The 69,644-nt window shown below is 53.8% G+C and overlaps 2 protein-coding genes and 2 long non-coding RNA genes across 5 annotated transcripts in view; all 4 read right to left on the reverse strand.

Moving 5' to 3' along the window:
- Nucleotides 1-28,509: 28,509 nt before the first annotated feature.
- On the reverse strand, nt 28,510-29,470 carry LOC311530716. Its single transcript, XR_014714074.1, has 3 exons — nt 29,344-29,470; nt 28,765-28,955; nt 28,510-28,621 (listed from the first exon to the last, which is right to left on the reverse strand). It is a non-coding gene; the product is annotated as an uncharacterized lncRNA (long non-coding RNA).
- A 123-nt stretch (nt 29,471-29,593) lies between these two features.
- On the reverse strand, nt 29,594-36,018 carry LOC311530248 (maestro heat-like repeat-containing protein family member 7; the record flags this gene model as incomplete). The annotated part of the gene is made up of 11 exons (XM_084646712.1): nt 35,886-36,018; nt 35,365-35,462; nt 34,882-35,004; nt 34,459-34,538; nt 33,914-34,019; nt 33,343-33,438; nt 32,484-32,588; nt 31,958-32,093; nt 31,635-31,729; nt 30,033-30,185; nt 29,594-29,599 (listed from the first exon to the last, which is right to left on the reverse strand). Exons 2-11 carry the CDS (start codon nt 35,422-35,424, stop codon nt 29,594-29,596), a joined length of 960 nt encoding a protein of 319 aa, XP_084502838.1. The 5' UTR covers nt 35,425-35,462; nt 35,886-36,018.
- Nucleotides 36,019-36,339: 321 nt separating this feature from the next.
- Nucleotides 36,340-48,452, reverse strand: LOC311530714. The gene is made up of 3 exons (XR_014714072.1): nt 48,303-48,452; nt 37,099-37,264; nt 36,340-36,394 (listed from the first exon to the last, which is right to left on the reverse strand). It is a non-coding gene; the product is annotated as an uncharacterized lncRNA (long non-coding RNA).
- An 8,285-nt stretch (nt 48,453-56,737) lies between these two features.
- LOC311530708 (C-type lectin domain family 2 member E-like) overlaps nt 56,738-69,644 on the reverse strand; it is a 14,642-nt gene continuing 1,735 nt past the window's right edge. The window contains exons 2-6 of one of the 2 annotated variants that reach the window (XM_084647543.1): nt 64,745-64,994; nt 64,091-64,189; nt 61,347-61,534; nt 60,492-60,595; nt 56,738-58,849 (exon numbers count right to left, since the gene is read on the reverse strand). In XM_084647543.1, the coding sequence (XP_084503669.1) occupies nt 58,696-58,849; nt 60,492-60,595; nt 61,347-61,534; nt 64,091-64,189; nt 64,745-64,994 (795 nt within the window). In that variant the 3' untranslated portion in view covers nt 56,738-58,695. Of the gene's footprint in view, nt 58,850-60,491; nt 60,607-61,346; nt 61,535-64,090; nt 64,190-64,744; nt 64,995-69,644 lie in introns of both variants that reach the window. The other variant, XM_084647544.1, reaches the window with a different exon arrangement.

The following is a 69,644-nucleotide window of genomic DNA, read 5'->3' on the forward strand; positions in this document are numbered from 1 at the left end:
GTGGGGGCAGGTCCCTTGTCCGAGGAAACCAAGCAGTGGTAGTTCTCAAAGAGGCTGAGAGGGAAGACCCCGTTCCCTCATGGAGGTAAGAGCCATTGACTTCTTTGGGCATCTGGGTTTCTTGGGGGAGAAATGGGATCCCTGCTGCATAGCCTGGCTGGGAGCTTCCCCCATCCCTGGGACAGAGACATCTCCATCAATGTGCCACCCTTGTTTTTTTCCTAGCAGGAGACTCCCCAGAGAACTCCTCAAAGCTGTTCTCTGGGACCGTTTCTGGGAGGAGACTCCCTTCCCTCAGTCTCCAACTCAATCATGCAGTCTCTTTCACCTAACATCTCCGCTCTCCAGCTCCACTTCCCGCAGCAGGACAAACGGACCTTCAGCTCCTAAAGAACAGACTCTGACCTCCTTCTGATCAGCAATAGGGTTTCACCATCCCCTCAGCAAACCTGTCAGCCGGGCTGGACCGGATTTGGAGTCCAGGGTAGGACTGGGTTCTCTCACCGTCCCTAAGGAAGGGGACACAGAAGACCATGGAAACCCAAGAAGGGCAGGCCGAGCCGAAATCAGGCTGAGGCAGAACTCCCCACGAGGGTGGAAGACCTTGTTTCTGTTCAAGACATTTTTGGACTTTGTTTGGAAGGAGCACGACCCAGGAAGGAGTGGAGTAAAGGCCAGTCATCTGGTTGGAGGGCTGAGTTCTCAGCCAACAAACTGCAAGAGTGAGTATCAGCGGGGTTGCTAGCCCAGCTAGAAAGCGGTGACACGAGGCCTGGCCAGCATCTAGCGGTGAGTGAACTCTGGTACGCACCTGCTTCCATTCTGGAAACAGCCTGGTATTGGAGAGTGGGTGGGGAGAGCAGGGAGGTGGGAGGGGTTCCTGAGGCTGGGGTGGGGAGGCAGCTGTGGGGCTGGCAGGGGAAGGACACGGCCCAGCTTGTGGGAGGGATCCTGCTGGCTGTGTCTGGAGCCCTGTGTAGCCTCTTCTGTGGGAAGTTCCCATGGATCAGTGGGGCCTGAATCTCTCCTGCTCCTTTGGTCTCTTTGGGCTTCACAGGAGATGTCTGGTGAACTGCCCTTGGACTCTGGGCCCAGCACCACTCAGAAATTATTCGCTACCTTCAGAGAGACAGGGCACAGCTCAGCCTGTTGGGTAGGCTGGAGACTCACACTTCACTCGAACACCCAACGCTGAGGTGCTTTGGGAAGCACAGTAACAAAGAAGAGATTTAAGTGAAACTAAGCAAGAGAAAGAGACAAATTTCAAACAGACAAAGAAAACAAAACATACTTTGTACTGACTTAAACTGAACCTTAACAAGTCACAATCTTTGCCTTAGCAGTTTCCAGACTAACATCTCAGCTTTCCTAACAGACCTTCTTTGATGTCCCTGTAGGGTACAAAACCACTCTCTCGAATCCGCTGTTTTGATTGCTTCGTCTTCTGGTTTCAGACCCTCTGTTCTCCTTCTGGGCTGCCTGGACCCTGACTGTAACATCTCTCTGGCCCAGCCTCTTACACAGATGTGTGCTGCAGCCAGCCCGGCGCAGGGAGCAGTGGGGACAGATGATCTCATCATGTCAGACCAAGAAACAGGGGTCCCACTGAGGCTTAGATGGAAGATCCCAGGCATGTCCTGGAGGTAAGAACCGTCCACTCTTTTGGGCACTTGGGGTTGTTGCAACAAAGAGGGGGCTCCTGTTCCATAGCCTATTTGTCCTCATGACTGTGTTTTTTTATTCTCAGAGGATGCGTCCGGGACCCTGGAGACTGTTTCATGCAGGAGGTTTGATCGGGGAGAGATCAGTCAATGTCATGACCCATGGCTCATTAACCCGGGTGTGCAGGGTTCCTGGGAGCAGCCACCCTCCAGCACGCCACCTGGAAGCCTACGAAAAACTGCTTACCTAGGACTGACGAAGTCCAGACCCAGTTTGAGGCTCCTATTGGCAGAGTCCCAGAGCAGCTAATCGGCCCCCAGGACCTCCTTAAACCAGCAGCAGGAACAAGAAGCTGTCTGAACACCCGAGCTCCTCCCCGCCCCCTCTGGACCGTGTGTTGGCTGTTCCTGCTCCCACTCCCCAGGCTTGAATTCCTGGCATCCGGACTCGGGGTGACTCATCTGACTTGAGGTGCTGAACACAATTTGGTCTTTTGCTTCTGCTCTTCCAGTGTCCTGACCCAGCTGACTCTCGACTCCTGTCTCGTGAGTGTGGACTGCCTCTGCCCACTAGATCTGGCTGCCCATGACTCGGCCATGACACTGACTTTTCTACAATTCCTCCAGTACCCTTTTCTGCTCTCCAGCTCTGCTCTCCCAGCAACACACACTGATTCCTTGGCTCCCAGAGTCCTGCTTACCTGCTAATCAAGGGCTCAGGGGGAGAGCTTGTCTTGCCCCCTCCCCCACCACAGCTGCTTTTCCTCTGGGACTCTCTCTAGCGCAGAGGAGAATCCGTCCTGGCCGCAATTCAGGAAGTCACGGAAGGGACGGTCTGCTCAGCTCCCTCTGCAATGCCACTGCCCGAGACCATTACGAGTGGGTGCCCAGTGACTGCGCCGGCAGCTCCTTGAGAGACTCCTGGGGCAGGGTAGTCTTGTTTCCCGGTGACCGTGGGAAGCCATGCAAAGAGTGCGGCATTGAGGAGACTCTCCTGCTGTCCCAAAGGGTTTCTGTTCTCCTGCACGGTCAGACCGTGGGGCCGGCTGGCAGAATGGGGAAGAGCTGGTTGGTGATGAGTTGGAGGATTCACCATAGAGTTGGCAGCAGCTGCAAATCCTGGAGTCCCTGTGGTCGGGTTACCATGCGTCCGGATTTTCCCGGACATGTCCGGCTTTTTGGGTTTTAAATCGCCCTCCGGGAGGAATTTGTAAAACTCTCCAGAGGGCCGGGATTTCCCTCCCAATGCAGCACTCTGGGGGCAGGGGTTGGGGAGCTGTGCGCTCTGCGGGGGAGCACGGCACTGTGTCTGGCTCCGCACCCCAAACACACTGCTCTGAGCAGCAGGGTAAGGGGGCCGGGGGGCTGGAGAAGGGCATGGGGTCCCAAGGGGCAGTCAGGGGACAGGGAGCAGGAGGGGTTGGATGGGTCAGGGGTTCTGGGGGGAGCCTGTCAGGGGGTGGGCATATGGAGAGGGGTCGGGGAGACAAGGGACAGGGAGCAGAGGGGTTAGATGGGTCGGGGGTTCTGTGGGGGCAGTCAGGGGACAGGGAGTGGTTGGATAGGTGTGGGAGACCCAGGGGTCTGTCAGGGGGCGGGGGTGCGGATAGGGGTTGGAGCAGTCAGGGGCCAGTTGGGGGGGAAGTTCTAGGGGGGCATTTAGGGTGGGGGGGGTCTAAGGAGGGGGCAGTTGGAGACAGGGAGAAGGAAGGCTTAGATGGAGAGCGGGGTCCTGGGGGGGGCGATCAGGGGACAAGGAGCTGCGGGGGTTGGATGGGTTGGCAGTTCTGTGGGGGGCAGTCAGGGGGCAGGAAGTGGGAGGGAGTAGATAGGGGGCAGGGCTACAACTCCCCCCCCCGCCCCCAGAGTGTCCTCTTTTTTGAAACTTCAAACATGGTAACCCTGCCCTATGGGCCAAGCCTCCACTCCTGAGAGTTCAGGCGAACCTCCCCCTGTTCTCAGGGAGTCTTTGGACAGAGGACTCAGTGTTTCCATCAGGCTGCTCAGTTGCAAATGCAGTCATCCAAAGGCGTGAAGAATGGAAGCGAAAGAGCAAAGCTGGACCCTCCGCTGCGCTCCTGCAATCAAGTGAGCCCAGCCTGGGAGAGAGGAGGGAAAGCTCCAAGGTGTCTGCAGGAATCCAGGGGAGGAGAAATAAATAGCTCATGATGAATCCTACAGGCTTTGTCTTGTGTGGTGAAGGGTTTAAAATGGGTCTAGTTACTATCACATTAAACTTTACAATGGCTGTGTCTGATTGAAGGGCAGATCTGGAAAGGTCAGAGGTCACTCGAGGAGCTTCAAGTCTCCGATTCTGTCCCTATTGCCTGCTTTGACCAGCTGAGCTCAGCCCAACACATCCCTCAGGTGGTTGCAGTGATGAGCTCTTTCCCCCTTTTTCTGGATTAGCCACCAACATGGGGACAGGATACATGTGGCCAAGGAAATGGAGGGGCGTGGGGGTCTCTTGCAGAGGCATGCAGAGAACATGCAGAGTTGCCTGTTTATGCAGCTCCTCTTGGGGGAGCATGGTAGGGTACTGTGCACGCAGGGGCACCATTTCAAATTTTGGTGGTGGCTGGGAGGATAATTTCACCATGATTCAAAGGGCTACTTCGGCACCTGAAAACTCTAGTGTTTTGGCAGATAACTTAGCAAAGAGCTGACAGGAACTCTTGCCAGACTGCTTTCCGGGGAAGACAGCTGTAAGAATGGATCCAGGAAATGGTTCTGCATCTCTGAGCTGTTTGGACACTTCCAGGGAACATTCCAGATGCAAGACAGAGATCCCCAAAGTTATCCTGGGTAACCCTGAGAGACTTATGGAAAACTAGCAGATACCGCATCTCTGCTGTCACTTTGCACTGATAAACTTGGACTGTCCCAACCTGTTCATGTATTTTTCCTGCTTTCACCTCTCAATAACTTTCACAAATAAAAGAAAGAAAATTAAATAAATGATGTAGTGACACTGATATAGAGCCGTAGCGCAAACCCGACCTCCGAGTTGTCCCATTGAAATGGAATTATTCACAGCAGTCATTAAAGTTAAACATGCAGGTTAAAGTGTTTCCAGGGCTGAGATTAAGGCCACAGCTTATGAGAGGGGCAGACGCAAGAAGAGAAGAGCGGTGCAAAAACTGAAATACCACGTGGAACGTGGCCCAAACAATGCATCATGAAAAATAAACTCATCTTGTTATACAGTAATAGAGCTGGTTCAAAACGGTTTAACACTCACAATGCAACCTTTGAATTAAAAATGCCACTTTGGATTACATTGATCATTTGAAAAGAGTTCCCTTTTTAAAAAAAACATTTTGGATTTCCCTGCCCACTTGAGAGAGAACGTGGAGGTTTTCCCACCAAAACTAAACAAAAATGTGATCATTAAAAACATTTGCAAATAAGTTTGAAGAATATGGGGCGGGGGGGAACTGGTTTCTTCTTCAATTTTCATGACCCTCCCCACCCCTGCTATTTTTGACCAGTTCTAATTATGAATAAATGTCCGTCTGTCCATGAATGATAAATATGTCTGCTCCTGAAACATTTACAAACAATGGCTCTCCTGAGGAGCACTGAGGTCACATTACGCAGAAAAACACCCAGGCCTGCAGGGTTCACATTCTCAAAGAGATAAACCGCCCCAGGACGGGAATGTAACACACAACACAGCGTGACTGGCCCGTTTTGTTGTTGCTGGCAAATTGTGCTTTTTTGAGGTGGGGGGGAGTTCTATTTGAAATGAGTTCTTCATCCTCTCCCACTCTCATCCATGGGTGCTGGAACAGGGGAGACCAGGGCCCACCAGTTTTTACTGGCCATAAGTGTGAGCGACTGGATGAGGGGGGAGAGAAGGAGAGGGAGGGGGGCGGTGTTTTGGGGGCAAGGGGCAGTGTGAAGTGGGAGCTCAGGGAGAAAGGCGGCATGAGGGGGGCCTCGGAAAGGGACGTTTTGAGGGGGCCGGACTTCGAGGAGAAGGGGTGGCACAGGGGCTAGGTCACAGTTTGGGTGCCAGCAGCCCTCCCACACTTTTAGGAAGCTTTTGTCCATCTTGCCCTCATCTCAAATCAATTTGTTACAGTAAGAAAACTTTGAGCAACAAGGAGACTCAGAGACCCACAATATAACCACTAAAATCCTCACCCGCCCCAAGAGCTGGGCAAACAGAATGTTTTGGTCGCTGACAATTCAAAAAAAAGAGATGGAAAAAATCTGGTTTCAGGTTGAACAAAACTAATTTTTTTCCAAATTTTTGATGAACCAAAAAGCTTTAAAAAAAAACAAAAAAAAAACAAAACAAAAAACACAGGAACATTTCAAGGGTTGTAACTTTTTGAATTTTTAAAATAAAACTGAAGGACATTTTTTAACAAAAGATTGTTTCAAACTGAAAAATCAAAATGGATTGTTTGGAAAGTGTCTAAACTAAATGCTTCGACTTTTTAAGAACTCGGGGGAGGGTCTGGACATGAACAATTCAGCAGACCGGATATGAATTCGCAAACTGCTGAATCTAAAATAGGTTTAGAAGAAAAGTTTCGCCTAGTCTAGTCCCCACTGTTGAGGGGCATCGTAAGAGGGATCAGCTCTTCTAGCTGGTTCCCCAGCCCAAGTCTGTCTCCATTTAATGGGTCCCTCCCCCCACTCCGGTTTAGGGTTGCCAATTTTAATTGGACATATTCCTGAAGATTTTATCACATGACAATTAATCTTTAATTCCTGCAGTCTCCCGGTCATCCTGGAGGATTGGCAATGCTACTCCAGTTTCCTGGGCCACACCCGTGTCCCCACCTAATGGATCCCTTTCTCTGGGTTCCTGGGTCAAGCGTCTGTCCTCCATTAGCAGGTCTCCCTCCCCATTCTCCAGGGCTGGGTCTCGATTCCTGTTTCTGGTTCCCTGGGCCTGGTCCCCGTCCCTGTCACGCACTGCGGGGAGCTCAGATTCCTGTGAATCCTGCGGACTTCTAGGCTGCTGGGACTGATGAGTCAGCAGCTTCCTGAAGACGAGTCGCGAGTAGGCAAACACTTTCCCTCTACCTTTCCAAAGCCCACATTCGTATAGTGAGACCAGCACCCCCACCACTGCCACCACTCCACGCACCGTGAGACGATTCCAGGATGCTGGCTCTGAAACTAAAGAGAGAGAGAAAGGCCCCATGACTAAGGGACTCCGTTGAATCATCCCACTGCTGCCATGATTCTCCCAGAAGATGAAGACGTTCCTGGGACACAGTAAGAGCTGAGTTGGGTTGTGTGCACATGGTCACCACTCAGAGCAGCGGGAATGAGATCTCCAGGCTCATTATCCTCAACGGCCAACGTGACGGAGGGAGAAAGGTGAGCCCGGCAAAGCAGCCCCTGTTCCAGAGTCTGGGAACTGTGATTTTTAAGATGCTCCAGGACGGGGTCCCTCAGGTCTTAAGGTTAGAGGGGACGGTTAGGATCATTTACTCCAGCGTCTCCTGAAGCGTGGAGAAGGGCTTGCCATGGTGGGAAGGGTGGGGTTTGAAGATGTATACAAGAAAATGGGGGGTGGGGTCGCTAACACATTGCTGACGGGTGAGGGGCACGATTGGTTTCTTTGCCTTGAGGAGGGGGCTCAGCTTTTAAAAGTTTTGGGAAGAATAATTTAGTCTGAGCCCTGGCATAACCCAGGCAAGAGAACATCGCCTACTGATTTCTGCACCCAGTCCAGTGATTTATGGCACTGACTTGGCATTGAGAGGGATTATATCATATGCTGAAATCCAGCTGCAGAAGGGAAAGGGCATTAGAAGCTGAAAGACCCCAGAAGTGGCTCTGGTTTTCTACTCAAAATAACCACCCAGGGCTGATTTTCCCCAGCCCAGCACCTTGAAGTCATGCACCCTGCGCCTAGTGACTTTGGTCTGCAGGCAGACTCCCAAATCCAGACAGTGGCACTTCATATCCCCTTTCCCCTGGCATCAGGGACTGCCCTGAGCGCCCATCCTGCAAACACATACACACCTGAGCCCTCCCACTGCCATCCAAGGCTACTCCTGCGGATGGAATTAAACACGTGGCTAAAGCGTTTGCAGAGGTTCCAAAGAGCTGAGGCTCTGTGCAAAAGGAACATTACTTCAGTTATTCCAATCTTGGGTTGAGGAGTTGCTCCTGCCCTCCCCCTCCCTTCACAGCTGAGTCTCCCACCCAGTGGAATTCTCCAAGGAACTTCGCACTCCAAGAGACAGAGGTGCCTGAAGTGGCCATTAGCCTCTTAAGTCCCTTTGGGAATCCAGCCCTAATCAGGACAAGTCCTCAGCTCCCTGCAGCTCTTCCGTTACCCAGGCCGCACGGTGCAGGTTTCCTCTCACCCATCAGACTTCGTTTTTAAAGAAAAGCTGAGATGCAGGAGATCAAGGTGGTGCTTCCAATGAACAAGTACCAGGTCACCCACCCCATGGGATTCAGCCTCGTATGGTCCTTGCTCCAGACCCCCAACTCTGTGGGTCTCAAGCAGGGGTACATGTATGCCTGGGGCACACAGAGCTCTTCCGAGGAGTAGGTCAACTCATCTAGATATTGGCCTAGTTTTACAACGGGCTACATAAAAAGCACTAGCGAAGTCAGTGCAAACTAAAATTTCAGACAGACACTGACTTGTTCATACTGTTCTGTACGCCACACACGGACATGTAAGTACAATACTTATTTCCAATGGGTTTATTTTATAATTATTTGGTACAAATGAGTCAGCAATTTTTCAGCAATAGTGGCTGTGGCAACATTTGTATTTTCATGTCGGATTTTCTAAGCAAGTCCTTTTTAAGTCAGGAGAACCTTGGGGTACGCAAGACAAATCAGACTCCTGAAAGGGGTGCAGTGGTCTGGAAAGGTTGAGAGCCACTGCCCTAACTCACCTCACAGCCTGGGATGTCTTCTCGACTCACGCTCCGCAGGGAAGTTAGAGATGAAGGACAACACCAGAGCCCAGCTTCCCATTACGGGGAGGGGGAAGAAAGACTCACCCCTGGGCCTTTCCTTGTTACAGGGACCCACAGTGACACGGACTCTCTCTCACTCTGCAGCTTCTCAGGCTCTGCTGATGGGAACAGCTGCGGGTGGATAAAAGGCAGCCAGGTTCTGTCTGAGACGTGTGCCGCGGAGCTCAAATGGATCTGCCAGAAAGAAGCGGCCGTGATAGAAACAGTGCAACTGAGGATCCACATTTGTGTAGCTGAAATGTGAAGTACCCCCTGTTTAGTCTTCTGGGTAGGACCCTACCAAATTCACCCATCCAGTTTGGTAAATGTCATGGTCATGAGATTTTTAAAAGTCCTTTAAATTTCACAGTTTTAGCTATTTCAATCTGAAATATCACCCTGTTCTAACTGTGTGGATCCCATCCCAGAAGAGGGTCAAGGGGCGGCGTCTCAAGGCTATGGGGGGAGGGGTGTCACGGTATTGTGACCCTGATTCGGCACTGCTCCTGGCAGTGGTGCTACCTTCAGAGCTGGGCTCCCGGCCGGCAGCCACGGTGCTTTCTGCTGCTGGGGGAGGTTCCTGGAGGTGGCTCTGATCTGGCCCTGGGAGCAGTCCATGCAGGGGACGAGGTCCGGTTCCTCCCCAGCCCAGCCCGAACTTGCAGCTAGAGCCTGGCACAGGGTAGGAGCCCCTGCCCAGGATGCTCCCAGCCCTGCCCCTCCCCCGATCCAGGGTCCAGCACTCAGAGGTTAAAAGGGCCTGGAGCTGGCGGGTGGCGGGGTTCTCTCCTGACCACCACGCTCGGGGCAGTTGCCCACATCACCCACCCGTAAGATCGGCCCTTCCCCTCCCCCTCCCCTACCATGCCACCCTCAATTCTGCACTGTTGCTGGCAGCAGCGCTGCCTTCAGAGCTGGGCACCAGACCAGCAGCTGCTGCTCTCTGGCCGCCCAGCTCTGAAGGCAGCGTAGACGTAAGGGGGGCAGTACTGGGACATATCTCTCCCTCCCCCGCCGAGCCAGATTTCACAGGGGAGACCAGATTTCACAGGCTGTGATGCATTTTTCATGGTCATGAATTTGGTAAAGCCCTACTCACGGGGCGGGACTGGGCTTTAGGCAGAGCAGAACTCTGGGCGGGGCTGGGACTCAGGTGCCCCGCGCAGTCACAGTTCCTCTCCTTGGTCCTCCTCACTGGGCTGGGGCCTTGGGGTGTCATTTTTAACTGCCCCAAACCTGCAGTAAGTTAATACCCTGCAATGCTTCCCAGGGTACCCAGGGCTGGGAGGCACCTCGCCACCACCTGCCCTTTGCCTGAGGGAGCCTTGTCTGTGCCTGCCAGGGGTCAGCTCCCCAACTCCACTGGCCACACGCACTCGCTGCTGGGCCTGCCGTCACTGCAGGGTAGCAATAGGCCCACTCTGCCCTCAAGCCCTATGAGCATCTCTCTGGAGCGTCCAGTCCCTGGTCCCCTGGCAGGATTCACAGATTCACTATTTCCAAAGGAACAGTAACATCCTCGGCCCCAGCTTACCAGGTCCAGCTCAGATCACTGCTCCACTTAACACACAGCGCTGCCATAGGCTCACAGCGAAATCACCCCTCAGTTCAACAAAGCCAAGCGTCAAGTAGAAGTGTTGGAAACAAATGGTTACATATAACAAAGTCATAACATGTGTTCTAGAGCCTAGAGCAAACTAACAAGGTATTCTCCTGTCTAACCTAGTACAGCTCACCCGAAATCCTTGCAGCACTTCACAGCCAGGCAGGTTTGGACCCTTCTTTCATGAGACATGCGTACGGTCAGTTTGTCTCCGAAGGGATGGATCCAGTAGGTCTCTGCACACCGAGAGAGATCAGACCGATCCTTTGTCTTTATGCTTAAACACCACAGATGGACACACACACAGCCCCCTGCTGTAAGTTTCTTCCTGTAGATTTCCCTTTTTTGTGGATTTTGCAATCTAATTTTGCACCTGGCTCACTGCGCAAAGAGACATCCAACATCAGGCACACAATACACAGATGGTCAGACAGGGAGGTAACTTCAGTTGTCTCCTGTCTGAAAGGAGCATCTGGGGTACATCACCTCCTGTGACCTGCCTTAACTCCGAGACCTTAAGGGCATCATTGTCCGTCTTGAGACACAGCTTCTTATATAGTATCCGTACAGAGGTCTTGCTCCGATTATGGTGACCATTGGGCTACTGGCTCTTGACACAGAGCTGGCAAACCCGCTTTGTGAACTATTCTGTAGACCACTGTGACTATCAGGCATCTCAACCAGGGGAACATGTACTCCTGGCGATATGCAGAGACCTTCCAGGTGATACATCAACTCATCCAGATATTTACCTAGTTTTAAAACAGGCTACATAAAAAGCACTAGCGAAGTCAGTACAAACTAAAATTTCAGATCGTGACTTGTTTACACTGCTCCTGAAAGAGGTACAGTCATCTGGAAAGGTTTAAAATGACTGATGTAAAGATCAGACCCAGGGGATTCCTGGAAAACCTTCTGTGCTGCCTGCCACTTGGCACCAAGGGGTCCCTGGGTCACATGCATCTTTCCCCCAAACTCCATCTCTGGGCAGGCTCAGCTTCTCTCTCCTGCAAGGAGGGAACTGGAGCCAAGGCCGTGCAATACCGCTGTCTGCAGTGTCTTGAGAGAGTGCGCGCCAACCTCAGGGCAGACTGCTGGGAACCAGGGCACAAATCCAAACTGGCTGAGAATTCTAGACCTAGATTTCACCAACCAAACATGCAGGGTAACCTCCCCCGGCATCCTAACAGCCTAGCCATGCAGTCCCCTTGGGTTCTCCGATCTGTCTCGCAACCCAGGTGAGCCTGCCTTTGAGAGACAGATGATCTCTCACACTCAGAATCACAACAGTATTCAGGTTACTCCCAGTCCCACAGGCCCAGGCATCCCAGGTGAACTGCACCTTAGACGTCACACCAAAGACTGAGCACGTAGCCAGTCTTATTATAGGACAATTTATTAAAAAGGAAATAAGATTTATTTACAAGGCTAAAGCAGGTGAACATACATACCTTTTGAAACTTTGTAGCTTAGTTGTGTAACAGAAGCATCTATAGCAGACATGGGGACTTTGGCATGACCTGGCACCTGGTCTGTCTGTGTGACACCTACCCCCTCCCTGCCCTTTTCAAACCCACTGGGCTTCAGGAAGGGAGAGAACAGACATTTCTCCTCTTACTCCTACGTTCCAGGCCCTAGGTGTCCCACGAGGAGTGTAACAGGGGTCCTACTCCCTTGGCAGGTGCAGCGCTCTTAAAACTAAAAATGGAAAATTAAATTAAAGTTTAAAATGTTCATTCTTTCATCCAAAGCAATATCTGGCAACAAAAACCAGGAACTGGTGGTGTAAACCTGCAAACTTCAAAATCAGTTGGGTTTTCAAAACACCCCAAAAACTGACCCATAAAAAAATCTTGTTAAAAAGTTGCTGGGGGGGGGGGGGGGAATGGAGAACATCCCCCCTCAGCTCTATTACAGACCAGAAAATGGGAATGATGAATATTTTTAAAAGATTCCATAGATAATTTTCTGTAGTAAAAGACTTCTGTGGGGGAATGTCAGGGCAGTGAAAGCTGAGGCTGGTGCCTTGCCTCAGTTAGGCAGAGCTCCTGGTCCAGCTGAGGAGGGGTAGGAAAGGCTGGATTTGAGCTGTTCCACTGGCGGAAAAAGAGACGGCACGGGTTGGGGGACAAGATGTGCAAATAGCATCTCTGGTTTTCACCTGAGTCTACAGTGCTCTGCCCAGTGATGCACAGAGCATTCCCCGATATTCTGGAAGTGCTCAGATGTGATGGTCACAAGAAATCACAGTCAGGCTTTTCCAGGGCTAGATTCTAGAATACTCTTGTTACCAGCCCCCGTCCATGGCAGCCTCCTGTGCCTGTGTAAATGCATCGGGTTTGGTGCAGATCCAGGGTCTCTCACTGGTGCATCGCAAGCTGCTGACCGCACTCAGACCGTTCAGATACGCGCAGTCAACTCCTCCGCCGATCGGAAACCTGCAAGACAGAAGCCAGGGAGCTGGTGTCAGGTAGGAGTTGGACATTTCCCATCAGTCACAGGCAGGGAGAGACGCTCTCGCACAGTGCAGGGAGCTGCTGCACTCAAAGCCCCTCACGATTCCCCTTCCTGCACCTGCTACAGGCCCCAGCTAGAAAGGGGGCAGTGGGGCAGCAAGGCCAGGAAAGGTTCGAAGATCAACAGACCTCCATGGAGCATTTATGCCGGGTGGGTATTAATCCAGTTCCTACTCTCCTCCCCCCCCCCCCCCCGCACACCCAGCTGGGTCTGGATGGGCCCCTGCAGGCCCAACCCACCCAAACTGCCCCGGGCGCAGGTTCCAGGTGACTCTCAGCGTGGCAAGGAGCAGCAGTAACGCCGCACAGAAGAGCTGGGTCCAGCGCTCCCTGGACAGTTTACATCAGCTCTCCGGCCAGAAGACTGTCAGGACAGGCTGTATTGCAGGGGGCGGCTGGAGTGAAATGCCAGCAGCACAAACCCAGCAGCCATGGGGTGACCCCAGCCACTCACACAGAGCTTCCCGTGAGAGCTGGAGGCCAGCGCTTCCCACTTGGGAACAGGGTGGGATCAAGGCCCACAGGCAAATCCTCCCCCATGGTCCCATCCTGGCTACTCACAGTAGTCATGTGCTGGGCTGGGAGGAGGCCCAGCACTACCCTTTGGGCAGGCCGGGATCTCCCTGCCCTCAGGCCACCAGCCTCTGGCTCGGGGTGAGATCTGTCCCAGAGAAGGGAGAACCCAGCTCACAGCCACCTGAGCAGATGGCTGTGGGTGGCTCCCCAACCAGCATCACCCCAGACGAGCTCTGAGGGGATCTCCCTCACATGCTCTGTGTGTATATCAATTTACTCACTGTTATTTTCCACTGAATGCATCCGATGAAGTGAGCTGTAGCTCACGAAAGCTTCTGCTCACCTAAATTGGTTAGTCTCTAAGGTGCCACAAGTCCTCCTTTTCTCTTTGCGAATACAGACTAACAGGGCTGCTGCTCTGAAACCTGTCACAATTAAATGAATAGGCAGCAGGTCTGACACAAACAAAAGGAAGTAATTCTTCACACAACATACAGTCAACCTGTGGAGCTTGTTGCCAGGGGATATTGTGAAGGCCAATAGTATAACTCTGTTCAAACAAGAAGTAGATAAGTTCACAGAGGATAGCTGGACCAGTTCCTATCAGCCAGGATGGTCAGGGATGCAACCCCATGCTCTGAGTGTCCATAAACATCTGACTGCCAGAAGCTGGGTGTGAATGGGATGGATCACTCGATACTGACCCTGTTCTGTTCATTCCCTCTGAAGCACCTACCACTGGCCAGTATCGGAGGAAAGGACACTGGGCTAGATGGGCCATTGGTCTGACCCAGTGTGACCAGTCTTAGGTACTTACAGCTGAATGGCATTTTTAAAAAAGCCCTTTGCGATTGATGGGAAGCTGGAAAATGTGCCCAGAGGAGGCTTAGAAAACAAGTCAGTTGATGACCTGTTGTTTGATCCCAGTCAGATATTTTCACATATTCCAGCAAGGATGCCCTGATGTCAGCAGCAGTCTGTCTTTGTGATTGCCTCATGAGCCCATCTGTTAGCAGGCCTGTTTGGGGTCTGTCCACACCGCAGCTGGCACCATGCCATTGCAGAGAAACTAAATGAATTCTTTGCAGCAGTCTTCACGGCTGAGCATGTGAGGGAGATTCCCAAACCTGAGCCGTCCTTTTTAGGTGACAAATCTGAGGAACTGTCCCAGATGGAGGTGTCATTAGAGGAGGTTTTGGAACAAATTGAGAAACTAAACAGTAACAAGTCACCAGGACCAGGAACTCAAATGTGAAATGGCAGGACTGTGAACTGTAGTCTGTAACCTATCATTTAAATCCGCTTCTGTACCCGATGACTGGAGGATAGCTAATGTGACGCCAATTTACCAAACTGCATAAACAGGCATCTCAGTGGAGTATTAACCCTGAAATCTGCCACCCTGCGGGCGCCCACCCCAGCAGAAGGCTCTGGGTGCATCATTGCCATCCCCTCAGAGCTCGTCTGGGGTGATGCTGGTGGGGGAGCCACCCACAGCCATCTGCTCAGGTGGCTGTGAGCTGGGTTCTCCCTTCTCTGGGAAAGATCTCACCCCGAGCCAGAGGCTGGTGGCCTGAGGGCAGGGAGATCCCGGCCTGCCCAAAGAGTAGTGCTGGGCCTCCTCCCAGCCCAGCACATGACTACTGTGAGTAGCCAGGATGGGACCATGGGGGAGGATTTGCCTGTGGGCCTTGATCCCACCCTGTTCCCAGGTGGTTAGCGCTGGCCTCCAGCTCTCACGGGAAGCTCTGTGTGAGTGGCTGGGGTCACCCCATGGCCGCTGGGTTTGTGCTGCTGGCATTTCACCCCGGCCACCCCCTGCAATACAGCCTGTCCTGACAGTCTTCTGGCCGGAGAGCTGATGTAAACTGTCCAGGGAGCTCTGGACCCAGCTCTTCTGTGTGGCGTTACTGCTGCTCCTCGCCACGCTGAGAGTCACCTGGAACCTGCGCCCGGGGCAGTTTGGGTGGGTTGGGCCTGCAGGGGCCCATCCAGACCCAGCTGGGTGTGCGGGGGTGGGAGGGGACGGAGTAGGAACTGGGTTAATACCCATCCGGCATAAATGCTCTATGGAGATCTGTTGATCTTCGAACCTTTCCTGGCCTTGCTGCCCCACTGCCCGCTTTCTAGTTGGGGCCTGTGGCAGGTGCAGGAAGGGGAATCGTGAGGGGCTGTGAGTGCAGCAGCTCCCTGCACTGTGCAAGAGCGTCTCTCCCTGCCTGTGACTGAAGGGAAATGTCCAACTCCGACCTGACACCAGCTCCCTGGCTTCTGTCTTGCAGGTTTCCGATAGGAGGAGGAGGAGACTGTGTGTATCAGAATGATGTGCATGGGGACAGCAGCTTGCGATGCACCAGTGAGAGACCCTGTATCTGCACCAAACCCAATGCATTTACACAGGCACAGGAGGCTGCCGTGGTAGGGGGCTCGTAAGGAGAGTACTGTGGAATTAGTCCCAGAAAAGCTGGACTGATCTCTTTACAAGATCACATCTGGGCACTTCCAGAATATCGGGGAATGCTCTGCGCATCACTGGGCAGAGCACTGTGGACTCAGGTGAAAACCAGAGATGCTATTTGCACATCTTGTCTCCCCACCCGTGCCGTCTCTTTTTCCGCCAGTGGAACGGCTCAAATCCAGCCTTTCCAACTTCCCTCAGCTGGACCAGGAGCTCTGCCTAACTGAGGCAAGGCACCAGCCTCAGCTTTCACTGCCCTGACATTCCCCCACAGAAGCTCTTCACTACAGAAAATTATCTATGGAATCTTTGAAAAATATTCATCATTCCCATTTGGTGGTCTGGAATAGAGCTGAGGGGGGATGTTCTACATTCCCGCGTGCCTCCCCCCCCCAGGAACTTTTTAACAAAGTTTTTTTATGGGTCAGTTTTTGGGGTCTTTTGGAAACCCAATTGATTTTGAAGTTTACAGGTTTACACCTCCAGTTCCTTTTTTTTGTTGTTGTTGCCAGATATTGCTTTGGATAAAAGCATGAATGTTTTAAACTGGTTTTAATTTTCCATTTTTAGTTTTAAGAGCGCTGCACCTGCCAAGGGAGTAGACCCCCGTTACACTCCTTGTGTGACACCTAGGGCCTGGAACGTACGCGTAAGAGGAGAAATGTCTGTTCTCTCCCTTCCTGGAGCCCAGTGGGTTTGAAAAGGGCAGGGAGGTGATCAGTGTGACACAGACAGACCAGGTGCCAGGTCATGCTAAAGTCCCCATGTCTCAAGGGGACCCTGAGAAATACACAGCTGGGATCAGGCTGGCTCATCTGTGTGTTAAGATAGGTATTAGCGTTATAAGAATGTGTGTTGAGCCTTTATTGAATGCTTGTGAGCTGCTGCAGCATTAATCTCATTTCTTCTGACCTCTGTATCCCACCTTGTGAGGTAATATTGGAGCGTTTGTTTTGGGAGCCTCTGTGACTGTGTAAATCACCAGACAGGAGAGCGAATTAAGGCATTCAGGAGTGTGAAGTGCTGATCTCCAGCAGCTCAGAGCACAGGGGAGGAGGTGGGATACAAGAAGGAACTGCATCTAGTTTGTTGATGCTGGGGGCAGGGTTTTCTAGGCATAAGCAAGAGATCCCCAGCTGCTTAGCCTGGGTTAGCCCTAAAGGACAGAGTTTATAATGGACCAGTGATACACAGACTGCGGCTCATGAGCTGCAAGTGACTCTTTAATGAGTCTCCTGTCGCTCTTTTTAGCACCTGATATTAAAACACTGTGATTTCATTGTTAACCAGTCAGGATGCTTTTACTATGTTATTAGCCACTAAGTTATTTGCTGCGATCATTTATATAAAAACCTAAATATTTCCCCTGCCCTTCTGTTTAAATATGAGTAATACTATAGTAAATGAAACAATGAATTCCTGCTACTGTGGCTCTTTTGGGTAAGGCTGATCACTAATTTCGCTCCTGAACCACCGAGCTCAGAGCATCACTGCTATAGATGCTTCTGTTACCTTTTGAAACTTTGTAGCTTCGTTGTGTATGTATGTTCACCCGCTTTAGCCTTGTAAAGAAATCTTATTTCCTTTTTAATAAATTGTCCTATAATAAGACTGGCTACGTGCGTGGTCTTTGGTGTGATGTCTAAGGTGCAGTTCACCTGCGGTGCCTGGGCCTGTGGGACTGGGAGTAACCTGAATACTGTTGTGATTCTGAGTGTGAGAGACCATCTGTCTCTCAAAGGCAGGCTCACCTGGGTTGCGAGACAGATCGGAGAACCCAAGGGGACTGCATGGCTAGGCTGTTAGGATGCCGGGGGAGGTTACCCTGCATGTTTGGTTGGTGAAATCTAGGTCTAGAATTCTCAGCCAGTTTGGATTTGTGCCCTGGTTCCCAGCAGTCTGCCCTGAGGTTGGCGCGCACTCTCTCAGGACACTGCAGACAGTGCTATTGCACGGCCTTGGCTCCAGTTCCCTCCTTGCAGGAGAGAGGAGCTGAGCCTGCCCAGAGATGGAGTTTGGGGCACCGATGTATGTGACCCAGGGACCCCTTGGTGCCAAGTGGCAGGCAGCACAGAAGGTTTTCCAGGAATCCCCTGGGCGTGATCTTTACATCAGTCGTTTTAAACCTTTCCAGATGACTGTACCTCTTTCAGGAGCAGTGTAAATAAGTCACAATCTGAAATTTTAGTTTCTACTGACTTCGCTCATGCTTTTTGTGTTCCCCTGGTTCCCCTGGTTTTGTGTTCCCCATGTTCCCCTGGTTGAGAACCAGTGGTCTACAGAATAGTTCACCAAAGGGGGCATGTGAGGTCTGTATCAAGGGCCAGTAGCCCAATGGTCACCATAATCGGAGCAAGACCTCTTTACGGATACTATATAAGGAGCTGTGTCTCCAGACGGACAATGGTGCCCTTAAGGTCTTGGAGTCAAGGCAGGTCACGGGAGGTGATGTACCCCAGATGCTCCTTTCAGACAGGAGACAACTGAAGTTACCTCCCTGTCTGGCCCTCTGTGTATTGTGTGCCTGATGTTGGATGTCTCTTTGCGCACTGAGCCAGGTGCAAAATTAGATTGCAAAATCCACAAAAAAGGGAAATCTACAGGAAGAAACTAACAGCAGGGGGCTGTGTGTGTGTCTGTCTGTGGTGTTTAAGCATAAAGACAAAGGATCGGCCTGATCTCTCTCGGTGTGCAGAGACCTACTGGATCCGTCCCCTCGGAGACGAACTGACAGTACGCATGTCTCAAGAAAGAAGGGTCCGAGGCTGCCTGGCTATGAAGTGCTGCAAGGATTTCGGGTGAGCTGTACTTGGTTAGACAGGAGAATACCTTGTTAGTTTGCTCTAGGCTCTAGAACGCATGTTATGACTTTGTTATATGTAACCATTTGTTTCCAACACTTCCACTTGACTCTTGGCTTTGTTGAACTGAGGGGTGATTTCGCTGTGAGCCTATGGCAGCGCTGTGTGTTAAGTGGAGCAGTGATCTGAGCTGGACCTGGTAAGCTGGGGCCGAGGATGTTACTGTTCCTTTGGAAATAGTGAATCTGTGAATCCTGCCAGGGGACCAGGGACTGGACGCTCCAGAGAGATGCTCATAGGGCTTGAGGGCAGAGTGGGCCTATTGCTACCCTGCAGTGACGGCAGGCCCAGCAGCGAGTGCGTGTGGCCAGTGGAGTTGGGGAGCTGACCCCTGGCAGGCACAGACAAGGCTCCCTCAGGCAAAGGGCAGGTGGTGGCGAGGTGCCTCCCAGCCCTGGGTACCCTGGGAAGCATTGCAGGGTATTAACTTACTGCAGGTTTGGGGCAGTTAAAAATTACACCCCAAGGCCCCAGCCCAGTGAGGAGGACCGAGGAGAGGAACTGTGACTGCGAGGGGCACCTGAGTCCCAGCCCCGCCCAGAGTTCTGCTCTGCCTAAAGCCCAGTCCCGCCCCGTGAGTAGGGCTTTACCAAATTCATGACCATGAAAAATGCATCACAGACTGTGAAATCTGGTCTCCCCTGTGAAATCTGGCTGGGGGGGGGAGGGAGAGATATGTCCCAGTACTGCCCCCCTTACGTCTACGCTGCCTTCAGAGCTGGGCGGCCAGAGAGCAGCAGCTGCTGGTCTGGTGCCCAGCTCTGAAGGCAGCGCTGCTGCCAGCAACAGTGCAGAATTGAGGGTGGCATGGTAGGGGAGGGGGAGGGGAAGGGCCGATCTTACGGTGGGTGATGTGGGCAACTGCCCCGAGCGCGGTGGTCAGGAGAGAACCCCGCCACCCGCCAGCTCCAGGCCCTTTTAACCTCTGAGTGCTGGACCCTGGATCGGGGGAGGGGCAGGGCTGGGAGCGTCCTGGGCAGGGGCTCCTACCCTGTGCCAGGCTCTAGCTGCAAGTTCGGGCTGGGCTGGGGAGGAACCGGACCTCGTCCCCTGCATGGACTGCTCCCAGGGCCAGATCAGAGCCACCTCCAGGAACCTCCCCCAGCAGCAGAAAGCACCGTGGCTGCCGGCCGGGAGCCCAGCTCTGAAGGTAGCACCACTGCCAGGAGCAGTGCCGAATCAGGGTCACAATACCGTGACACCCCTCCCCCCATAGCCTTGAGACGCCGCCCCTTGACCCTCTTCTGGGATGGGATCCACACAGTTAGAACAGGGTGATATTTCAGATTGAAATAGCTAAAACTGTGAAATTTAAAGGACTTTTAAAAATCTCATGACCATGACATTTACCAAACTGGATGGGTGAATTTGGTAGGGTCCTACCCAGAAGACTAAACAGGGGGTACTTCACATTTCAGCTACACAAATGTGGATCCTCAGTTGCACTGTTTCTATCACGGCCGCTTCTTTCTGGCAGATCCATTTGAGCTCCGCGGCACACGTCTCAGACAGAACCTGGCTGCCTTTTATCCACCCGCAGCTGTTCCCATCAGCAGAGCCTGAGAAGCTGCAGAGTGAGAGAGAGTCCGTGTCACTGTGGGTCCCTGTAACAAGGAAAGGCCCAGGGGTGAGTCTTTCTTCCCCCTCCCCGTAATGGGAAGCTGGGCTCTGGTGTTGTCCTTCATCTCTAACTTCCCTGCGGAGCGTGAGTCGAGAAGACATCCCAGGCTGTGAGGTGAGTTAGGGCAGTGGCTCTCAACCTTTCCAGACCACTGCACCCCTTTCAGGAGTCTGATTTGTCTTGCGTACCCCAAGGTTCTCCTGACTTAAAAAGGACTTGCTTAGAAAATCCGACATGAAAATACAAATGTTGCCACAGCCACTATTGCTGAAAAATTGCTGACTCATTTGTACCAAATAATTATAAAATAAACCCATTGGAAATAAGTATTGTACTTACATGTCCGTGTGTGGCGTACAGAACAGTATGAACAAGTCAGTGTCTGTCTGAAATTTTAGTTTGCACTGACTTCGCTAGTGCTTTTTATGTAGCCCGTTGTAAAACTAGGCCAATATCTAGATGAGTTGACCTACTCCTCGGAAGAGCTCTGTGTGCCCCAGGCATACATGTACCCCTGCTTGAGACCCACAGAGTTGGGGGTCTGGAGCAAGGACCATACGAGGCTGAATCCCATGGGGTGGGTGACCTGGTACTTGTTCATTGGAAGCACCACCTTGATCTCCTGCATCTCAGCTTTTCTTTAAAAACGAAGTCTGATGGGTGAGAGGAAACCTGCACCGTGCGGCCTGGGTAACGGAAGAGCTGCAGGGAGCTGAGGACTTGTCCTGATTAGGGCTGGATTCCCAAAGGGACTTAAGAGGCTAATGGCCACTTCAGGCACCTCTGTCTCTTGGAGTGCGAAGTTCCTTGGAGAATTCCACTGGGTGGGAGACTCAGCTGTGAAGGGAGGGGGAGGGCAGGAGCATCTCCTCAACCCAAGATTGGAATAACTGAAGTAATGTTCCTTTTGCACAGAGCCTCAGCTCTTTGGAACCTCTGCAAACGCTTTAGCCACGTGTTTAATTCCATCCGCAGGAGTAGCCTTGGATGGCAGTGGGAGGGCTCAGGTGTGTATGTGTTTGCAGGATGGGCGCTCAGGGCAGTCCCTGATGCCAGGGGAAAGGGGATATGAAGTGCCACTGTCTGGATTTGGGAGTCTGCCTGCAGACCAAAGTCACTAGGCGCAGGGTGCATGACTTCAAGGTGCTGGGCTGGGGAAAATCAGCCCTGGGTGGTTATTTTGAGTAGAAAACCAGAGCCACTTCTGGGGTCTTTCAGCTTCTAATGCCCTTTCCCTTCTGCAGCTGGATTTCAGCATATGATATAATCCCTCTCAATGCCAAGTCAGTGCCATAAATCACTGGACTGGGTGCAGAAATCAGTAGGCGATGTTCTCTTGCCTGGGTTATGCCAGGGCTCAGACTAAATTATTCTTCCCAAAACTTTTAAAAGCTGAGCCCCCTCCTCAAGGCAAAGAAACCAATCGTGCCCCTCACCCGTCAGCAATGTGTTAGCGACCCCACCCCCCATTTTCTTGTCTACATCTTCAAACCCCACCCTTCCCACCATGGCAAGCCCTTCTCCACGCTTCAGGAGACGCTGGAGTAAATGATCCTAACCGTCCCCTCTAACCTTAAGACCTGAGGGACCCCGTCCTGGAGCATCTTAAAAATCACAGTTCCCAGACTCTGGAACAGGGGCTGCTTTGCCGGGCTCACCTTTCTCCCTCCGTCACGTTGGCCGTTGAGGATAATGAGCCTGGAGATCTCATTCCCGCTGCTCTGAGTGGTGACCATGTGCACACGACCCAACTCAGCTCTTACTGTGTCCCAGGAACGTCTTCATCTTCTGGGAGAATCATGGCAGCAGTGGGATGATTCAACGGAGTCCCTTAGTCATGGGGCCTTTCTCTCTCTCTTTAGTTTCAGAGCCAGCATCCTGGAATCGTCTCACGGTGCGTGGAGTGGTGGCAGTGGTGGGGGTGCTGGTCTCACTATACGAATGTGGGCTTTGGAAAGGTAGAGGGAAAGTGTTTGCCTACTCGCGACTCGTCTTCAGGAAGCTGCTGACTCATCAGTCCCAGCAGCCTAGAAGTCCGCAGGATTCACAGGAATCTGAGCTCCCCGCAGTGCGTGACAGGGACGGGGACCAGGCCCAGGGAACCAGAAACAGGAATCGAGACCCAGCCCTGGAGAATGGGGAGGGAGACCTGCTAATGGAGGACAGACGCTTGACCCAGGAACCCAGAGAAAGGGATCCATTAGGTGGGGACACGGGTGTGGCCCAGGAAACTGGAGTAGCATTGCCAATCCTCCAGGATGACCGGGAGACTGCAGGAATTAAAGATTAATTGTCATGTGATAAAATCTTCAGGAATATGTCCAATTAAAATTGGCAACCCTAAACCGGAGTGGGGGGAGGGACCCATTAAATGGAGACAGACTTGGGCTGGGGAACCAGCTAGAAGAGCTGATCCCTCTTACGATGCCCCTCAACAGTGGGGACTAGACTAGGCGAAACTTTTCTTCTAAACCTATTTTAGATTCAGCAGTTTGCGAATTCATATCCGGTCTGCTGAATTGTTCATGTCCAGACCCTCCCCCGAGTTCTTAAAAAGTCGAAGCATTTAGTTTAGACACTTTCCAAACAATCCATTTTGATTTTTCAGTTTGAAACAATCTTTTGTTAAAAAATGTCCTTCAGTTTTATTTTAAAAATTCAAAAAGTTACAACCCTTGAAATGTTCCTGTGTTTTTTGTTTTTTGTTTGTTTTTTTTTTTTTTAAAGCTTTTTGGTTCATCAAAAATTTGGAAAAAAATTAGTTTTGTTCAACCTGAAACCAGATTTTTTCCATCTCTTTTTTTTGAATTGTCAGCGACCAAAACATTCTGTTTGCCCAGCTCTTGGGGCGGGTGAGGATTTTAGTGGTTATATTGTGGGTCTCTGAGTCTCCTTGTTGCTCAAAGTTTTCTTACTGTAACAAATTGATTTGAGATGAGGGCAAGATGGACAAAAGCTTCCTAAAAGTGTGGGAGGGCTGCTGGCACCCAAACTGTGACCTAGCCCCTGTGCCACCCCTTCTCCTCGAAGTCCGGCCCCCTCAAAACGTCCCTTTCCGAGGCCCCCCTCATGCCGCCTTTCTCCCTGAGCTCCCACTTCACACTGCCCCTTGCCCCCAAAACACCGCCCCCCTCCCGCTCCTTCTCTCCCCCCTCATCCAGTCGCTCACACTTATGGCCAGTAAAAACTGGTGGGCCCTGGTCTCCCCTGTTCCAGCACCCATGGATGAGAGTGGGAGAGGATGAAGAACTCATTTCAAATAGAACTCCCCCCCACCTCAAAAAAGCACAATTTGCCAGCAACAACAAAACGGGCCAGTCACGCTGTGTTGTGTGTTACATTCCCGTCCTGGGGCGGTTTATCTCTTTGAGAATGTGAACCCTGCAGGCCTGGGTGTTTTTCTGCGTAATGTGACCTCAGTGCTCCTCAGGAGAGCCATTGTTTGTAAATGTTTCAGGAGCAGACATATTTATCATTCATGGACAGACGGACATTTATTCATAATTAGAACTGGTCAAAAATAGCAGGGGTGGGGAGGGTCATGAAAATTGAAGAAGAAACCAGTTCCCCCCCGCCCCATATTCTTCAAACTTATTTGCAAATGTTTTTAATGATCACATTTTTGTTTAGTTTTGGTGGGAAAACCTCCACGTTCTCTCTCAAGTGGGCAGGGAAATCCAAAATGTTTTTTTTAAAAAGGGAACTCTTTTCAAATGATCAATGTAATCCAAAGTGGCATTTTTAATTCAAAGGTTGCATTGTGAGTGTTAAACCGTTTTGAACCAGCTCTATTACTGTATAACAAGATGAGTTTATTTTTCATGATGCATTGTTTGGGCCACGTTCCACGTGGTATTTCAGTTTTTGCACCGCTCTTCTCTTCTTGCGTCTGCCCCTCTCATAAGCTGTGGCCTTAATCTCAGCCCTGGAAACACTTTAACCTGCATGTTTAACTTTAATGACTGCTGTGAATAATTCCATTTCAATGGGACAACTCGGAGGTCGGGTTTGCGCTACGGCTCTATATCAGTGTCACTACATCATTTATTTAATTTTCTTTCTTTTATTTGTGAAAGTTATTGAGAGGTGAAAGCAGGAAAAATACATGAACAGGTTGGGACAGTCCAAGTTTATCAGTGCAAAGTGACAGCAGAGATGCGGTATCTGCTAGTTTTCCATAAGTCTCTCAGGGTTACCCAGGATAACTTTGGGGATCTCTGTCTTGCATCTGGAATGTTCCCTGGAAGTGTCCAAACAGCTCAGAGATGCAGAACCATTTCCTGGATCCATTCTTACAGCTGTCTTCCCCGGAAAGCAGTCTGGCAAGAGTTCCTGTCAGCTCTTTGCTAAGTTATCTGCCAAAACACTAGAGTTTTCAGGTGCCGAAGTAGCCCTTTGAATCATGGTGAAATTATCCTCCCAGCCACCACCAAAATTTGAAATGGTGCCCCTGCGTGCACGGTACCCTACCATGCTCCCCCAAGAGGAGCTGCATAAACAGGCAACTCTGCATGTTCTCTGCATGCCTCTGCAAGAGACCCCCACGCCCCTCCATTTCCTTGGCCACATGTATCCTGTCCCCATGTTGGTGGCTAATCCAGAAAAAGGGGGAAAGAGCTCATCACTGCAACCACCTGAGGGATGTGTTGGGCTGAGCTCAGCTGGTCAAAGCAGGCAATAGGGACAGAATCGGAGACTTGAAGCTCCTCGAGTGACCTCTGACCTTTCCAGATCTGCCCTTCAATCAGACACAGCCATTGTAAAGTTTAATGTGATAGTAACTAGACCCATTTTAAACCCTTCACCACACAAGACAAAGCCTGTAGGATTCATCATGAGCTATTTATTTCTCCTCCCCTGGATTCCTGCAGACACCTTGGAGCTTTCCCTCCTCTCTCCCAGGCTGGGCTCACTTGATTGCAGGAGCGCAGCGGAGGGTCCAGCTTTGCTCTTTCGCTTCCATTCTTCACGCCTTTGGATGACTGCATTTGCAACTGAGCAGCCTGATGGAAACACTGAGTCCTCTGTCCAAAGACTCCCTGAGAACAGGGGGAGGTTCGCCTGAACTCTCAGGAGTGGAGGCTTGGCCCATAGGGCAGGGTTACCATGTTTGAACTTTCAAAAAAGAGGACACTCTGGGGGTGGGGGGGGGGAGTTGTAGCCCTGCCCCCTATCTACTCCCTCCCACTTCCTGCCCCCTGACTGCCCCCCACAGAACTGCCAACCCATCCAACCCCCGCAGCTCCTTGTCCCCTGATCGCCCCCCCCAGGACCCCGCTCTCCATCTAAGCCTTCCTTCTCCCTGTCTCCAACTGCCCCCTCCTTAGACCCCCCCCACCCTAAATGCCCCCCTAGAACTTCCCCCCCAACTGGCCCCTGACTGCTCCAACCCCTATCCGCACCCCCGCCCCCTGACAGACCCCTGGGTCTCCCACACCTATCCAACCACTCCCTGTCCCCTGACTGCCCCCACAGAACCCCCGACCCATCTAACCCCTCTGCTCCCTGTCCCTTGTCTCCCCGACCCCTCTCCATATGCCCACCCCCTGACAGGCTCCCCCCAGAACCCCTGACCCATCCAACCCCTCCTGCTCCCTGTCCCCTGACTGCCCCTTGGGACCCCATGCCCTTCTCCAGCCCCCCGGCCCCCTTACCCTGCTGCTCAGAGCAGTGTGTTTGGGGTGCGGAGCCAGACACAGTGCCGTGCTCCCCCGCAGAGCGCACAGCTCCCCAACCCCTGCCCCCAGAGTGCTGCATTGGGAGGGAAATCCCGGCCCTCTGGAGAGTTTTACAAATTCCTCCCGGAGGGCGATTTAAAACCCAAAAAGCCGGACATGTCCGGGAAAATCCGGACGCATGGTAACCCGACCACAGGGACTCCAGGATTTGCAGCTGCTGCCAACTCTATGGTGAATCCTCCAACTCATCACCAACCAGCTCTTCCCCATTCTGCCAGCCGGCCCCACGGTCTGACCGTGCAGGAGAACAGAAACCCTTTGGGACAGCAGGAGAGTCTCCTCAATGCCGCACTCTTTGCATGGCTTCCCACGGTCACCGGGAAACAAGACTACCCTGCCCCAGGAGTCTCCCAAGGAGCTGCCGGCGCAGTCACTGGGCACCCACTCGTAATGGTCTCGGGCAGTGGCATTGCAGAGGGAGCTGAGCAGACCGTCCCTTCCGTGACTTCCTGAATTGCGGCCAGGACGGATTCTCCTCTGCGCTAGAGAGAGTCCCAGAGGAAAAGCAGCTGTGGTGGGGGAGGGGGCAAGACAAGCTCTCCCCCTGAGCCCTTGATTAGCAGGTAAGCAGGACTCTGGGAGCCAAGGAATCAGTGTGTGTTGCTGGGAGAGCAGAGCTGGAGAGCAGAAAAGGGTACTGGAGGAATTGTAGAAAAGTCAGTGTCATGGCCGAGTCATGGGCAGCCAGATCTAGTGGGCAGAGGCAGTCCACACTCACGAGACAGGAGTCGAGAGTCAGCTGGGTCAGGACACTGGAAGAGCAGAAGCAAAAGACCAAATTGTGTTCAGCACCTCAAGTCAGATGAGTCACCCCGAGTCCGGATGCCAGGAATTCAAGCCTGGGGAGTGGGAGCAGGAACAGCCAACACACGGTCCAGAGGGGGCGGGGAGGAGCTCGGGTGTTCAGACAGCTTCTTGTTCCTGCTGCTGGTTTAAGGAGGTCCTGGGGGCCGATTAGCTGCTCTGGGACTCTGCCAATAGGAGCCTCAAACTGGGTCTGGACTTCGTCAGTCCTAGGTAAGCAGTTTTTCGTAGGCTTCCAGGTGGCGTGCTGGAGGGTGGCTGCTCCCAGGAACCCTGCACACCCGGGTTAATGAGCCATGGGTCATGACATTGACTGATCTCTCCCCGCTCAAACCTCCTGCATGAAACAGTCTCCAGGGTCCCGGACGCATCCTCTGAGAATAAAAAAACACAGTCATGAGGACAAATAGGCTATGGAACAGGAGCCCCCTCTTTGTTGCAACAACCCCAAGTGCCCAAAAGAGTGGACGGTTCTTACCTCCAGGACATGCCTGGGATCTTCCATCTAAGCCTCAGTGGGACCCCTGTTTCTTGGTCTGACATGATGAGATCATCTGTCCCCACTGCTCCCTGCGCTGTTCTGGCTGCAGCACACATCTGTGTAAGAGGCTGGGCCAGAGAGATGTTACAGTCAGGGTCCAGGCAGCCCAGAAGGAGAACAGAGGGTCTGAAACCAGAAGACGAAGCAATCAAAACAGCGGATTCGAGAGAGTGGTTTTGTACCCTACAGGGACATCAAAGAAGGTCTGTTAGGAAAGCTGAGATGTTAGTCTGGAAACTGCTAAGGCAAAGATTGTGACTTGTTAAGGTTCAGTTTAAGTCACTACAAAGTATGTTTTGTTTTCTTTGTCTGTTTGAAATTTGTCTCTTTCTCCTGCTTAGTTTCACTTAAATCTCTTCTTTGTTACTGTGCTTCCCAAAGCACCTCAGCGTTGGGTGTTCGAGTGAAGTGTGAGTCTCCAGCCTACCCAACAGGCTGAGCTGTGCCCTGTCTCTCTGAAGGTAGCGAATAATTTCTGAGTGGTGCTGGGCCCAGAGTCCAAGGGCAGTTCACCAGACATCTCCTGTGAAGCCCAAAGAGACCAAAGGAGCAGGAGAGATTCAGGCCCCACTGATCCATGGGAACTTCCCACAGAAGAGGCTACACAGGGCTCCAGACACAGCCAGCAGGATCCCTCCCACAAGCTGGGCCGTGTCCTTCCCCTGCCAGCCCCACAGCTGCCTCCCCACCCCAGCCTCAGGAACCCCTCCCACCTCCCTGCTCTCCCCACCCACTCTCCAATACCAGGCTGTTTCCAGAATGGAAGCAGGTGCGTACCAGAGTTCACTCACCGCTAGATGCTGGCCAGGCCTCGTGTCACCGCTTTCTAGCTGGGCTAGCAACCCCGCTGATACTCACTCTTGCAGTTTGTTGGCTGAGAACTCAGCCCTCCAACCAGATGACTGGCCTTTACTCCACTCCTTCCTGGGTCGTGCTCCTTCCAAACAAAGTCCAAAAATGTCTTGAACAGAAACAAGGTCTTCCACCCTCGTGGGGAGTTCTGCCTCAGCCTGATTTCGGCTCGGCCTGCCCTTCTTGGGTTTCCATGGTCTTCTGTGTCCCCTTCCTTAGGGACGGTGAGAGAACCCAGTCCTACCCTGGACTCCAAATCCGGTCCAGCCCGGCTGACAGGTTTGCTGAGGGGATGGTGAAACCCTATTGCTGATCAGAAGGAGGTCAGAGTCTGTTCTTTAGGAGCTGAAGGTCCGTTTGTCCTGCTGCGGGAAGTGGAGCTGGAGAGCGGAGATGTTAGGTGAAAGAGACTGCATGATTGAGTTGGAGACTGAGGGAAGGGAGTCTCCTCCCAGAAACGGTCCCAGAGAACAGCTTTGAGGAGTTCTCTGGGGAGTCTCCTGCTAGGAAAAAAACAAGGGTGGCACATTGATGGAGATGTCTCTGTCCCAGGGATGGGGGAAGCTCCCAGCCAGGCTATGCAGCAGGGATCCCATTTCTCCCCCAAGAAACCCAGATGCCCAAAGAAGTCAATGGCTCTTACCTCCATGAGGGAACGGGGTCTTCCCTCTCAGCCTCTTTGAGAACTACCACTGCTTGGTTTCCTCGGACAAGGGACCTGCCCCCACTGCTCCCTGAGGTGGTTCAGCTTCTGACTGCACCCATCTGGGAGGCTGTCACACACCCCAGGGCCTAGGAGACACGGGGGGAGGAGGCTCCTCTTCATGTCAGACTCTGAGAGCCCATAGAGGGGCCAAAGGAAGAATAAAGGGCAGGAGATGAAGCTAGCCCTGAGCCTCTGTCCCATCCTCACCTCCGCAAATGTGGAGCTTCCTGAGCTTCAGTTGGGCAGACAGTCTGTCGCCCTGACCCAAAGGTCCTTCTGCGCCATATGGGGCAGGAAGATCTCTGCCTGGGAGCACGGGGAATGGGATGGGGTTGAGATCAAGGAAAGAGGGGAGGGGTATGGGTGGGAGGGAAAGAGCTCCTGCCCCAGATGAAGGAATTTGGGGGGCCGAGGGAAGGACCAGCTCCACAGAGAGGGCAGAGAATTTCTGTGAGTGCCAGGGGTCTCCATATCCGCTTCGACTAGCCCCGCATTTACAATGAGACAGAACAGTACCTGCAGCAGGGAGCGGGACTTGCTGAACAGGGAGGGGAACCTTTAAGAGCATCAGACGAGCCACAGCCCTTGCAGCGCCTCGGGCATCTGGTGCAAGTGCCTGATGATGTGAAGCTGGCCCATGACCTTGGCTGTGACATCCTCATGCTGCAGGGGAACGAGAACATGTCAGAGACAGAGACACTCCCCAGGAATCAGGGAAAATTAAGGGCACCTCGAACCAGCACCATCATTTCCACCCAGCAACTGCTCATGTCTGAGTGGTGGATTCACCCTCCGGACGCCCAGGATGGAGGCTTGCTGTCCTCTCTAGTGACCTCCAATACCAACCCCCCTCCTTGTCGGGTGGGCTCCTGCCACCGCCCCATCGGTGCCCCTGACAGCTGTGCCACCTCCAACCCACCTGGGGAGACCTCTCAAGTTCCTAGAACCCTCTTCTCCACCCCTACCTCCATCCCCACCCAGGTATGGCAGGGAGGGGGCTCTAGCAGGGTGGCGGGGGGCAGAAGGGATTCTGGCAGCAGTGAAGTGGGATGGGGAGAGGTTGAGACCTTTCCCCAAGTAACCCCAGGGACAAAAGCTAAAGCCACAGGATGGCAGCCCTGCTGAACGGGCCAGCGAATGGCAATAGGATGGGAATGAGGCGCTGGCCCCCACCCCAAGCTCCTGAGTCGATTGCAGTTGCTTACCGTGACCCCCATCAGTTGCTGTGCTTCCCCGAGGAGGGAGTAGACGAGCATCAGCCCAGCCTGGCTGACACGCAACAGGGGGTCGTGGATGGCCAGCACTGCTGTCTGCAGGAAGGATCTCTTCTGACCAATGGAGAAGAATTTTCCAAAGACCTAAAAACAAGAGGACACGGGACTCGAGCAGATTGCCCAGAGCCAGCCTCCAAGTCCTGGCGGTACAATGGCATCTAGTGCCCCAAAGGGCGGGGAAGAGAGCTGCTGTGGCCAAGGCAGTTCATTCCCCAGGAGGCTTTCAGGGTCCCAGGGCTCAGGGAAGCCCCTTTATTAAAAGGTCGCAGATGCTGAGGGACCAAAGCCTCCAGTGGCTCTTTCGGAAGGGCAATTTATGGCAGGGGCCAGGATAGGCTGGAAATGGATCTCTAATGTGTGTGAGCAGGCCCACTCTGCTGTGCAGGGCACAGAGACGACAGGGGACCCTGTGTTGCTTCCAGCAGAGAGATCTCCTGCATCTCAGCGGCTAGAGGAGTGTATATGGGGGGAGATAGGGAGGCAGTTGGAGCTGAGAGACCAAAGGTCTCTTCCCCGCAGCTTAGTGATTTCTCTCGTTGCTGGGAATGGCCTCTGCATCTCCTTGGTTTCTTCACAGGGAATCCAACCTGCAGCCTGACAAGGACAAGTAGACTCATGGCCCAGTCCCCATCCCAGACACTCCTCGGAGACTTTTCTTCTGCGACAGCAATTCAGCTTGTGGGAGGCGGGACAAGCTCACACAGTCTCTCTCACGGGGCGTCTGTGGAGCAGCGTTCTGTCGATGCCCTTGTCGATCCAGGAGCCGCTCCAGGGCCTCCTCTGTGATGTTGTGGCAATCACCCATTTAACCTTTGACTCCAGGCTGGGGGCACTGTGTTACGGTGTGTTGGAAGGTTTGGATATTCTCACCACAGTTGTGAGACGGGGGCGGGGGGGTGTCTTTGATTTTCTACTTCTGCAGCAAGTAGCCGCAACTTGGGTCAGTGATAATGTGCTTCTTTGGAACAGTGGCTGAGGTCCAGATACTCTGCCATTCCCTGGCCGGGTCTGGAGACATGAGGGGCGCGCATGTGGTCCATATTAGCTCTGGAGCTCACTATGTCCCCTACCCAGTTCCCAGGTTGGGGCATTCGGCTTCCTGACCGGCAATGGAATTGGGCAAAGCCCACCTCCTTTCTCTGCTTCTACAGGGTGCAGGGAATTAAACAAGGGTCTGATCAAGCAATCCTGACTGACTGACTCAGGGCTCTCCTCTCAGACACTTGGGGATCAGCCAGGGGGACAAGGAGCAGAGAGACACCCAAAGCCATAATCCTATATTAACTCACCCACCCGGGGATCCTCCTTATGCCACGGAGCAATGCAGCCATGTAAGACACTCAAATCACGGCAACTAGCGAGGTTCCAATGTGGGACCTTTAGCACCAGCCTGTCCCACTGGTTGCTGGATGAGGAACTCTGAGCTGGAAATAAGGAGTGGGCTCTTTTCCTGTCTCCAGGAGGCATCCACTGCAGGGAACCCAGCCAGCCACACTCCCTGAGCTGTGTCATGCCCTGGCACAGTGCCCTTACCTCCCCCACTCTGGCTGTATTCTTGTAGCCTAAGAGCCTTCTGTCCTGGTGCCAGTCATAGCACCAGAGATCTTCTGCATCATGTATGGTCAGGCCTGGAAGAGAGAGACAGAGAGAGAGACTTTTCTCCTCATTCTGGTTGCAGTTTCTGTGTCCTTCCAATCCCATTGGTGGCTCCACAGTGGAGTGGAGAAGAACAGAGGCAGAGAGAGACTTGTCCTTCAGCCTGGGTCAGTCTGAGAGAAATGGTCTGGGGTCCCATTATCCACCTGTGGTCACTCTCAGTCCCCTATTGGGTTCTGTGTCCCAGCTGGGTTCCTTACCCCTCTGTTGGAGCAGCAGCTGGTAGAGCCGGTAAGTCCCCTCCCTGGCCTGCCGGCTGATGTCCTTGTCTGGATCGCTGACAAACAGAGCCAGCTGGGCCACATGGTGACCCATCCTGGGGAACTCGGCAGAGATCTAATGGAAGGGAGAGGAGAGGGGACTCCATCAGCATTTTCCTGTCAGCTCCCCTGGGCCAGAGGGCTCCTTCCCCTTAGCTCCTCCGCAGGAGATGTTGTGGGAGAGGAGCTTGAGATCGACCCTTCATTTGCTCTGCTGCCAAGGGAGCCCGGAGCTGCTTTGGGATGCCAAGCAGGGACTGGAGCATGGGCCCCTTAAAGGCCCAGGGGCAACACTGAACCAGGACAAGAAGAACTTGACTCAAGCCTAGCTCAGTCCCTGCTCTGACTCTGCCTCCCCATGAAGAACCCTCCTAACCCACAGCCCCAGCAGCAGCAGATCCTGCAGCCCGCTGGAGCCAGCCCGCCACCAGCTGGAGCCAGCAAGCTGGGGTCGGAGCTCACTTACGTCAAACTCAGGGAGGGTGACTGTGTATCTCAGCAGGGCTGTGCTGCTCCTGATGGCCCTGGCTCGCTCCTGCGACACCCTGGACACGACCCACAAGTTGATATTCTGTGGGGAAAGGAGGCAGGTCAGACTCAGTGGCCAGGTGCACCTGCTTTGAAAATGAGCTCCCCACGCCCCCAGCCCCAGGGGCCTGAGACATTCTGCGCAGGGGGGAATATCTGAGGCCTTGGTGGCAGAGCTTTAGAAGGGGATTATTTCACCCAGGATGCAGCTTGTACCCTGCAGGTCACAACTTGTCAGCGTCTCTCTAGATTCAGACAATGTTCGGGGTCGGGGCTGGTCCCCTCCTCCCAGAACTCCTGATTCCTGAACAGTTCACCAGAAAGGAGACTGAACCCTCGGCCCTTCCCTGCTTCGAAAATCCTTGCGGGGATGTAGGGAGTGACTGAGAACACAATCCCCCCAGGAATTTCAGAGCAGATCAGAGGGAAGGGCTGATTCCCTGGGATCCTCCTGTTTCTCTAGGAAGGAGCGTGTGCCTCTTCTCTGAGAACCATCTCCCAAATCTCATGGGGTGTGTGTGTTGGAGGGGTGGGGGAAAGGTGGGTTTTCAGACTCTCACTCCCCAAGACAGCCAGGAGCCGTGTGGTTAGTGCTCAGCAGAACCAGGCAGAGCTCTGGCTTGAAGTCCCAGCTCCTTCCTTTGTCCCTCAAGAAGGAAGGACCTGATACTGCTTGCACTGACCTCCCCAACCAAGGACGGCCCACTGGGGACCCAGCTAGGAGGACACAGTAGAAAATGGATCTTCCAGTCTCTCCTTACCAGTCCTCCAAAGAGTTCAGGTGAAATGGGGCTCACCTCCAAGATGAAGTGGAGCCTGTCTGTGTCTGGGGACTCTGCCAGCAGGTTCCCCAGCATGGCATCCAGGACCTCTGGGATGACTTTGTGCAGAGCCTGCAAAGCATGGGTCAGAGTTAGGAAACCTGGGCCTACACCTGACACAGGATGGGAAGAGGGGTCTCTGGGAAGCACTGGGGAGACTCCCAAACACATCTCCTGGCCTCTCTCCTTCACATCCCACTGCAGGCAATTCGCAAGAATTGATGACCCCTGGACCTTTGATCCATGAGCTTAGCAGGTCTTTGCAGAGGGCCTTGTAGGCAGAAGAGTATGAAACAGCCAAGTTGCTATGGATGGAAGCTGGGCTTCTGGATAAAACAGGGCTTATGAAAGAAAGAAAGAAAGAAAGAAAGAAAGAAAGAAATCCCCCAGGGAGGGGCAATCTCTAACCTGCTGGAGGCAAGGATCCAACCCTGCAGTTTCTTCCAGCTCTCCTACCCCACCCCTAAATCTGGAGCTCCAGTGAATCAAGGGAGCAGGGACCAAGGACCACTCTGGAAAAGTAAGAGGATGGAGGAGGAGGAGGTACCTGGATGTCGGTGGTGTCCTTCTCCGTGCCCAGGGTGAAGAAGGAGTGAAGGGCAGCTCGCAAGAGGTGGGTCTCTAGGGCTGGCTCCAAGGCAGGTTTCATGGTGCTGGCAAGAGAGAGGAGCTGGTATTAGACTGTGCAGTACGGGGGTGGGACTGTCGCCAACACAGACACCAACCCACAGGGATAGAGGCACAGGCTGGCGAGAATGGAAACTGAGACACTGAGCTTGGGAATGACAAGGCCAAGGCGTCCCAGACAGACAGTGGCAGGACAGGAATAGCTCCTGTTCCCTGGAGCCTGCTGCCCCTCCTGTATCTGAGCCCGGGAATGAGCCCCTCCCCAAGGCCCCTGTCATGTTATGGGAGTGAAAAGAAGAGCCCCACCAGGAGAGAGTGACCCTTCCCACCCCACCATCTCTGCCAGAGGCGCCACTCTTGGGAGGTGACCTGGGAGGGACAGTGACGGTGACTCCCAGCCTTGGGCCTGAGCAGCACTGGGGTGAGGGGAGCTGGCGGGGTGGGGGGGTGGGGCTGTTTCGGTACCAGAGGTTGCCCACTGCAGCCAGGGAGTGGGCGAGGACGGCGCTGGGTGACGAGTCATCGGGAAGCTCCTCGATGAGCTCCTGTGAGACGCAAAGGAGACAAAGGTGCATGTGAGATTCAGGCCCGACTGACACCTCCCAGTGAGGAGATGACACAGCCAGTGCCCCACATGGCCAGAAGAATCCCCCACCACCTCCCGCTCCCCCGATTCCTTCCTGCCCATCCAACTTGCCCTCTTCCCGGATTCCTGCCCAGCTCACTCCCAATCCCCTTCTCTCCTCCTCCCTGTCAAAACTGCCCCCATTCAGCCCCATCCCGACGACCAAGCTGGGACCATGTGATTCCTTGTCCCCCACTCTCAGCTGCCCCCCAGCCCCACAATGCCCCCCCCCCTCCAGCTGCCGTATGGCGTGTCTCACTCACCACGATCCTCTTCACCACAGCCGCCTTGCAGCAGCGCGGCTCCAGCGTGTCCTCCCCTCTCTCCCGTGCAGCCAGACATGCGGGGTAGATGGCCTGAAGGAACAGGAGCTGCTGCCCCTCATCCTGTACCCACCGGGAGTGGGGTATAGCGAGAGAGAACCTGTTAGCGAGGGACCTTCCTGCCCCACCCACACCAGCTCCAGGGCTCAGGCCTCAATGGGGGATTGTGGGGACCCGCCGATTGTCCAAATCCCCCACCACTCCTACGCAAGCAGGATCAGGAACTGGGACAGTGCCTGTCGGGGGAGACGACCTCGGCTGTTGTGGGATAAACACCCCCATCTTGGGGGTCCCACATAATGGATGTAAAAGGGCTCCATTAGGGGTGTTGGATCAGGAGGGACAAGACCCTCGGCAGGGGGTGGGGATGCTGGGAAGGAACAGGGCAATCTTGGTTGCAGCCCAGGTGGGGAACATTTGTACCTTATCTCTGCACTGGAGCTGCTCTCGGATGACCTTGAGAGCAGCTTCATCTTTGGACATGTCCACCCCTTCCTCCTGCTCCGAATCCAGGGGGGTCCCTGCACCAGGGAGGGAAGGACAGGGGTGTGGTGGGCAGAGCAGGATTCAAGACCCCCCTTCCCACCTCAGGCCCCCAGGGCAGATCAGGCCCCAAACCCCCCTCTCAGGGATGCCTTCAGCCCCCAACAGCTGCAGAAGCCCAGAGCAGAGCCCCCCTCCCCTGCCCAGGACTCCAGGGGAGGTGCCTGTTCCCCCCGCCCGCAGCAGCAAGGACCAGAGTGGCAGCAGCTCTTCACGCCCCCACCCCCAGGTCCCCGTGCGGAAGGGGCAGCTGTGTGATGGCTGCTGCTGTCCGTGGGGTTCGCGGGGCTCAGGCCAGACATCTGGGCTGGGGACCCCCCCCGTACCCCTGGGAGAGCGTCTGGGCCCAGGGTGTTCACATCCCGTCCTCAGCCCTCCCGGAGCCCAGCCTGGCTCCTCACCTGGAACAAAGCAGTGGCGCCCGTCGGCCTGGCTGCTGCCAGAGGCCCAGGTGCTGCCGCTGTCCCAGGCTGAGCTGCCGGTGCTGGGACAGGGACCTTCCCCCTCCTGGCCGGCGGGGGCTGGAAGGGCCTCAGAGACCGGGCAGGGCGAGGCCTCCTGATGGGAAGGAGGGCTGGGCTCCTGGGGCCGCTGCTGCCCACACAACCAGCCCCAGAGCCACCCTGCCCGGCGCCCCTCCTGGGCTGGGTCCTGTCTGCAAAACCGCAGCCTGGGCCAGCTCCATTGGGGCCTGGTCGGGGCCTCTCCCAGCTCGGCGCCTGCGCCGGGAGCCGGGGTCCTTTTCCAGAAGGCCGGGCACTTCCGCCGTCTGGCCTGGACGGGACCTGCTTCCCCGCCAGCGGGGACGCAGGGGTTGCTCTGCCCCTTGGGAAGATGGCAGCTGCTTCCCTCAGGCTCTGGGGCCACCTGCAGAGCCTTTCTCCGCAACATCCGCAGGAGCCTGGCCATCCTGGAACCGAGCGGGAAGCAGGTGTGAGTCTGGGCTCAAGGCAGCCTTTCACTCCTGGGCCTTTTCCGTCCCTCCTCCTCCCTGCTCCAACCACAGCCGCACCCTCTGCCCCCACAGGAGTGCAGGGAGTGCCATCTACACACACGGGCAGGAGTTCATTGCATGATCTGCTCCCAACCTTTCCCCTCATAATCCCTGCTGCTGCAATAGCCAGGAAGTCTCATCCTTTTCCAGCAATGGGGTCAGTCCCAAAGACCATCGGTTACTCTGGACAAGCAGCCCCCTCCTGTCGTCCCAGGCCACTCTCCCGCCCAGGCTAGAGAAGGAACAGAAGCCAGGATTCCGGACTTCTCCTGGGAAACCATTCCCCATGTCAAAGTCACAGAGACCCTAAGCACAGGAAGACCAGGGCCCTCCTCGTTTCCCATTGATTTCCAGGCTCAGCAGCTCACAGAGTCTGGCCCAGCTCAGAGACTCTCAGCCTGGGGACCAGTGTCCCACAAGGGAAGGGCTGGGAGCCCCATTGCTGGAACCTTTCCAAACACACTGGAGACGGCTCTGGAGAAGCCCCTGCCTGGCCTAAGAGAGAGGAGCTCTTGGGGGCTGTTTGCAAATGAAATCCCCCTTTGGAGATATTCTCTTCCCTTCTTTCTGCCTCTCCCCACACAGACGGGAAGACACCGAGGAATCCGAATGCCACTCACTTGCTCTCAGTGATGGGATGATGGATGGCGGATGTTCAGGGTCAGCAGACGTCCCTCGCCCTCCTCCTCACTCTCCAAGCCCAAGGCAGGCTGGAGAGGGTGGTGACCTCAGGAGTTACCCTGCCCAGCCAGCAGGCAGGGTGATGACACGAGGGCGATCGACTGGCTGTAAAAACAAGAATTTGTCTTATTTCCAAGGGACGGAGAAACTCAGCCAGCAGCAGGGGGGTGCAGAACACGGCCCTAGGGCAGAGGTGACAGCGCCTCCAGGATCCTGACATCCCAGCACTTTACACATCTTCCTGGAGCCTCCCAACCCCGCTGGGCTGTAGCGATGGGACCCCAACCCTACTCTAGGCAAACGGGCCTCAGCTACCAGCTCAGGGTCACATTGAGTGTCAGAGCCATGGATGGACCCCTTCACTAACCACTGCCGCACACTCCCTCCCACAGCTGGCAATTGGAACCAGGCCCTAATGTCTGGTCCCCCTGCCTTTGAGAGGGGGTGTCACTCCTGCTTCCACTGCTGCCTATTGATCTGTGGGACTTTGGGCAAGTTGCTCCCCCTCTCTAGGCTCTCTGGGACTCACATCCCTGAATGGGCTTTAAAAAAGACAATGGTTAAAGTTTGGCCCCAACTAGTTCTTGTTTCTCTTGACTAGCCATTTTAGCAAAGTTTAGAATTCTTGACATTCAACACCTGGAAACATCCCTTTCTCCTTCGCAGACGGCCTTAACATTCCTTATCTCACCCAGGCTCCCTGCTGCCTGGAGTTAGAGAACTGACCCTGTTCCCATTGGACCTACCCAAGGTGTCACACAGCAAAATGGGGACGGAGCCAGAGAGAGAAGACAACAGTCCTAACTCCTGTTTTAACTAACAGACAACAACCCCACACCCCACCCCCACCCGGAAGCAGGGATAAAGCCCAGGAAATCAGGTGTGAACATTTGCATGGAAACCGTTTTCTGTCAGAAAATCCATTCAGACGAAACCACTTTGTTTCTTGAAATCGTAACAAGTAGGATGAAAATTCTTTGCAAAAATATTTGTTTGCAAAACAAGAGCATCTCCTGTCCGTCACAGTGCATTAAACTGTCTCATCGTACACAAAGGGGAGACACTATGCTCTAGAAAATTAGATGAGATGCTTCAGTCTGAGCTAAGTAGTTGCTGCTCTTCACAATTTCAAAACAATAAAATACAAATGAGATTGAATATTAGGTCATAATGTGCTATGGCTCAGTGTGATAGGACACCCCCTAGTCTGCACTGCTCCGAGTGACACTCTTCAGTGGATCCCCAGCATCCACCCATGGCGAGGCAGGTGGGAGAGGATTGTTATTCGTACTTGACAGAAGGAGAAACGAAGGCTGAGAAAGGAGCGGGGACTTTTCTTAGCTGATGCAGCCAGTCAGTAGCAGAGTTGCTCTCAAATGAGCTACAGACCAACAATTGTTCCTAGTAATTATTCAGCAATTATTTCAGAAGAATTGGAATGTTCGAGAGGATCATGAACTGCTCCGAGACAATGAATGGAGAGCAGCGTCAACATTGGTCAAACAGATAACTGGTTGTGACTTATTTGCTTGATCATAAAAGAGAACAAAGACCAGAGTTTCCTCCCTGTCAATAGCCCCCTCCTCAGCCAATCAAGGTTGGAACTTTGAGGGGTGGGAGGCTAAGGGTTCTCATCAAATAGCCCAAAGAATGGCCCTGGTCACCACCGAGGGGATCACTCTCGGAGCACTAGTCCAGTCTCACCTCTCTGTGAGGGCCTCCCACAACCCCCCCCCCGGCCCCCGCTCCACCCACAGAGCTCCTGGTGGTGGGAGGAGAGCAGAGGAAAAGGACAAAGGAAGCAAGAAGAGAAAGGTAGGAGGGACAGAGGAAAAGGGAAAACAAAAAGGAGAAACCCCAATGTCCCCAGTAATTCTAAGGGACAAAGTCCTAGGTCGGAAATAAAATGCTGCCCCCATATCTAGTGTTTTCCATTCCTAAAAATCAGCCGGCACCACATGGATCAGACTGAACAGGTTCCAAATCTCTCCGAGGCTCTTACCTTCTCTACAGGGACGTCTCTTTTCAAGCAAAACCACAAAAAGAAAAGGAGAAAACTCCGAAGAGAATCCTCCTTGCGCTCACGAATGTGAAAGTGAATGCTCTCTCAGTCCTCCAGGAGAGACCTCGAGAAGGAGACGTGCTGAAGCAAAGCCACAGGGATCTCCGAGGTTGCCCCTGTCCTGCACCCCTGTCCTGCCTGGCTGATGTCAAGATCTCTCTGTGAGGTCATCGCCTCCCCACCACCTTTGTCCAATAGGCTGAGGTCCTGCCAAAGGCCCTTGTGATGTCACTGCCACACCCACCCCTCCCCTGCAGTGCTGATGTCCTGCCCCTGTCCAGCTACATTGGATGTTTGAGCTGCTTCCCCTGGATCACCCCACTCAATGACACTTCTTTGTGGGGTGACACCGACTACACAGTAGAACACAGAGGTTCTTCCCCAGGCCACAATTAGGTTTCACAAGTTAGTCGACTTTATGGCCAGAAGGAACCCTTCGAGCATTTAATCTGATCCCCTGCGTATCCTAAGGCTTCCTGTATGTCAGAAGAGCTGGGCTTTTCTTTTACTCAAACCTTTTCCAGAAAGGCATCTCGTCTTTATTCGAAGAGATCAAGAGATGGAGAAGCCATCATTTCTCTTGGTTCTTTGTGCCAATGACGAACCACCCTCTTACAAATCTGGGTCTTATTGTCATTATACTTTTTCTGATTTCTGCTTCCATCCATGGGGTCTTGTCATGCCTTTCTCTGCGACATAAAAGAACCCTTTTATACTCAACATTTTCTCTCCATGAAGTCAAGCAACTCACTTCTCATTCTTCTCTTGTATATACTAAACAGATTGAGGTTTTTCAATGTCTCATTATAGGGCATGATCGCCATCACTCAGTTATGAATCTTTTCTGCACCCTCTCCAATTGTTTTAACATAATATTCAAAATGTGGACACAAGAACTGGATTCAACGTTCCAACATCAGTCTCACCAATGCTCTTCACTTCCCTTTCCATCCTCACTACTCTATCCAGCCAAGAATGGCTTTAACCTTTTTTAACACAGTTTCACATTGACAGCTCATGTTGAGCAGCTCGTCCACTATGGCCCCAAAATCCTTTTCAGGGTCACTGCTTTCCAGCGGATTGTCCCCAATTCTGTAGGGTGCCGCCTGACTCCTTTGTTACTGGAGGTATGGGGTTGCATTTGACTTTATTGAAACCTAATTATTTAGTAAGTATTTTAGAAGAACTAGCCCATTAGAGAGAGAATCGTGAATTACTCAAAGACAATGAATGGAGAAAAGCGGCAAGAGCAATCAAATACATATTTGGTTGTGGCCTATTTCCTTGGTCTTAAAAGAGGGTAACAAGGACCTGAGCCTCCTCCCTCACAATAGCCCCAAGCTCCCCCAATCAGCATTGAGACTCTGAGAAGCAGAAAGCTGAGAGTTCTCACCAGATGTCCCGGTCACCACCTGAGGGAGTCACTCTTAGAGCACCATTCCAGCCACATGTCTTTGGGAGGGCCTCCCGCAATGAGAGTTGGAGTGCAACCCCCCCCCCCCCCCGTCCCCAACTCCAGACGCACAGACAGGTCCTGGTTGGTGAAAGGAAAGCAGGGGAAAAGACAAAGATGCAAGAGAAGACGAGAAAGGAGGGAGAGACAGGAAAGGGAAAACAAAAAGGAGAAACCCCAATGTCCCCAGTAATTCTAAGGGACAAAGTCCTAGGTCGGAAATAAAATGCTGCCCCCACAATCTAGTGTTTTCCATTCCTAAAAATCAGCCGGCACCTGATGGATCAGACTGAACAGGTTCCAAATCTCTCCGAGGCTCTTACCTTCTCTACAGGGACGTCTCTTTTCAAGCAAAACCACAAAAAGAAAAGGAGAAAACTCCGAAGAGAATCCTCCTTGCGCTCACGAATGTGAAAGTGAATGCTCTCTCAGTCCTCCAGGAGAGACCTCGAGAAGGAGACGTGCTGAAGCAAAGCCACAGGGATCTCCGAGGTTGCCCCTGTCCTGCACCCCTGTCCTGCCTGGCTGATGTCAAGATCTCTCTGTGAGGTCATCGCCTCCCCACCACCTTTGTCCAATAGGCTGAGGTCCTGCCAAAGGCCCTTGTGATGTCACTGCCACACCCACCCCTCCCCTGCAGTGCTGATGTCCTGCCCCTGTCCAGCTACATTGGATGTTTGAGCTGCTTCCCCTGGATCACCCCACTCAATGACACTTCTTTGTGGGGTGACACCGACTACACAGTAGAACACAGAGGTTCTTCCCAAGGCCACAATTAGGTTTCACAAGTTAGTCGACTTTATGGCCAGAAGGAACCGTTCGAGCATTTAATCTGATCCCCTGCGTATCCTAAGGCTTCCTGTATGTCAGAAGAGCTGGGCTTTTCTTTTACTCAAACCTTTTCCAGAAAGGCATCTCGTCTTTATTCGAAAGATCAAGAGATGGAGAAGCCATCATTTCTCTTGGTTCTTTGTGCCAATGACGAACCACCCTCTTACAAATCTGGGTCTTATTGTCATTATACTTTTTCTGATTTCTGCTTCCATCCATGGGGTCTTGTCATGCCTTTCTCTGCGACATAAAAGAGCCCTTTTATACTCAACATTTTCTCTCCATGAAGTCAAGCAACTCACTTCTCATTCTTCTCTTGTATATACTAAACAGATTGAGGTTTTTCAATGTCTCATTATAGGGCATGATCGCCATCACTCAGTTATGAATCTTTTCTGCACCCTCTCCAATTGTTTTAACATAATATTCAAAATGTGGACACAAGAACTGGATTCAACGTTCCAACATCAGTCTCACCAATGCTCTTCACTTCCCTTTCCATCCTCACTACTCTATCCAGCCAAGAATGGCTTTAATCTTTTTTAACACAGTTTCACATTGACAGCTCATGTTGAGCAGCTCGTCCACTATGGCCCCAAAATCCTTTTCAGGGTCACTGCTTTCCAGCGGATTGTCCCCAATTCTGTAGGGTGCCGCCTGACTCCTTTGTTACTGGAGGTATGGGGTTGCATTTGACTTTATTGAAACCTAATTATTTAGTAAGTATTTTAGAAGAACTAGCCCATTAGAGAGAGAATCGTGAATTACTCAAAGACAATGAATGGAGAAAAGCGGCAAGAGCAATCAAATACATATTTGGTTGTGGCCTATTTCCTTGGTCTTAAAAGAGGGTAACAAGGACCTGAGCCTCCTCCCTCACAATAGCCCCAAGCTCCCCCAATCAGCATTGAGACTCTGAGAAGCAGAAAGCTGAGAGTTCTCACCAGATGTCCCGGTCACCACCTGAGGGAGTCACTCTTAGAGCACCATTCCAGCCACATGTCTTTGGGAGGGCCTCCCGCAATGAGAGTTGGAGTGCAACCCCCCCCCCCCGTCCCCAACTCCAGACGCACAGACAGGTCCTGGTTGGTGAAAGGAAAGCAGGGGAAAAGGACAAAGATGCAAGAGAAGATGAGAAAGGAGGGAGAGACAGGAAAGGGAAAACAAAAAGGAGAAACCCCAATGTCCCCAGTAATTCTAAGGGACAAAGTCCTAGGTCGGAAATAAAATGCTGCCCCCACAATCTAGTGTTTTCCATTCCTAAAAATCAGCCGGCACCTGATGGATCAGACTGAACAGGTTCCAAATCTCTCCGAGGCTCTTACCTTCTCTACAGGGACGTCTCTTTTCAAGCAAAACCACAAAAAGAAAAGGAGAAAACTCCGAAGAGAATCCTCCTTGTGCTCACGAATGTGAAAGTGAATGCTCTCTCAGTCCTCCAGGAGAGACCTCGAGAAGGAGACGTGCTGAAGCAAAGCCACAGGGATCTCCGAGGTTGCCCCTGTCCTGCACCCCTGTCCTGCCTGGCTGATGTCAAGATCTCTCTGTGAGGTCATCGCCTCCCCACCACCTTTGTCCAATAGGCTGAGGTCCTGCCAAAGGCCCTTGTGATGTCACTGCCACACCCACCCCTCCCCTGCAGTGCTGATGTCCTGCCCCTGTCCAGCTACATTGGATGTTTGAGCTGCTTCCCCTGGATCACCCCACTCAATGACACTTCTTTGTGGGGTGACACCGACTACACAGTAGAACACAGAGGTTCTTCCCCAGGCCACAATTAGGTTTCACAAGTTAGTCGACTTTATGGCCAGAAGGAACCCTTCGAGCATTTAATCTGATCCCCTGCGTATCCTAAGGCTTCCTGTATGTCAGAAGAGCTGGGCTTTTCTTTTACTCAAACCTTTTCCAGAAAGGTATCTCGTCTTTATTCGAAGAGATCAAGAGATGGAGAAGCCATCATTTCTCTTGGTTCTTTGTGCCAATGACGAACCACCCTCTTACAAATCTGGGTCTTATTGTCATTATACTTTTTCTGATTTCTGCTTCCATCCATGGGGTCTTGTCATGCCTTTCTCTGCGACATAAAAGAACCCTTTTATACTCAACATTTTCTCTCCATGAAGTCAAGCAACTCACTTCTCATTCTTCTCTTGTATATACTAAACAGATTGAGGTTTTTCAATGTCTCATTATAGGGCATGATCGCCATCACTCAGTTATGAATCTTTTCTGCACCCTCTCCAATTGTTTTAACATAATATTCAAAATGTGGACACAAGAACTGGATTCAACGTTCCAACATCAGTCTCACCAATGCTCTTCACTTCCCTTTCCATCCTCACTACTCTATCCAGCCAAGAATGGCTTTAACCTTTTTTAACACAGTTTCACATTGACAGCTCATGTTGAGCAGCTCGTCCACTATGGCCCCAAAATCCTTTTCAGGGTCACTGCTTTCCAGCGGATTGTCCCCAATTCTGTAGGGTGCCGCCTGACTCCTTTGTTACTGGAGGTATGGGGTTGCATTTGACTTTATTGAAACCTAATTATTTAGTAAGTATTTTAGAAGAACTAGCCCATTAGAGAGAGAATCGTGAATTACTCAAAGACAATGAATGGAGAAAAGCGGCAAGAGCAATCAAATACATATTTGGTTGTGGCCTATTTCCTTGGTCTTAAAAGAGGGTAACAAGGACCTGAGCCTCCTCCCTCACAATAGCCCCAAGCTCCCCCAATCAGCATTGAGACTCTGAGAAGCAGAAAGCTGAGAGTTCTCACCAGATGTCCCGGTCACCACCTGAGGGAGTCACTCTTAGAGCACCATTCCAGCCACATGTCTTTGGGAGGGCCTCCCGCAATGAGAGTTGGAGTGCAACCCCCCCCCCCCGTCCCCAACTCCAGATGCACAGACAGGTCCTGGTTGGTGAAAGGAAAGCAGGGGAAAAGGACAAAGATGCAAGAGAAGATGAGAAAGGAGGGAGAGACAGGAAAGGGAAAACAAAAAGGAGAAACCCCAATGTCCCCAGTAATTCTAAGGGACAAAGTCCTAGGTCGGAAATAAAATGCTGCCCCCACAATCTAGTGTTTTCCATTCCTAAAAATCAGCCGGCACCTGATGGATCAGACTGAACAGTTCCAAATCTCTCCGAGGCTCTTACCTTCTCTACAGGGACGTCTCTTTTCAAGCAAAACCACAAAAAGAAAAGGAGAAAACTCCGAAGAGAATCCTCCTTGCGCTCACGAATGTGAAAGTGAATGCTCTCTCAGTCCTCCAGGAGAGACCTCGAGAAGGAGACGTGCTGAAGCAAAGCCACAGGGATCTCCGAGGTTGCCCCTGTCCTGCACCCCTGTCCTGCCTGGCTGATGTCAAGATCTCTCTGTGAGGTCATCGCCTCCCCACCACCTTTGTCCAATAGGCTGAGGTCCTGCCAAAGGCCCTTGTGATGTCACTGCCACACCCACCCCTCCCCTGCAGTGCTGATGTCCTGCCCCTGTCCAGCTACATTGGATGTTTGAGCTGCTTCCCCTTGATCACCCCTCTCAATGAGCGTTCATTGTGGGCTCAAGCCGAACACAGTAAAACATCAGAGGCTTCTCCCCATGCTACACTCAGTTTTTCATCAATTAGCAGACTTTATGGACAGAAGAGACAATTAGAGCATGTCATCCGACCCCCTGCATATCACATGCTTTCTGTAGAGCATAGGAGCTAGTTTTTGACTACACACCTTCCAGAAAGGCATCTAGTCTTCATTAGAAGACATCAAGAAGTGGGGAATTCCCACCATTTCCCTTTCTACTTTGTTCCTTTGGTGATTCATCCTCACGGTTGAATATGTGTGCCCTCTTTCGAATACGAATTGGTCTCTTTTGAGTTTCCAGCCGCTGGGTCTTGTTATGCTCTTCTCTGCTAGATTAATGAGCCCTTTAATACCCGATATTTTCTCTCCATGAAGTCACTTCAACACTTCAATGACATCACCTCCCGATCTTTTTTATCATCTAAACAGGCTGAGCTCTTTCAATAGCTCATTCGCAGGCATTTTTCTCCAGCCCTCAAAACGTTTCATTGCTTTTTGCTGCCCCATCTCCAATATTTCAAAATCTTTTTTCAAAGGTGGACGCCAAAACTGGATTCAGGATTCCGTGATCAGTCTTCCTCATGGTGTGTCACCTCCCTCTGCGCCTCACTGCTCTTTTCATACATCTAATGATGGCTTTAGCCCCGTTCACCACAGCATCACCCTGGGTGCTCATGTTGAATGGCTTGCCCAGCATGGCCCCGAAATCCTCTTCACAGTCAGTGCTTTCCTGGATACACTTCCCCACTCTGTAGGTGTGGCCTGCATGCTTTGTTGCTAGCTCTAGGACCCTTCCTTTGGTTATTTTCAAACTTGTTTTCTTTGAATGGGTCCAGCTTATCAAGGGATCCGATTTCTCTGTGTCACTGCCCTGTCCTCATCATTAGTTACCACTCTGCTACTATTTTATCACCCACCAATGTTAGCAGCAGTGATTTTTTATTTGGGTTGCAGTTCATTGATATTGATTTTCAAGAATTAGTCCTTGAGAGCCTCTTCATATCCCTAGTGCCTAGAACCTGCTCCACACAGCACAGTGAGAAAAGGCCGCCCGGCCCAGCTGTGCCATAGGGGCTAAGCACAGAACAACCTTAGGAGCTTGTGTCAGGTTTCCAGTTTCAGGCTGTCCCAGGGTGAGATGGCCATGAAAGGGGTAGTAGCGCAACTGAACCTATCCCCAGGTGAAGGGACTAAGTGCAGGGGCAGAAGAGAGGCCCCGAGTTAGGACAGATTCTTCTGCTGGGCTAAGAGTATAGTTGGATGCACTTCACTTCACTTCATCGGATGCATTCAGTGGAAAATACAGTGAGGTGATTTATATACACACAGAACGTGAAAAAATGGGTGTTATCATACACACTCACTTCAGATGAGCTATTACCAGCGGGGGGGGGGGGGGGGGGAAGAAATCCTTTTGTAGTGATAATCAAGGTGGGCTATTTCCAGCAGTTAACAAGAATGTCTGAGGAATAGTGGGGGGTGGGGGTGGGGGAATAAACATGGGGAAATAGTTTTACTTTGTGTAATGACTCATCCATTCCCAGTCTTCATTCAAGCCTAAATTAATTGTATGCAGTTTGCAAATTAGCTCCAATTCAGCAGTCTCTCGTTGGAGTCTGTTTTTGAAGTCATTTTGTTGTAATATAGCAACTTTTAGGTCAGAGATCGAGTGACCAGAGAGATTGAAGTGTTCTCCGACTGGTTTATGAACGTTATAATTCTTGACATCTGATTTGTGTCCATTTATTCTTTTACGTAGACACTGTCCGGTTTGGCCAATGTACATGGCAGGGGGCATTGCTGGCACATGATGGCATATATCACATTGGTAGATGTGGAGGTGAACGAGCCTCTGATAGTGTGGCTGATGTGATTAGGCCCTATGATGGTGTCCCCTGAATAGATATGTGGACACAGTTGGCAACGGGCTTTGTTGCAAGGATAGATTCCTGGGTTAGTGGTTCTGTTGTGTGGTGTGTGGTTGCTGGTGAGTATTTGCTTCAGGTTGGGGGGCTGTCTGTAGTCAAGTACTGGCCTGTCTCCCAAGATTTGTGAGAGTGAAATGGCCCACCTTGATAATAGCTGGTAATAGCTCATCTGAAGTGAGTGTGTATGATAACACCCATTTTTTCACGTTCTGTGTGTATATAAATCTCCTCGCTGTATTTTCCACTGAATGCATCCGATGAAGTGAGCTGTAGCTCACGAAAGCTTATGCTCAACTAAATTGGTTAGTCTCTAAGGTGCCACAAGTCCTCCTTTTCTTTTTGCTTAGATGAATGGGTCTGTAGTTGCCTGGATCACTTTTTTCCCTCTTGCTTTACTATCATCGGACACTAGATGAGGAGGAAGAGCCTCACCAGCTCTATAAAACCAGCTGGGGGAAGGCTGGGAGCAACAGGTATCAGAATAAGCTGGACCCGGGCTTCTCAAACTTTTGGTTTTGCTGGCCTCACTTTGAAAGTATTTCAGGGTATGACAACCCCCGACCCCCAAACAGTCATAGCAAGTTACTGTACGGACTCATAGAAACATACGCATGGTATTGCCACCCTTACTTCTGGGCTGCTACGGGCGGGGCACTGCCCTCAGAGCTGGGCAGCTGGAGAGGGGCAGCTGTTGCAGCCCTCTTCCCCTCCTGCCCCCCTCCCCTGAGAATATTTTTGTGATCTCTTGACCCCTCCCTCCCCCCGCCAAAGCCTTGCAACCCCTTTTTGGGTCAGGACTCCCAGTTGGACAAATGCCGAGCTAGACAATCTCAAACCATGAACTAGTTCCCAGGCGTCTCTGGGCCGATTCACAGAGGAGGCAGCTCCCAGAATCAGGCCCTTGATGGCTCTCCCAATGCAACAGGCCCTGGGTGCAGCGATCCGTTTGAAACAGGAACCCCTGCAAGATGCTCTCTAACTTCGGTTCCTGACCCCTCCAGGAGCTGAGTGCATCTCCCCCAGCCTCAGGCAGAGCTCAGAGCAGAGTCAGCAGCAGCAGCCCCTCCCCGGCGAGAGCTCCAAGCAAAGGCAGGGGCCTGGCAGAGAGAGGAGAGGGGCACAGGCAGGTCAGCGGAGGGGTGGAAGGTGGATCCCACCCCAGGAGATTTAACAGAGAGAGGAAAGCGGGGCTGTGAGAGCGCAGAACAGAGACACCCCCTAGCAAATCCCCCCACCCCCAGACACCGAGATCCCGGCCTGGCAGAGGGGTTCGCTCCCCAACACTTACTCACGACAGCTGCAGCAAGGGGTCCCTGTGGGGCGGGAGGAGCTTCCACCCCGCTCCGGCTGGCTGGATCTGGAGAGAGAGAGAGAGAACAGGGAGAGGAGAGTGCGGTGAGGAGTTGGTGCCCAGGGGTCCCCCTGCCCCCTCTCCTAGCTCTGGACCCCCATTGCAGGGGTATCTGTGGGTGTGTTCAGGGAAGGGCCAGGGGCTCTGCTCCACCAGGGCTGAGAGCGTCAGAGCAAAGTAACTGTAACACTGCTGAGTATTTTCAATGTTGCCTCGTCATGAATGTCACTGATCCCCCAGTTTATAATGCATCTCCCCGGCCGCTTCTCTTGCTAATTTGAACTTCAGGGAACACATCAAATCTCTCTCCTGTCCCCCACAGCTGCTGGGTACGGGCCACTGCCAGGGCCCTCTACACTGGGGTTAACATCTGGATCCTGGCCAAGCTGGTTCTAGCCCATGTGGCCAACCCCCAGTGAACAAAAATCACAAGTCAGAGCCCCCCAAAACCATCAGATTGGCTGAAACAAGATGAGATTTTGAAAACAACTTTGGGCTCTGTTCTTGATCTTCTGGTGGTGGAGCCTTTAGGGGTCACCTTTTCAAGCTTTTCTCCACAGCCAGGAGGGCTAGAACAAGAAAAACTTCCGACAAAAATGGTCAACCCCGCCAAAATCTTCAATCAGAATCAGAAAAAATTAGTCCAGAATGATTGAAAACAGAACAATTTTTGGTTTTTGAATTTTCCAGGAAGACAGTGAATGTTTTCTATTAAAGCCGACACTTTCCACAAAAACTTGCCTTTAATCAAACACCCAATTTTTCCTAAAACAAAAGTCAATGGAACCATTTCAGTCCACTCGTTACAGCTGTTGTGAAATCCCTCATCCCACCCACCCCAGTTCCCACAACCTCCCCCGCAACTCCATCCCCTTCACCCATTGCACACACAGCTGCGCCCCCTGCCTGGCCATAGGGCCCCTTCCCTGCCCCCAAAGAGCAGCTGCAGCAGATCCCAATGGGGGGATCCGCACAGGGACCAGCCAGCTGCACCTGTTGCTGCTCAGCCCTGCAGGGTCGTGTTTAGCCTCTCCCTGTCCCTGTCCCGGGCAGAGAAGCACGGTACCTGGGGCTGTGCCAGGCCCATCCCTGCCATGAAGATGCCCTGTGGGCTGCGGTGCCCCGGCAGAGGGAGAAGCTGCTGGATCCATCTGGGCTCCGGGCGAGCGCTGGGTTGGGATCAGGCCCCTCTGGAGTGGCTGGGCAGCTGGTTTGCAGGGCTGGTCACCTCCTGGCCCCATGCAGATTGTCTGAACGTGGCAAGCTTCTCTCTAAGGGGAGCTCGGACAGTTTCTCCCAGACCTGTCAGTCACGACATTGCCTCCATTGTTTAGAACCGGTTGTGGGGTCCCCATATCAGGATTCCCCCCTTATATCCCCTCACCATGCCCTGGAGGGACCAGATGGAGGGATCTCACTTCAGTCCTTGGCCTTGGCCTGCTGGGATCCCTCAGGCACGTGGTGACATTTACTCGTGTTCATCCACTCCCCACTTACAGGATTGTGACCAGTGGTATCTCTCCCAAGCACCCCTGTCCCAATGCCACCCCAATGGGCTCCGGAGCTGTTGCCCCTCCATTCCCCACCCAGTTCTCTGGCTTCATACCCTCGCCCATGCTCCTGGTGTCACGCCCCACAATCTGATTGGCTGAGAATTCATTCCCAGTGCTTCCAGCCCAGGGTCCTTGTCCCTCCCTTCCCCCTAGCCAGCCTGGGACAGGGGCAGCAGCTACCCCTGCAGCCCCACCAGCCGGAGCAAAACGGAGAACATGAGAGGCAAAAGCGCGTGCGTCTCCTTTTAGGGTTGTGCCTCCAGCCCAAGAACCAAATGGATTATCCAGTGGTTCTCCAACTTTTGTCCTGGTGACCCCTTCCACACAGCAAGCCTCTGAGTGCACCCCCCCCCGTTATAAATTGAAAACCACTTTAATATATTTAACACTGTTATAATGGCTGGGGATGAAGCAGGGTTTGGGGGTGGAGGCTGACAGCTCGTGACCCCCACATAATAACCTCATGACCCCCAGTTTGAGGACCCCTGCACTACACTGAGCATGCACAGAAAGAGAGCCAGAGGGTTGAAAGGCTGCTGGGATGGACAAGTCTTGTGGGGCTCCAAGAGACTGTCCCCCCCCGCCACCCCGCAGCAGTGTGAATTCAGCTCCAACCAGGGGCAGGAATCTGAAATCAGTTAAACAGCAAAGACTTCATGCAGGCAGAGGTCCGGCTTGCCAGGCAGGGACAGCTCCTTCCCTTCCAGGACGTGGGCATCAGCAAAACTCAAGCATCAGAAACCTGGGAATTACAGAGTTACGGTCCATGCCCAGGCAACCTCAACTCTGCTCCCTGGAGCAGGCAATAGGCACTGGGATTATCGGCATGTACAGCGGCTGCACTCACTGTGGGACCTGTAGCTGTACTGAAGGGTGGGGCAGGTCGAGAGAGGTGATAGGCGTTAGTTTGAGGAGTGTCCGAGCTGTGACTGGGCTACGAGGAAACCAGGGGTTGCCCCCACCCCATCAAAGCGCAGGAAGCCTTGTACCTTAAGGATCCAGTCTGCCTCATTTTGTTGCAAACTTGTGTATGTTGTCTCAGTAGCAAGGCACTGGGGGGTCTTGCCACGGGGATTGGCAGCAGTGAGGTGGGATGCCAGAGCAGGCTGTGGGTTGAATGGTGGGTAAGGGAAAGTCTAAGGTTAGATGGTATCCAGTGAGTGAGTGGGAAGTGGTTGGTACATTTCACATGTGCAGTATTGTGCAGGGATTGTGCTTAGTGTTTGAGCACTCGGCAAGCGGAAGCAGCTCCTGCCCATGACAGTGAAAAGGCCGAGTGTGAGCGTATGATGGACCTGTTGGGACATCTCTCAGAGGGCGGAGTTACGGCTACCTGGGCACGTACCTGTACTTCCTGGCTTTTAGGTGGTTGAGATTTGCTGAACTCGATATTCTGGAACTGCTCCATTCATGGCCGTGGATATTCTCATCCCCACTGCTGGAGAGCCTGGGATATGCACCAAGCGTGCCCGGACTCAGCTCCTCACCCTGATGTCAGCAGTGTGTTCTTGGTGCATGCTCCCAGTATGCCTGTTCTCCGCTCCACACCCACAGTGGTAGGGCTTCCCCACATACTGGCTCACAGGGGGTGCAGGAAGAGGTGCTCAGACACCCCCAGAGGGGCAGGGACCCACAGAGCCCAGCTCACATGAGGGGGTCGAGGATCATTGGGAGGGAGGGGGCTCAGGACCCTCTCTCAAAAGCAGTGGCCCCCCAGAACCATGCTCACATGAGGATGGAGGGCACAGAGGGTGGGGTCAGAACTACAGAGATGGCCAGGGCCCTCCCCCTCCCCCAGATCCTGACACTTGCACAAGGGACAGGCACACATGGGAAGTTTTAGGGAAACAGGCTCAGACTCCACAAGAACAGGCCAAGGCCTTCCAGCTCCCAGGTCCCATGGGGGTGTCAGCCATATATGGGCTGGGAGGTGCCAGATCACGACCCACACACACCTGCTCCTATTCTCCCCCAGTCCCCATCCCTCTCCCCCACTCCTCCCTTCTCAGTGCCCCACCCCACCTAGCCCCCAACCTCAACCCCTCTCTGCCCCTATTCCCAGCCACTCTTCCGTCCTTCTCACCCTCCGCTCCCAGCAAGCATTTGCATGTGGAATTCATTGTCATTTCAAAGACAGGGTTAGCACCTTCTGAGTATTCTGCTGTATTTGGATTAAGTTTCCCCAAAATAAATAATAATAATAATAAAAACCCTTGGAGAGAGGCAGATTAGAGCAAGATGCCTCCTTTTTTTAAGATACAGATTTCCTACCAAGGCTTGGATTTGAACTCCTAAGAGCATAAGACCTCCCACTCTGGGTCAGCCCAAAGGTCCATCCAGCCCAGTGTCCTGTCTTCCAACAGTGGCCAGGGCCAGGTGCCCCAGAGGGAATGAATAGAACAGGGAATCATCAAGTGATCCATCCCCTCTTGCCCATTCCCAGCGTCTGGCAGAGGCTAGGGACACCATCCCTGCCCATCTTGGCTCATAGCCATGGATGGACCTGTTCTGCATGAATTCATGGTGCCCGCTGCGGTTCAATGGCTGGACCATTCCCCCTGGGGTCATAACTAGCTTTCAAGCTCCTTCCCCTCTCTCCCTGCACGGGCACAGCGTGATCTGCTTGGCGTGTGAGTCTCACACCGGCTCAGCAGCCGGCCAACCTAGAATCAAAGTGGTTCATAACGTGGTCATTTGATCTCCCCGAAAGGGCTGGGGGATGCCCTGCACTCTGCTGGGAGAACTTTCAGCCATCTAAAAACAGAACAGGAGGACTTGTGGCACCTAGACAGGAACACATTTATCTGAGCACAAGCTTTCAGGAGCTACAGCTCACTGCATCGGATGCATTTAAAACCCTGGTGCACTGATCTCAGCCCTGGCTGTAAGGAAAGCAGGTCAACTTTAGCTGGTTGGGGGCTTTGTTTGGGGGAGGAAGGGATCTCAGAAATCCCTTGTCCAAATGGCCCTGTGGGCCCCCCCCCCCCGAGGCAAACAAACTGTCAAGGCTCCAAGTCAGTGGATGGATTTCAGAGCAGGCAGGAGATCGGTGCTTTAGGCAGGGAGCTGGCGCTTTGCTAGAATAAAATCTCTTTAGCTGCCCTCCACTAAGATCCCGTCCTTCAGCGCCTCGTCCCCAGCGCTTGGGACCCCAAGTGAGGGTCAGCCCCAGACCCCGCCCCCCACGGCGGGCTGAGACACGCGACGCTGCCGGGACGGCAGTTCAGAGGGGGTGTTAGGACACTTTGGCCCATCAGTTAAAAGACAAAGAAACAAAGTCTGCCCTGGGGACCAACGGAGACATCTTCTCTCACTGCAGAGAAAAATCATTTCCCCTTCCACCCCAAAACGATCCACGCTCGTGATTTGCTGCCCAGCAGCGGAGTTCTTGTCTCGGGAGGCAACTTCAGCTCCTGCATGTTACCCGCCTATTTTGCCCCCCTTAACCCTCCTTCCATCTGGTCAGCGCACAGCCCCCTCCCCAATAGACCCTGCCCGATCAGCGCACAGCCCCCTCCCCAATAGACCCCGCCCGCCCCCATCCCCATCTGGTCAGCGCACAGCCCCCTCCCCAATACCGCCCCCCCCCGATCAGAGCACAGCCCCCTCCACAATGGACTACTCCCGACCCCTCCCCCATCTGGTCAGCGCACAGCCCCCTCCCCAATAGACCCGGAGTTCCCCAGTGTGATCGATGCACCCACCCAGGTCTTCTCCTCCCCGCCCAAGCCGGCACCTCCCTGCTCACCCCCTCCCCGATCCATGCACAACACCAGCCCCTCCTCACCTGCTGGTGGAGACCCCCAGCCCCTGATCGCTCCGTGGGCAGCTGGCGCCTGGATCCTGGCTCGCAGCTCGCCCAGGCTCGTGTCCCCTGGAGCGGGCTCAGAGTGAACCCGGCTGGCAGGCAGAGGGAGCAGCGAGGGGACGGGCTGCCCCGCCGGGAGCCGCCAGGCTCGGGGAGAGGGTCCCGTGGCTGCAGCCCCGCTCAGCTGGGCAGGTCAGCAACACCGAAGGGAAACGCACCCAGCTGTCTGTCCCCGGGGAGCAGGCGAAGAACAGAGGCTCCAGCTGGTCAGGATCCCGCAGCGCTCCCCGCTCTTGTGTGGCTGCCTCCCGGGCTTATGGCTCGGGCTGGGCGTGGGTGTCCTCCTTAAATACGCCGTGCCGCGAGATCTGGGGACACCGACATGGAATGATTCATATGAAGCGCATCGGGGAGCGGGATAGAGCCCCCCCCCCCCCCCCGATGCGGCTCAGTGCAGCGTAGCCAGCTGCCGGGGAGAGCGCCTGGCCTGAGGCTGTGGGGAAGTTGGCGAGTCTCCCGGGCCAGCAGCTCAGGGGCCGGGCAGGAGGGTCCTCTGGCCCACGGGCTGTAGTTTGACCACCCCCGCTATAGACTGTCGGCCAGTGATGTATGATACCATATTAGGCGCGTCTTCCAGACATGTGGGTGGGAGAGGCGGGGCTGTGTCCTCCTGCTGCTCCGCCCCTCCCCCTGTTCATAGACTATCAGGGTTGGAAGGGACTTCAGCCGGTCATCTTGTCCAACCCCCTGCTCAAAGCAAGACCAATCCCCACTTTTTGCCCCAGATCCCAAATGGCCCCCTCAAGGATTGAACTCTCAACCTTGGGTTTAGCAGGCCAATGCTCAAACCACTGAGCTATCCCTACCCTCCCAAAGCAGATCTGTGTCCCTGGGTGGGCTCGAACCACCAACCTTTCGGTTAACAGCCGAATGCGCTAACCGATTGCGCCACAGAGACTGGGCAGCCAGGCCCCAGGCAGGGAGCAAGTGGCCATAGCCAGCTGCTGGGCAGAGCCTGGCTGGGGAGGGGCGGCAGCAGCAGCCTGATCCCTGCCCAGGCTCGGCTTCCCGGCGAGCCGCAGGCCCTCCCCGGCAGGCCCTGTGTGCAGCAGCTGGCTGCAGAGGGGCGACAGCCCAGTCCCCCCACACTTGGCTTTCCGGGGCAGTGGAAGTACCTAAAAGTGTGTGTGCTGGGGGGGGGGACGGGACCACTGGCGCCCGAACCGGGGCACTGCCCCCTGCACCACCCTTTCCCCTGAGGCCCCGCCCCCTCGCTCCTCCCCCCCACCTTACAATGTGGAAGTGGGAAGACAGGCGCTGGGGGTGTGTGTGTCTCTCTCTCTCTCTCTCCAGCTTGCGGAGAGGCTCTGACCCGCCCCATCCCGTCCTCTCCCTCCCCCCAAGTTGCCTTTTGGCCCCTCCCCCAATACTAAAACAGACAAGTTCTTATAATAAAAAAAGGGACTAGGGCCCCCCCCTTGAACTGCTGGGGGCCCCAAGCAATTGCTTAGGCTGAGTCTCTCTGTTTATACCCAGGGCTCTGAGTGTAGGTAGCCCAGCCTGGCACATGTGCCTCAGTCTCCCCGTACCCTGCACCACCACCTCCAGCTGTTGAAATTGAACTCGCCTGGGCCTGGGCCCCTCTGCCATTCCCGCCCCCCAGAACTGTACACCCTTCTCTGCCCTGGCCCCGCTGGCTCCCCCTGGGGACGACACTACTCTTCCTGGTTCCACACCATGACCGCCAAAAGCTCACAAACCAGCAGATAAAAAACTCTGCATTTAGTATTTTAAGTCTCATGATTTTTAAGTGGGTCTCACGGTTTTGAGGCCCGACTCATTTTGAACTCTTGCGTTTATCAATACAGAAATTATCTAACCCCTCTCTCTCTCTCTGTCACACACACACGCGTCACTTAGTCTTACACACCTGCTGTGGGCGCTGACTCCCTGGGCGCAGGAAGAGGGGGCGCGAGGGTGAGGCCTTGGGGGAAGGGGCAGAGTGGGGACGGGGCCATGGGACAAATCAAACTTCTCAGGAGCCTGTCTGTGCCCAATATAGTTTTAAGGGGCTCCTACCTCCCCTCTCCTGCCATGGCTCTTAAAACCAACTGAGAATCTGAACCATCTGCTGCCCAGGGCCCTGGGATGAGCGGAGCTAATGCCAACCCCAGTATGGCCTGATACGGCCTGCACCCTATTTGTGAGACTAAGGGTGAGAATTTTCACCGGGAGTGGGCTCAAGACACTGCTGGGTAGCAGGCCCGGTACAGCCAACCAGAAATCCCCCCTATCATCACTGGGGTTGGGTCCAGGCGAGCAAGGAAAAGAGAGACGTCTGGTGCACCCCCCTCCTTGCATTGCAGGCTGACATACGAGGTGGAGTGTGAACTACCGCCCTGCACCGCCTCACATACTTGATTTGCCACGGCTTTCATGGGACGGTGGAGGTTGATGCTTCCCTAAACCCTCGGGATACAACTTTCCGACTCTCTTTTCCCCTCCCGCAGCCACTCACACGCTAAACCCCCTGAAAGTAGCAAACACTGAAAACCCATCGCAGGCAGCCTAGCTCCGGGCAAGCAGCAGGAATGGGACAGAAGGGCAGAAGCTCACGAGTTCTCCTCGCCCCTGGCAGAATGCCTTGTGCGGGTTGTACCTGGGGGGTGCAGGGGTGGAATGAGCCGGGGACGTGTGCCCGTTTGAGCGATTCATAGCAGGCAAACGAGGCACCTTTGGGGGAGCCTTGTCCAGGCCTGCCATGGGTCAGCTCTCTCAAACCACCACCCCTGGCAGCGCAGGCCTGACCTTCCAGCCCCCTGCAGGCCTCGCTCTCTGTGTACAGGTTAGCGATCGACACCCCCAAAGCCTCTGAGCGTCCCTCGGGAGTGCTCAGCCCATTCCACTGAGCACACGCAGAACTGTGACTCTATTCCCTCAGGCACGGTCCACAGCAGCTTGTAAGATTCAATTCAGGCCAACCACTCTATTGAGAACCCAGCACTTAGATATACAGAAAACAGGAACGAGTTTATCATCAAAGAACAGAGATGCAAGCGAGAGTGAATAAATACTGGAAAGTAATGGTTACATAGAAAACCAAATCCTCACACTTTCTAGAGCCAGGGTTCTCACAAATTTTTGGCAGCCTCAGCATGCGGCTCTGACAATACTTAACTAACTGTAGGGAAAACAAACAAATAAATTACATGTGCATATTTACATAGGGATGTTTTGCAGACTCAATAATAAATATAAGGTACAGTTGTGTCCTATCTTTACTGGACCTAAACACAGAACAAACCAGTGCTTTGCAGAGTCTTGTCTTTTTTGTTGTTCTTTTGCTTTTTTGGTCAAAGGTGGATGGCTGTACAACAATTCTGAACTAAATTTAAAAATGCTTTACATAATAGAAAGAATAATGACTAATAATGAAAGAATGTATCTGCCAATATGTCCAAAATTTCTTTCACAGACAAAAAAACCCAATCAACCTAGCCCAGTAATAATAATGATAATAGCAACAACAAAATCTGAGCCATTGCTGTTTTCTTTTCAGCTTGGTTTTTGCATCATTTAACAGCTTGCGCCTCTGAAGCTCACCATGGTAATTTGGTTCAACTTCCCTTGCACGAGTGCTGTAGGGACGTTGCATGACATACGTTTCAATTTGATGAATTTCTCTCTCACCCTGCAACTTGCTCAGAAACGGAATCGGATAGCTTCAGAAACATAGGAAACTGCCTTTCCCCCTGGTGCTGAAGTGTTCCTTTTTCTTTCTCTGTTTTGCTTTTCTTAGCAGAAGGTCCCAGAGGAGCCACCTGCTGTCACATTCAAGGTCATTTTCTGGCACTAGATTATTTGAAATACTTTCTGATACCCAGTCACATTTTTAACTCTTTCACCTCCCCCCCATGAACAATCACAACCTACCCAAACACCACGCAGTGAGATGGCCCATAGTCACTTACAGAGCTACAGTAACATGAGATGTAAACAGTGATTAGAGGTCTATAAAATCATGAGTGGTGCGGAGAAAGTGACTAAGGAAAAGCTATTTACTTGTTCCCATAACACAAGAACTAGGGGCCACCAAATGAAATTAATGGGCACCAGGTTTAAAACAAATAAAAGGAAGTTCTTCTTTACACAGCACACAGCCAACCTGTGGAACTCCTTGCCTGAGGAGGTTGTGAAGGCTGTGACTATAACAGGGTTTAAAAGAGAACTGGATAAACTCATGGAAGTTAAGTCCATGAATGGCCATTAGCCAGGATGGGTAAGGAATGGTGTCCCTAGCCTCTGTTTGTCAGAGGGTGAAGATGGATGGCAGGAGAGAGATCACTTGATCATTGCTTGTTTGGTTCACTCCCTCTGGGGCACCTGGCATTGGCCGCTGTCGGCAGACAGGATACTGGGCTGGATGGACCTTTGCTCTGACCCAGTCTGGCCCTTCTTATGTTCTTAGCCAAAGAATACACTTTGCGACTTCAAAGAAAACCACACCGATGTAGCTCAGCTCTGCTGGCATGGTACTATTTAAAAGGGAGCGCGCATTAGGATTTATGGCATTTAGAAGGCACCTTTATTACTTAACATCTCAGCGATTCTTGGGGCACTTTGGAGGCTCTTGTGGCTGCAAAACAATCAGCTGGTGGCTGCATTTGAGAAATGCTGTTCTGGAGTCTAAACGAACAAGGCCTTCCCTTCTCTCATTTCCCCAGCGTGTGGCTGAGACTTCTTCTCATGAGATCACTCCCTCTCAGCTGCAGAGAAAAGCTTGACAATGTGACCCTGAGTTTAAAGGTTCAAAAGCAGAAGGCACATACGAAGAATCCACAGTTTAAACGAGACACACTTAATGCTTGAGGGCCCCGCTGCCTGATTTTGAGATCCTGGCCAGGCTGACGAATGGGGACTTGGCTCGTTCAAGTAGGTGTGAGTTGGATCAGTGTCACTTCTAGGAGTCTCATTTCGAGCCCCCTTCCAGTGCAGTCTCTTTTCCCATCACATACACCTCAGGTTTGCTACAGATCCACCGTCTTTCCATGTAGCACCGTGAGCTGCTGACCCCTTTCTCTTCGTTAAGATACGCGCAGTCACCTCCTCCTCTTATCTGAAACCTGCAACACAGAAGCCAGGGAGCTGCAGTCAGGCAGAGGCCGGGCATTTCACACCAGTCCCAGCCAGGGGAGCCGTTCTCCACAGTGCAGGCCTGAGTGCGGAGCAGCTACTCTCCCAGACCCTCAGGAGCAGAGCTCAGGAGAGCGGGGGCTTTGCAGAACCACTGACTGTTTGTGACTCTCTGCTGAGTAGCCCACAGGGGTGCTGGAGAATGGAAAGTCCCCAGCAGGATGGAGAGAATTTGTTAGACTGATTGTCAAAAGGGACCGGTCCTCTAACAAGAGGGGCAGACCAGAACCAGACGACCAAGCAGGAAAAGCGGGGGGCAGGAGGGATCTCACTTCCTTGAAACACACGGAGCAGAACCAAGATGACACTGAAAGAAGAAATTGCATTCAGGGGTTTCTTTTCCATTGATCTATAACTTTTGAGCTTTCCATTGGGGATGGGGGAAAAAGAGAGTGTTGAAGAAGTTCCTTTGTGAAAGCATGTGAGCCTTGTTTGTAATCCTCACGTGACCCTCCCAGAGTTCATCTGGAGTGGAGGGTGGAGCTCTAGGGACAACATGCCTCTCGGGAGGTTTGGGAGGGTTCAGACCTGGTTTTGGGTCCTACAGCAGATGATCTGCAGGGTCCCACCTCCTAAGGAGGGAACCAGACAGGGAGTCTGTACCCCAGGAGAGGGCCATAGAGGCCCAAACTTGGGACAGTGTCTGGAGGCTATTCAGACCCAGTGAGGCTGGAAGCAGGTGGGATCCAAAGGTTGGGTCCAATACAGCAGAATGGGGACTGTCCATTGGGGAGCCCTGACCCAGCGCCATAACAGCCTGAGTTTTCAAAGTACTGAAGTAAACCAGACCAGGGAAGTGGGGGGTCTCCATCCCCCTCTAATGGCTGGCCTGCATAAGAGCTTTATCAATCAGGGGGGGTTTCAGTTAAAGAAGTGGATTCTTTCGCTCCTATGGCAGAGGCTCATGCTTCTAGTGCTGAATTCCGGGGTTCAAACCCTGCTCCAGGCTCAAGGTTTTGTGATCACACTTGGAGCCCACTGAAACCCATCGCGGGGTGTTGGCTGGGCAGCCATCACTACTGTACCCCATTCCAGTGGGAGCCCCAGGCGTCCAGCACCTGTGAACCGCAGGCTCCTTTAACATCGGTGCCTTGCTGCGGATTCAGAGGCCTCACCAGCCAAGTCACTCAAACCTGCCGGCTGCAATCCCCAGCGGGACCTGCACCTGCCATGCACTGCTCGGCATGCTGCCCTCTCTAGCAGCCACTGTTAACCTGAGCTCCCTGCTGCCTCCTTTCCCCGGGGGGGGGGGGTCAGACACCCCAGGGACCTTGCTGAAGAGGGCTGGGGGAGAACAGCGAGTGTCCCAGCTGAAATCCCAGCGCGCTGCGAGGGCACCTCTGGCTATGGCGGGCTCTGTCTCCGGCTCAGCACCGTGCTGCGGGGAGGAGCCGAGAGTTCAGGGACACGCCGGCTCCCATCGGTCTCCGATACACGCAGGATGCGAACGGACCAGGGTCGTGTCTGGTGGTTTCACTAGCACTGAATGGTGGATCTACCTGAGCTCAAACCGCTCAGACACCAGAATCCCCAAGCCCAGGGAATTAGTCCAGAGGGGTGAGAGAGACTCACAGGTGGTTGAATTCGCTGCCGTTGGTCCATTTCCAGGGCTGACCCTGCTCCCTCCAGAGGCCGATCCAATGGTCATAGACACCCTTATGGCGCAGCAGGAACGCCTTAAAGAAAGCTGAGGGACAGCAGGTATCAGCCCCAGCTCCCGTGCTCCCCCCACCGCCCCTCCAGGGCTCTGTGCTGCAGAGAATCCCAGTCGCATATTGAAGGGCGCTCAGTTTATTTTCGGGGGGGGGATTTTCCCCTCCCTCTTGCAAAGCACAAGACCACCCGGGCAGTCTTAACGCTCCCACCGCACACAGCAGCCCGGCCCCAGTGCTCCCAGTCACCCACACCCCAAGTCCCCCTGGGCTGGGGGCAGCTGCTGGGTCTGAACTCTCTGCAGAGATGTCTCTTCTCACAGATCAGCCCCCGCTCACCACACCAAGGCAGGAGGAGGGAGCGAGTCAAGCTGAAGTGGGAGGGGTCAATGTGAGAGGATCCCCTCCTCCCCCGCCTCCTCAGCTGGCTGCTCCTTTCCCATCCCCACAACAGGAGCACTGGCTGGGTTCTCGGTCCCTCTCCAGCAGCCAGCAGGCCAGGAGATGCCTGAGCCAGCCCTGCCCTAGGCAGAAGCTGTCTCCCTATTTGGGGAGCGGGGAGCGGAGAATGGGCAATCCCTGTGATCACACACTGACAGTAGGGCCCTGGGCCCAGCTAGGGCTGGGATTCACATCCTGGAAGTTCATTCACTCCGGCCTCCCAGCATGGGAGGGGTCAGAGCTGCTCCTCACCCCGCAGGGGCAGAGCCCAGGTCCTACTGCAGCAGCCGCCGCTGAGCCAAGGCCAGTGTCTGGCAATTCGAGAGTCTCTCACCATTTCCTGCTCACTGTCGATCCCAGCCAGGGAGGCACCCGGTGCAGAGCAGCGGCTCTGGCTGTTGGTCCAGCTCCCTTCCCTCTCGGAGAAATAGTAGCGTTTCCCTCGGTATCCGACCCAGCTGTCTGGGCACGAGGGTCCAGCAGGGGGGCACAGATCAGCTGATGAAAGCTTAGATGCCAGCACTGAGAATGAGACAGTCACACGGAGGGTAAGAGTTGCACCTAGAATTGGGCATTTGACTGGTACAAAAATTGGTCAATTGACCAGTCAAATGTGTCAGATAGTGGTCAGATATTTTAAAATACTAAATTTATCAGAACAGTAACTAAAAAGAGCAAGACGTCATTGTCTCCAGTAGGTTTAGCTTTAGATAGATACGGATCTACCTAATTTTTTTTAAAAAATGTACTTCACTGACAGGTTTCAGAGTAACAGCCGTGTTAGTCTGTATTCGCAAAAAGAAAAGGAGTACTTGTGGCATCTTAGAGACTAACCAATTTATTTGAGCATGAGCTTTCGTGAGCTACAGCTCACTTCATCGGATGCATATTCCACGGTATGCATCCGATGAAGTGAGCTGTAGCTCACGAAAGCTCATGCTCAAATAAATTGGTTAGTCTCTAAGGTGCCACAAGTACTCCTGTACTTCATTGAGTTATTTTAACTCAGAATAAAAAGGCAAAACACTGAAACCAAGTTCTGAAAAACACCAGTGAGGCTCCAAGGCGCAATCCGAAAGGCAGGCTTACTCCTACCCCCATGGCTCTCGCTGGAGCATTTGATTGCAGCCAAACAGGCAGTCAATTGACCGGCTTGCCAAGCCTACTGGGATCCCCAGCTGGGGCTGGTCCAGGGCAATCAGACACAGGGGGACAGAGGCGTTTGTCACAATAAATTTGCCTGGCAAGAAGGATTCCAGGGACACTCCCAGCCTGCGAGGGACTGACACAGCTCAGAGCATTTCACCCCAGGCACAAGATCAACAGCTGGACCTTCAACCTCGCAACAAACAGCAGGTGAACAACTGAGAAGAACGTGGGAACTTTCACTCAGGGACATGAAAGCCACAAGGGGGTGCCAGAAACCACAGCCACGGGAAGTGACCTGTTGCACTGTGGGCCAGGAATGATGTAACTTTATTCACCTCCTACCTGCAGACTTTTCTTTCCCCAAACACAGCAGCAAGAAAGGCACTTTCTGGAAGCCCTCACGGCAGTGTAACCCTTTCAGAGCCATGAAAGAGCAGCAGGGGGGTCACCCATAAGTGACACCAAAGAGGATTTGAAAGGCCTGTCTAGTTGAGAGGAGTCGGACTCAAACCCCTCCAGACATTTTTGACCACATCACTTTTCTTTGCACCACAGTAACCCGGTAGCTGGTTTTCAAGCCTTCCCATGTGGTTGGCGCTCAGCGTGGAACAGACACTCTGAGTCGGGAAGAGTTAGGAAACGTGGCAGCGGTGATCAGAAAACGAGCATGTGTTCAACTCACTCACAAGGCATGTCTGACCCTGTAGATTTAACTGTCCAGTGCACGGTAGCCCACACCCCTCCCCTACTGAACTGAGCAGAGAAGTCAGTGACTAACAGTTGATGGCACAGGCTGTCTCCACCATCCATCTCCAGGTCAGATGCCACATGTTCTGCAGAGCTCTCTGCACCTGCAGGTGTGTAACCAACCCTAAGCTCACAGATTCCCACCTTACACAGTGAGAGCCAATGCTGCCCATTGCAACAGCCTGCCATTACAGCAGGGAGCTGGGATTCAGGGCCCATCTGTATCCGAGCAATCTGCACCAGTATAATCACAGTGACGCAGTGACATCAGGGCAAACACCTCCTGAAGATGCACTGGAGCAGTGAGGCTCGCTCTGGTAACTTCCTGCAGCGAACTGCACCAAGGCAAGCTGCTTTGTGCACCAGTGCGGTGCGTCTCCTTTAGCGGTTTGCCCCAATTCAACTGCACGGATGTCATGACATCGGCACAGAGGATTCCTAATGCAGACAGACCTGGATTCAATCCCCTCTGCCAGCTGCTAAACCCTCCTCGGGCCCAGTGATCAGATCCCAGGGCAGTAGAGAAATCCCACCCCCGACAGTCTCCAGCACCCCCTGCCCCAGACGACGGGGGGATACAGCAGGGTTCATGTTCACGGCAAACAGAAGCCCTCTGCACGAGCACACACTGTCTGTGCAGCCGGGGGGAGTGAATGGTGCTACGGGAGCCTTCATGGCCTCGCTCAGCGATTGGTGGGTTTCCACACTGCGTTGGTGGAGGGGTCTAGACTGAGTTCTCCGGCTCATTTCAATAACACGGCAGCACCTGCCGCCCGGCCACAGGCGTGACCTGAAGATCCAGGAAGGCCAGGCTGGTAACCTCAGAGCAACACAGGGAAGGCAAAGGGCTCAGCATTGCACTGCACCCTGTCTCACTGGACACCCTGGTCAGGGACTGCTTCACGGCGCGTGGCAAAGGTGACTTGGACCCAAAGTGCTCAGAGATGGGCTGGGGGGGCTAATGTCAGTCAGATCGTCCCGACACAGAGAGTGCCCAGGTGCAGGGGTCTGGGAGGGAGCAGGAGGAGGGTCATGGAGGAACATCCCCCAGGAATCCTCTGTCCCAGGGGCAGAAGCCAGACAGGCCGGGAGGAGAGATCGAGCGTGGCAGGTCACGGGGAATGGGATGCACGGAGATTGTAGATGGAGGGGAAGGGAGCAGGGCGTAAGCTGGGAACTCACCTGCCAGAGCAATGATGGCAGCGATCAAAGCAGACGATACAACTCTCAGTGCAACCACAACTCCACAGGTTGGACTTTTCTGGCAGTTACAAGGAGGGTCTGAAACAGAAAGACCCGTCAGGCAGGGGTGGGAGGACACGTCTCACTGACAGCACCAGGGCTGGAGCTGCCCTGGAACATGCACCGTTCTGTCGATTGCTCCTTCCCTCAGACGCTCTGGGAGAGGAGCCCGGGGGGTCAGGCAGACCTCCCCCACCCCCAACGGCAGATGGAGGGTCCATGGCTCCCCAGAGCTGCCCTGGGGCTGTTACCAAGATCCGACTCTGTCTGGGTAGCAGGGCCTCAGAGCAGCAGCCAGGCCATGATAAGAGCCACAGCTGTGGGGAACTACAGACCCTCCCCCTGCTCTGGGCAGGGAGCCTGGGGGGAGGGATACGGACAAGTGGAGGCAAGTGGAGGGTCATCCACGGCTCCCTGCAACTGCCTGGACTCCAGCTGCCAGCCAGAGGCGGGGTGGGGGGGGACCTCAGGGGGAAGAGAAGGGGGAGGGGCAGGGCCAGTGACAAAAAGTGGGAGGGCCACGCCCCCTTCCAGCGCCCCGGGCAGTCTCAGTGTCTCTCTCCAGCCTGCTCCCAGGGAGAGATGCCCCATTACCTGGGTTCCCTCCAGTCTCCAGGTGTCCATTGCCATTAACACACAACTCCTGCAGCGGCTCTTCGCTCTCAGCAACCCAGCTGCTGGCCCCACCGTCTCTCTCAGCGACACTCAGGCCACAGACGCTGCAGCAGGTGCTGGGCTGGGGTCGGCTCCTCTCGGTCTGAGTGAGTCCGATTTGACAGCAGCAAAGCCGAGGCACAGGTCCTGGCCCTGGCTCCCCGTCCCTGCTCCAGACTCCCCAGCCGATCTGAAACCGAGACGGACGAAGCAGGACAGGTCAGGGGTGGGGGAGGCCATTTGTGGTTTCTCGTTCCCTGCCCAGCAGCCCAACCCCCTGCCAGAGGCGGTGCCATGATGATTAAAACCCCTTCACTCCCATAGGCCCCTCCGCCCCCCAGGGCCTCAGAGACCTGATCTGCTACAGGCCCCGCTCACCCGTGACAGGCACTCAGCTGGGGGTGGGGGAGAAGACCCTCCTCACACACACAATCCTCCTGGAAGTAAGTGTGAGTCGGATATCGGAAGGGGAGGGGATGGGGCTCAAAACAGCCCTGGCCCAGCCCCCTCCTTGAAGGACAGGACTTGAACCAGTGTCCTGCACTCCTCTGCCCAGCCCCTCCTTTCCCTTCCGGGGGGTGCTCTCCCGAACCCCCCCCGCCCTTCGGCCCGGGGCCTGCCCCCCAAATCACCCCCCTTTGGCACAGAATCCGCGCCCTTCGGCCAAGGACCAGCCGCCGCGCTGCCCTCCCCATGCGGTCCCCAGGCACCGCTCGAGCCCCGCCCCCCATTCGGAGCCCCGCCTCGATTTGGTCCCCAGCCCCTGCCCGAGCTCGGCCCCCATTCGGAGCCCCGCCCCCCATGCGGTCCCCAGCCCCGAGCCCGAGCCCCGCCACCCATTCGGGCCCCAGCCCCTCCCCCTCCAGTCCCCAGCCCCTCCCCCTCCAGTCCCCAGCCCTGAGCCCCGCTCCCCATTCAGGCTCTGGCCCCGAGCCCTCCCCATTCGGTCCCTTCCCCCTCTGGGCCTCCAGCCCCTCCCCATTTGGTCCCCAGCCCCCCCCCCTCCGGGTCCCCGGCCCGCCCCCTCCCCATTCGGGCCCACGGTCCCCCCTCGTCCCAGCCCGGCTGTGGCTGGAACCAGCCCGCAAACCCCGCCGCGCAGCGAGTGAGCCACCGCCGAGCAGCCAGCAGCACCCACCGGCCCGGGGACCGGGAGCGTCTCACTCCGCGGGAAGAGCGCCCGGCGCCGAAGCAGGGGGAAGGAGCTGAGGTCCCACCAGCCAGGCTCGACCCCGTTACCCGCTAAGTTTGCAGCCAATCAGAGCCGACCTAAGAGAACAGCTGAGCCTTCGGTTCCCAAGTTTCATCACAACAAGGGCCAGTCCCCGCCCTCAGTCCCGCCTCCATTTAACCCGGCTCCCCCTTCTCTATTGCATCCGACACAAACTGCTTGTCTTCGCTTTCAAGGCCCTTCCCGTACTGTCCTCTCCCAACCGGACATCTCTCATTCACCGTCCCAAGGTGTTGACTCCCACCTCCAAAACTGTATCTATGGAAACTGAGGCACCTATCCTCCTTTCAGGTATTTTGTTCATCCCTTGACTGGTGACACATGTGAACCTCCCCCCCGCACCCTTCGGCCCGGGGCCCGCCCCCCGAATCACCCCCCTTTTGCCCAGAATCCCCACCCTTCGGCCACAAACCGGGCCCCGCCGCCGCGCTGCCCTTCCCCCCGCCCGAGCCCCGCCCCGCATTCGGGCCCCAGCCCCGAGCCCCAGCCCTCCGGTCCCGAGCCCTCCCCCTGCCCATTCTGTCCCCAGCCCCTCCCCCTCCGGGCTCCCACCCGAGGCCCCCCCACTTCCCCCCCGCATTTGGGCCCGCGGTCCCCCCTCGCCCCAGCCCGGCTGTGGCTGGAACCGGCCCGCAAATCCCACCGCGCAGAGAGCGAGCCACCGCCGAGCAGCCAGCAGCACCCACCCACCCGCGGCCGGGGCAGGGACCCCTGGGACCCAGAGCATCTCACCCACGGGAACAGCACCTGGCGCCGCAGCCGGGGGAAGGAGCTGAGGTCCCACCAGCCAGGCGGGCTCGCAGCCGGATCGCGCCGGGTGAGTTCGCAGCCACAGAGCGGCCGAAGAGCGACCGGCTTCCCTGTGACCCCCGCGCTAGCTTCGTTTCCACGTGGGTCTGAACAGCGGAAACGTCCGTGCCTGGGTGTCACCACAACAGCGGCTGATCGCCGCCCTCAGCCCCCCCTCCATTTAACCCCTCGACTCCCGGCCGCTCCACTCCCCACAAACCTTCCCCCTCTCTCCCGGGCTGGCCTGGTGCCCGAGCGGCGTCCCGCCCGGCCCCTGGGCAAAGCTCTGATCGGGGCTCAGTCCTCGCCCTCCCTGGCCTGCCCACCCTGCCAGCCCTCCTCCTGAAACCTTGTCCTCCCTCTGCCCTCCCCTGCTCCCCCCACCCCCGACCCCTCTGATCGCTGCTTCCCCCTCCTGCCAGCTCCCCGGGGCCCTTCCACAGGCTCTGTCCTTGGTCCCCTGGGGCTGACCAAATAGTATATAAACACATAGGGCGGGGAGGGTCTTCAATGGTTTGTTTCGGTGTAACAGTGTGTGACAAGGAGGGGGGAGGTCTTGAAAAAAAAAAACACCAGTAAATGTGACATGGTTTATGGCCAGCCTCCCTCTTCTGTTCTCTTCTCCCTCTGCCCCTCCTCTCTGGGTTGTCTCCTCTGTAAACACAAATTCAACTCCCCTCTCCATGCTGACAACTCACCCATTTGCCTCTCTGCACCAGCCCCATCTCCTGCTGGCCAAATGAACACCTCAGCCTGTCTCTGGGACATCTCCTTGTGCCTACCTAGCTGTCAGCTCAAGCCCAACATGGCTAAAGCAGAGCTCTCTGTCTCTCCCCTCCTGTCCAAGCCTCTCTGTTACCTCCTTTCTCCATCGCTGTGGACAACGCCAGCATCCTGCCTGTCACTCAGGCCCATAACCTGTCATATTCCACTACACCTCTCTCTAGGTCAGGGGTGGGCAAACTTTTTGGCCCAAGGGCCACATCGGGGTTGCAAAATGGCATGGGGGGCTGGGTAGGGAAGGCTGTGACTCCCCAAGTAGCCTGGCCCCCACCCCCTATCCGCCCCCTCCCACTTCCCACCCCCTGACTGACCCCCATCCCTAACCGCCCCCTCTGGGACCCCAACCCCTAACCAACCCCTGTCCCCTGAGTGCCCCGACCCCTCTCCACACCCCTGCTCCCTGACAGCCCCCCCCGGGAATCCCACACCTATCCAACCCCCCGTTCCCCATCCCCTGACCGCCCACCCCGAAACTCCACCCCATCCAACTGCCCCCTGTCGCCTGACTGCCCCTTATCCAACCCCACCCCCACCCCCTTACCACGCTGCTCAGAGCAGCAGGAGCTCGCAGCCCCACCACCCGGTAGCAGCAGCGGGCCAGAGTGCTGGCGGCGCAGTGAGGTGAGGCTGCAGGGGCGGGGGGACAGCAGGGGAGGGACCGGGGGCTAGCCTCCCCTGCCGGGAGCTCAGGGGCCGGGCAGGACAGTCCCGCAGGCCGGATGTGGCCCACGGGCCATTCTTTGCCCACCTCTGCTCTAGGTCCTCACATCCAGGGCTGTGCTTAAGTCTTGTGGAGTTTTCCTGCATAACATCTCTAAGATACAGCCTTTCCTCTCCATCCTCACAGCTAAAATTCCCATCGAGGCTCTGATCACATCACATCTCAGTTACCGCCACATGCTTCTCTTCTCCCTCTTGCCCAGCTCAGATCCATTCAGAATATTGCTGCAAGCTGCAAAGATCATTCTCCTAGTCCATTGCTTTCACCATGTCACCCCTCTTTGCATCCCTCCACTGGCTCCCCCTTCTCTATTGCATCAAACAGAAGCTGCTTGTCTTCGCTTTCAAGGCCCTTCACGTACTGTCCTCTCCCAGCCTGACATCTCTCGTTCACTCTACCAAGGGGTTGACTCCCACCTCCAATTGGTCCATGCTGCCAGCAACACCCACTTGTTAAATTTTCAGACAACCCCATTCGTGCTTTCTGCCACATGCCCTTCATGCTCGGGAGGAGAGCCCCTTAAACATTTGCAAACCTACCTCATTATCCATCTCCAATTCCCAAATCAAAGCTCTTCTTTGCCCTGAGGTCTACCAAAAATTCAACAGCCTGTCTCCTGGGGTGCTGAGACCACTGCCTATCATACCGACTAATACAGTCTCATTATTTCCTTCCACTCCCCTGTCTGTCTGTCTGTCTCCATCTGTCTCTTGTCTTATACTTAGATTGTCAACTCTTTGGGGCAGGGACTGTCTTTTGTACTATTTTGTACAGCACCTAGCACAATCAGGTCCTGATCCATGACTGGGGCTTCTATGTGCTACAGTAATACAAATAACACAGGCTAGAGAATGTCACTATTATGGCTTCAGTGCCCTCCCCCCACCACCACCAAAAAGCAGCAAAACAAAAACAAAAAAATCAGCCTCCCAGCTCAAAAAGTATGTGTTTACACTCAGCTGGCGAACTCAATGTAAAGTACTAGTAGAGGTGAGGGAGAGGTGTCTTTTACCTTGATGTAGCTAGTCCAGGAATGCTATACGCTCAGCCTGGAATTTACCTGGACAAGTGACACAGAGGTTAAAGCCACCAGTGCCTTGTCTCCACTAGGATTGTACATCAAGTTAGCTATCTTCGTGTAAACACACTTTTGCAGTGAAGACCATGCCTGGGAGACTCCGACCTCAAGCCCCTAACTTCTGGTTGAGCTAGACATTATTTGCAACCTTTAAGAGCCCACTGATTGAAAGAGGTTAAACACACACAACATTTCTCCATTTTATCCTTGTGCAACTGACCGCACTCTGCAGTGTCGT

This window comes from Lepidochelys olivacea (genome assembly GCF_965140295.1).
Source record: "Lepidochelys olivacea isolate rLepOli2 genome assembly, chromosome: 14".
NCBI classification, from domain to species: Eukaryota; Metazoa; Chordata; order Testudines; family Cheloniidae; genus Lepidochelys; species Lepidochelys olivacea.